The 70,578-nt window shown below is 47.3% G+C and overlaps 4 protein-coding genes across 4 annotated transcripts; all 4 read right to left on the minus strand.

Annotated features, from left to right (window-relative positions):
- Positions 1-11,870: 11,870 nt before the first annotated feature.
- On the minus strand, positions 11,871-14,123 carry ndufb3 (NADH:ubiquinone oxidoreductase subunit B3). The gene is made up of 3 exons (XM_084188020.1): positions 14,043-14,123; positions 13,473-13,604; positions 11,871-12,134 (listed from the first exon to the last, which is right to left on the minus strand). The coding sequence occupies exons 2-3, from the start codon at positions 13,601-13,603 to the stop codon at positions 11,984-11,986; spliced, it is 282 nt and encodes a 93-aa protein (XP_084044146.1). The 5' UTR covers position 13,604; positions 14,043-14,123; the 3' UTR covers positions 11,871-11,983.
- Positions 14,124-15,574: 1,451 nt separating this feature from the next.
- Positions 15,575-19,928, minus strand: LOC311098632 (peroxisomal trans-2-enoyl-CoA reductase-like). Its single transcript, XM_084139163.1, has 8 exons — positions 19,529-19,928; positions 19,014-19,147; positions 18,750-18,915; positions 18,533-18,614; positions 16,773-16,869; positions 16,496-16,606; positions 16,235-16,346; positions 15,575-16,156 (listed from the first exon to the last, which is right to left on the minus strand). Exons 1-8 carry the CDS (start codon positions 19,638-19,640, stop codon positions 16,074-16,076), a joined length of 897 nt encoding a protein of 298 aa, XP_083995289.1. The 5' UTR covers positions 19,641-19,928; the 3' UTR covers positions 15,575-16,073.
- A 933-nt stretch (positions 19,929-20,861) lies between these two features.
- LOC311098634 (peroxisomal trans-2-enoyl-CoA reductase-like) lies at positions 20,862-25,219 on the minus strand. The gene is made up of 8 exons (XM_084139165.1): positions 24,820-25,219; positions 24,305-24,438; positions 24,041-24,206; positions 23,820-23,901; positions 22,060-22,156; positions 21,783-21,893; positions 21,522-21,633; positions 20,862-21,443 (listed from the first exon to the last, which is right to left on the minus strand). Exons 1-8 carry the CDS (start codon positions 24,929-24,931, stop codon positions 21,361-21,363), a joined length of 897 nt encoding a protein of 298 aa, XP_083995291.1. The 5' UTR covers positions 24,932-25,219; the 3' UTR covers positions 20,862-21,360.
- A 2,710-nt stretch (positions 25,220-27,929) lies between these two features.
- rpl37a (ribosomal protein L37a) lies at positions 27,930-33,759 on the minus strand. Its single transcript, XM_084139499.1, has 4 exons — positions 33,683-33,759; positions 32,267-32,395; positions 30,181-30,263; positions 27,930-28,085 (listed from the first exon to the last, which is right to left on the minus strand). Exons 1-4 carry the CDS (start codon positions 33,683-33,685, stop codon positions 28,022-28,024), a joined length of 279 nt encoding a protein of 92 aa, XP_083995625.1. The 5' UTR covers positions 33,686-33,759; the 3' UTR covers positions 27,930-28,021.
- Between the last annotated feature and the right edge of the window lie 36,819 nt (positions 33,760-70,578).

The raw sequence follows: 70,578 nt of genomic DNA on the forward strand, positions 1-70,578 counted from the left end.
TGACCGTCATCTTGAACTTCTTCCATTTTCTAATAATTGCACCAACAGTTGTTGCCTTCTCACCAAGCTGCTTGCCTATTGTCCTGTAGTCCATCCCAGCCTTGTGCAGGTCTACAATTCTATCCCTGATGTCCTTACACAGCTCTCTGGTCTTGGCCATTGTGGAGAGGTTGGAGTCTGTTTGATTGAGTGTGTGGACAGGTGTCTTTTATACAGGTAACGAGTTCAAACAGGTGCAGTTAATACAGGTAATGAGTGGAGAACAGGAGGGCTTCTTAAAGAAAAACTAACAGGTCTGTGAGAGCCGGAATTCTTACTGGTTGGTAGGTGATCAAATACTTATGTCATGCAATAAAATGCATATTAATTACTTAAAAATCATACAATGTGATTTTCTGGATTTTTGTTTTAGATTCCGTCTCTCACAGTTGAAGTGTACCTATGATAAAAATTACAGACCTCTACATGCTTTGTAAGTAGGAAAACCTGCAAAATCGGCAGTGTATGAAATACTACAGACCCTACAGCTTGTTCTCCCCACTGTAGCTAGTTTACGTTAGCTCTGCTAGCTAGCTCTGGTTAAAAATTGCAAAATAACTTTAAGTTACCTGAACGATTCCGGTAGCATCACGTACCACATATGTGGCGGGTGGTTCCACATGTCACATATTTATTTATATTAATTTATGTGATCAATGAGCTAATTTCAACCTTTTAATAGTGTGACTGGAAGCTGATTTCAACCTTTGAATAGAGTGACTGGAAGCTGATTACAACCTTTGAATAGAGTGACTGGAAGCTGATTACAACCTTTTAATAGAGTGACTGGAAGCTGATTTCAACCTTTGAATAGAGTGACTGGAAGCTGATTTCAACCTTTGAATAGAGTGACTGGAAGCTGATTACAACCTTTTAATAGAGTGACTGGAAGCTGATTTCAACCTTTGAATAGAGTGACTGGAATCTGATTTCAACCTTTGAATAGAGTGACTGGAAGCTGATTTCAACCTTTTAATAGAGTGACTGGAAGCTGATTTCAACCTTTTAATAGAGTGACTGGAAGCTGATTTCAACCTTTTAATAGTGTGACTGGAATCTGATTTCAACCTTTGAATAGAGTGACTGGAAGCTGATTTCAACCTTTTAATAGAGTGACTGGAAGCTGATTTCAACCTTTTAATAGAGTGACTGGAAGCTGATTTCAACCTTTGAATAGAGTGACTGGAATCTGATTTCAACCTTTGAATAGAGTGACTGGAAGCTGATTTCAACCTTTTAATAGAGTGACTGGAAGCTGATTTCAACCTTTTAATAGAGTGACTGGAAGCTGATTTCAACCTTTGTATAGAGTGACTGGAAGCTGATTTCAACCTTTGAATAGAGTGACTGGAAGCTGATTTCAACCTTTGTATAGAGTGACTGGAAGCTGATTTCAACCTTTGAATAGAGTGACTGGAAGCTGATTTCAACCTTTTAATAGAGTGACTGGAAGCTGATTTCAACCTTTGAATAGAGTGACTGGAATCTGATTTCAACCTTTGAATAGAGTGACTGGAATCTGATTTCAACCTTTGAATAGAGTGACTGGAAGCTGATTTCAACCTTTTAATAGAGTGACTGGAAGCTGATTTCAACCTTTTAATAGAGTGACTGGAAGCTGATTTCAACCTTTGTATAGAGTGACTGGAAGATGATTTCAACCTTTGAATAGAGTGACTGGAAGCTGATTTCAACCTTTGTATAGAGTGACTGGAAGCTGATTTCAACCTTTGAATAGAGTGACTGGAAGCTGATTTCAACCTTTTAATAGAGTGACTGGAAGCTGATTTCAACCTTTGAATAGAGTGACTGGAATCTGATTTCAACCTTTGAATAGAGTGACTGGAATCTGATTTCAACCTTTTAATAGAGTGACTGGAAGCTGATTTCAACCTTTTAATAGAGTGACTGGAAGCTGATTTCAACCTTTTAATAGAGTGACTGGAAGCTGATTTCAACCTTTTAATAGTGTGACTGGAATCTGATTTCAACCTTTGAATAGAGTGACTGGAAGCTGATTTCAACCTTTTAATAGAGTGACTGGAAGCTGATTTCAACCTTTTAATAGAGTGACTGGAAGCTGATTTCAACCTTTGTATAGAGTGACTGGAAGCTGATTTCAACCTTTGAATAGAGTGACTGGAAGCTGATTTCAACCTTTTAATAGAGTGACTGGAAGCTGATTTCAACCTTTTAATAGAGTGACTGGAAGCTGATTTCAACCTTTGAATAGAGTGACTGGAAGCTGATTTCAACCTTTTAATAGTGTGACTGGAAGCTGATTTCAACCTTTTAATAGTGTGACTGGAAGCTGATTTCAACCTTTTAATAGTGTGACTGGAAGCTGATTTCAACCTTTGAATAGTGTGACTGGAAGCTGATTTCAACCTTTTAATAGTGTGACTGGAAGCTGATTTCAACCTTTGAATAGTGTGACTGGAAGCTGATTTCAACCTTTTAATAGTGTGACTGGAAGCTGATTTCAACCTTTGAATAGTGTGACTGGAAGCTGATTTCAACCTTTTAATAGTGTGACTGGAAGCTGATTTCAACCTTTGAATAGTGTGACTGGAAGCTGATTTCAACCTTTTAATAGTGTGACTGGAAGCTGATTTCAACCTTTGAATAGTGTGACTGGAAGCTGATTTCAACCTTTTAATAGTGTGACTGGAAGCTGATTTCAACCTTTGAATAGTGTGACTGGAAGCTGATTTCAACCTTTTAATAGTGTGACTGGAAGCTGATTTCAACCTTTGAATAGTGTGACTGGAAGCTGATTTCAACCTTTTAATAGTGTGACTGGAAGCTGATTTCAACCTTTTAATAGTATGATTGTAGTCTAATTGGGTGCACCCACCATGAGGGGATCCCTGATGAATTTGCTATCACAAAAGAGGTCCCCTGCCCCAAAAAGTTTGAGAATCCCTGGTATGTGGGACAAATTCTGAGATGGACCATTGCTAGGCAACAGTCTGACGGTAGAGGGAGAGAACACCGGCGAACTTCGAGCTAGCAACGTTACTGATGTGTTGTTTTGAGTGTTTCAAACGTTGATAACTCACTCATTAAATAAATACCCGTAGCTAACAATCGTGAGGACAGCAAGGGTTTGTTTTTGGATTTTTTCAACTGTAATTGAAAGTAAAAGACCAGCCACATCACTCTGCCTCTCTCCCCTCCGGCCCAGAGGCTCAACCATTGGGATGCTGTTAGAGGCTGAACTGGCATACTGCTCGTGAGTGAGCAACCACTCTTTGTGGTAAAAGATCGATAATAATAGTTTTAGATAAGGGACCAGTCAAGTTTTTCTGAGGACTGTGCTTTTGTTTATTTCTCTTTCCGTTTGCGCCGCCTCTCTCCTCGCACACAATTCTTATAAAATGTATTTGGAATAAAATAATGTATTTAAAATTAAAGTACTTGGGAATGTATCATGTTTGACAATGACACCAATTTTCAGTTGTCCTGATACATCATTTACATTTACATTTTAGTCATTTAGCAGACGCTCTTATCCAGAGCGACTTACAGGAGCAATTAGGGTTAAGTGCCTTGCTCAAGGGCACATTTACGTCATTTAGCAGACGCTCTTATCCAGAGCGACTCACAAATTGGTGCGTTCACCCTATAGCCAGTGGGATAACCACTTTACAATTTTTTTTTTGGGGGGGGGGTAGAAGGATTACTTTATCCTATCCCAGGTATTCCTTAAAGAGGTGGGGTTTCAAATGTCTCCGGAAGGTGGTGAGTGACTCCGCTGTCCTGGCGTCGTGAGGGAGCTTGTTCCACCATTGGGGTGCCAGAGCAGCGAACAGTTTTGACTGGGCTGAGCGGGAACTATGCTTCCGCAGAGGAAGGGGAGCCAGCAGGCCAGAGGTGGATGAACGCAATGCCCTCGTTTGGGTGTAGGGACTGATCAGAGCCCGAAGGTACAGAGGTGCCGTTCCCCTCACTGCTCCATAGGCAAGCACCATGGTCTTGTAGCGGATGCGAGCTTCAACTGGAAGCCAGTGGAGTGTGCGGAGGAGGGGGGTGACGTGAGAGAACTTGGGAAGGTTGAACACCAGACGGGCTGCGGCATTCTGGATGAGTTGTAGGGGTTTAATGGCACAGGCAGGGAGGCCAGCCAACAGCGAGTTGCAGTAGTCCAGACGGGAGATGACAAGTGCCTGGATTAGGACCTGTGCCGCTTCCTGTGTAAGGCAGGGTCGTACTCTCCGAATGTTGTAGAGCATGAACCTGCAGGAGCGGGTCACCGCCTTGATGTTGGCGGAGAACGACAGGGTGTTGTCCAGGGTCACGCCTAGGCTCTTCGCACTCTGGGAGGAGGACACAGCGGAGTTGTCAACCGTGATGGCGAGATCATGGAACGGGCAGTCCTTCCCCGGGAGGAAGAGCAGCTCCGTCTTGCCAGGGTTCAGCTTGAGGTGGTGATCCGTCATCCATACTGATATGTCTGCCAGACATGCAGAGATGCGATTCGCCACCTGGTTATCAGAAGGGGGAAAGGAGAAGATTAGTTGTGTATCGTCAGCGTAGCAATGATAGGAGAGGCCATGTGAGGATATGACAGAGCCAAGTGACTTGGTGTATAGGGAGAAAAGGAGAGGGCCTAGAACTGAGCCCTGGGGGACACCAGTGGTGAGAGCACGTGGTGCGGAGACAGCTTCTCGCCACGCCACTTGGTAGGAGCGACCGGTCAGGTAGGACGCAATCCAGGAGTGAGCCGCGCCGGAGATGCCCAGCTCGGAGAGGGTGGAGAGGAGGATCTGATGGTTCACAGTATCAAAGGCAGCAGACAGGTCTAGAAGGACAAGAGCAGAGGAGAGAGAGTTAGCTTTAGCAGTGCGGAGAGCCTCCGTGACACAGAGAAGAGCAGTCTCAGTTGAATGACCAGTCCTGAAACCTGACTGGTTTGGATCAAGAAGGTAATTCTGAGAGAGATAGCAGGAGAGTTGGCTAAAGACGGCACGCTCAATAGTTTTGGAAAGAAAAGAAAGAAGGGATACTGGTCTGTAGTTGTTGACATCAGTGGGATCGACTGTTGGTTTTTTGAGAAGGGGAGCAACTCTCGCTCTCTTGAAGACGGAAGGGACATGGCCAGCGGTCAAGGATGAGTTGATCAGCGAGGTGAGGTAGGGGAGAAGGTCACCGGAGATGGTCTGGAGAAGAGAGGAGGGGATGGGGTCAAGCGGGCAGGTTGTTGGGCGGCCTGCAGTCACAAGTCGCAGGATTTTATCTGGAGAGAGAGGGGAGAAAGAAGTCAAAGCATAGGGTAGGGCAGTGTGAGTAGGACCAGCAGTGTCATTAGACTTAACAAACGAGGATCGAATGTCGTCAACCTTCTTTTCAAAGTGGTTGACGAAGTCATCCACAGAGAGAGGGGGGGGGGGGGGGGGGGGAGGATTCAGCAGGGAGGAAAATGTGGCAAAGAGCTTCCTAGGGTTAGAGGCAGATGCTTGGAATTTAGAGTGGTAGAAAGTGGCCTTAGCAGCAGAAACAGATGAAGAAAATGTAGAGAGGTGGGAGTGAAAAGATGCCAGGTCGGCAGGGAGTTTAGTTTTCTTCCATTTCCGCTCCGCTGCCCGGAGCTCTGTTCTGTGAGCTCGCAATGAGTCATCAAGCCACGGAGCTGGAGGGGAGGACCGAGCCGGCCGGGAGGATAGGGGACACAGAGAGTCAAAGGATGCAGAAAGGGAGGAGAGGAGGGTTGAGGAGGCAGAATCAGGAGATTGGAGGGAGAAGGATTGAGCAGAGGGAAGAGATGATAGGATGGAAGAGGAGAGAGTAGTGGGAGAGAGAGAGCGAAGGTTGCGGCGGCGCCTTACCATCTGTGTAGGGGCAGAGTGAGTAGTGTGGGAGGAGAGCGAGAGAGAAAAGGAAACAAAGTAGTGGTCGGAGACATGGAGGGGATTTGCAGTGAGATTAGTAGAAGAGCAGCATCTAGTAAAGATGAGGTCAAGCGTATTGCCTGCCTTGTGAGTAGGGGGGGGCGGTGAGAGGGTGAGGTCAAAAGAGGAGAGGAGTGGGAAGAAGGAGGCAGAGAGAAATGAGTCAAATGTGGACATAGGGAGGTTGAAATCCCCCAAAACTGTGAGGGGTGAGCCATCCTCAGGAAAGGAACTTATCAAGGCGTCAAGCTCATTGATGAACTCTCCAAGGGAACCTGGAGGGCGATAGATGACAAGGATATTAAGCTTAAATGGGCTAGTGACTGTGACAGCATGGAATTCAAATGAGGAGATAGACAGATGGGTTAGGGGAAAAATTGAGAATGTCCACTTGGGAGAGATGAGGATTCCTGTGCCACCACCCCTCTGACCAGATGCTCTCGGGGTATGCGAGAACACATGGTCAGACGAGGAGAGAGCAGTAGGAGTAGCAGTGTTTTCAGTGGTAATCCATGTTTCCGTCAGCGCCAGGAAGTCGAGGGACTGGAGATTAGCATAGGCTGGGATGAAGTCAGCTTTGTTGGCAGCAGAACGGCAGTTCCAGAGGCTGCCTGAGACCTGGAACTCCAGGTGTGGGGTGCGTGCAGGGACCACCAGGTTAGAGAGGCAGCAGCCACGCGGTGTGGGGCGTTTGTGTAGCCTGTGCAGAGAGGAGAGAACAGGGATAGGCAGAGGCATAGTTGACAGGCTGTAGCAAATGGCTACAATAATGCAGAGGAGATCGGAATGAAATGAACTAAACATCTGGGAGAGTAGAGAGCAGGGCCTCCCTCACCAAAAACTTCTACCTCAGAAACTATAATTGTTTCACTGAACCACCCGAACAAAAACTCTACCAACTTCCACCTTTAGAAATCAGAATTGTTGTGAACCACAGCGGTTCAATGTTTAAAGGAATAGACTCAACCCACTTTATTCAGCTAGCTAACTATGACACCATAGCTAACTAGCATGCTAGCATCCAAAAACACACAGTTTAGCACCAACACTTGGTCACAACAAACCACCAATAGTGTGTTAACACACTAAGCAGATAATTTGTGTCCGTGTCTGTTGGCTAGCTAGCAATGGCCACTGTGTTGACCTTGTTTGAAGAACGGCTAGCTAGCTAGCTTCGTGCTACCCCCGGCACCGCCGAAAAACAATGCCAACCCACAGTAACTACCCACTACAGCCCACGATGCCTAGCTATGACGCCATAGCTAACTAGCATGCTAGCATCCAATAACACACAGTTTAGCACCAATACTTGGTTACAACAAACTACCAAGAGTGTGTTAACACACTAAACAGATAATTCATGTCCGTGTCTAGTTCCTTTCATAACGCAGCAAAAATTAAACGTTGGCTAGCTAGCACATTAACACTGGAAACAACTCTCCACCGTTGCACTAAACAGATAATTACCAATAAACGTTACCAGTAGCTACCCGCTAGCTAGCTAGCATACCAAGAGTGTGTTAACACACTAAACAGATAATTCATGTCCGTGTCTAGTTCCTTTCATAACGCAGCAAAATATTAAACGTTGACTAGCTAGCACATTAGCTAGCACATTAACATTGGAAACCACTCTCCACCATTGCACTAAACAGATAATTACCAATAAACGTTACCAGTAGCTACCCGCTAGCTAGCTAGCCTCGTGCTTCGCCGGGCTCCGCCGTAAACAATACTTAAACAATACGTAAACAATACTTACCTACAATAATTGCCTACGGAAACCTACAATAACTACCTAAATAACTACCTAAATAAACTACCTACCTACGATCTAAATACATGGTTTAAGCTTTACTCAACACCATATGAGAAGCCAAGCTTACCTCCTGCTAGAGAAAACACAACCTCTCCCGACGAAGTCAGCACTGTAGGCTTGTACATCTTGGGGATCAAACACAACAGCAGAATCTAATCTAGTGCATAGCTATACTCATTCAAGAGCAGTGTCTTTGAAGGCCACATCTCTTCTGAGGCCATCCATGGTGACTCCTGTTTCCCACATGGTATCCCTCTCTTTCTCTCTACCTGTTTCCCACATGATATCCCTCTCTTTCTCTCTACCTGTTTCCCACATGGTATCCCTCTCTTTCTCTCTACCTGTTTCCCACATGGTATCCCTCTCTTTCTCTCTACCTGTTTCCCACATGGTATCCCTCTCTTTCTCTCTACCTGTTTCCCACATGGTATCCCTCTCTTTCTCTCTACCTGTTTCCCACATGGTATCCCTCTCTTTCTCTCTACCTGTTTCCCACATGGTATCCCTCTCTTTCTCTCTACCTGTTTCCCACATGGTATCCCTCCCTTTCTCTCTACCTGTTTCCCACATGGTATCCCTCTCTTTCTCTCTACCTGTTTCCCACATGGTATCCCTCTCTTTCTCTCTACCTGTTTCCCACATGGAAGACTTGGTATTTTACCTAATAGGCCTATCTTCTGTATACCCCCCTACCTTGTCACAACACAACTGATTGGCTCAAACACATTAAGAAGGAAAGAAATTCCATAAATTAACTTTTAGCAAGGCACACCTGTTAATTGAATTGCATTCCAGTTGACTACCTCATGAAGCTGGTTGAGAGAATGCCAAGCGTGTGCAAAGCTGTCATCAAGGCACTTTTGGTTACTACATGATTCCATATGTGTTATTTCATAGTTTTGATGTCTTCACCATTATTCTACAAAGTAGAAAATAGTAAAAATAAAGAAAAACCCTTGAATGAGTAGGTGTGTCCAAACCTTTGACTGGTACTGTATATATCCATTGATTCTTGAATAATATAATTTATAAATGCCTCATGAGCTTAATTCAACCCAAAAATAGAAGCTTGTTTTTCTCCAATGTTTCTAAACATTGTAAATGTAAACAACACTATGACCTCATCACATGGTTAAAACAACACTATGACCTCATCACATGGTTAAAACAACACTATGACCTCATAACATGGTTACAACAACACTATGACCTCATCACATGGTTAAAACAAGAATGTTGATGTCATGGATGGTCAGTCCTTGCATCCATAGCTCTGTCTATTAATCTGAGAGTAGTTACATGTTTCCAGGCCCATCCCTCAGCTTTTACCAAAACAGAGGCGGGGCGCCCGTTTTGTTATTGTTTCATCTGTTCAATCAGTCCTCCATGACAACAAAATCCTAACCAACCGAGTAGGGTTGTCTAGTAAGTCCTTCGTTTTGGGGTTATGCTCAGCTAAAACACTTAGGCTAATCTACACTTCCATATCTCCAAGTCCTATTCTTGAAGATCAAGGAGTATAAAATTTATTTGAATGACTGGAATTCTGATAGACTGGTTTTTAATGTAAAGATATTATTTAATTGTATTATTATCTGTAGTAGAAAGCGATGGGTTAGAAGAAGCCTACATATCCAATCCATAAAATAAAATGTAACATCATATATGGCCAGCGATGTAAACTTTAACATTGATTTATCCTGCAATAGATGTCGTTCAATTGTTTTGTCTTCTTCTAACGCCTCTTAAGAGGAAAGTAATCTAAAAGTAACTGAATTTAATCAGATTACGTTACTGAGTTTGGGTAATCCAAAAGTTATATTACTGATTACAATTTTGGACAGGTAACTAGTAACTGTCAGGGATTACATTTAGAAAGTAATCTACCCAAACCTGTCAATAACTACAGCGATTAAACCGTGAGTTCGGCAATCTTACCTGTCATGCGTGGTCAATGTCTCTGTGTGAGTATCATATCTAAGCTGAAAAGCCCAAAGCATCTCCATCATGTGTGGATAAGATAACTCCTGTAATAACTAAAGGTACCACAATATGCCTGATACCACTTAGCAGATGCTTTTTATCCAAAGCTGTCTACAGTACAGTGCAGTGCAGTGTGTCTGATCACGTGCATGTTGGCTCACCACGGTGCACGGGCCTTCCTGACCCACTGGGACCCATGGTCTGTGGGAGGGGGCGTGTCACACCATTCCCATGGTAATGCTGCTGGTGTTCGGAGACCAACCTGACAATACTCAGCGATTGGCCAGTAAGGGAGTGGGTGTGGTCCTGGATATTAACCATGTCACCGTGGAAACACTGCTTCAGGCGCTGGACGAGGTTGTCAACACCACCAGCTGAGACGGTCAGAGGCGTGTGAGAGACGGTCAGAGGCGTGTGAGAGACGGTCAGATTCCAGCTGTGGATAAATGTGTCTGCTAAATGGCATGTCTATGTGTCTCTGTGTCCAGTGTGCCGTTCACAAGTCCAGTGAACCCCCTAGAACTCTGTCTATTGGACAGTTTGTGATGTGCCACATAGCCCCTTCCCAGGACCTCAACTGGGGTGTAATCATTGCGGAAACCGTTTAAGAACCAAACGAAATGGGGAGGGACCTACCTGGACTTGTCCAATAGAAACTCTCGTTTGCATTTTCCGTTTGGAGTAAACGGTTTCTGTTGCAAAACGTTTTTGCAACATACGAAACGTTTTGCAACAGAATCAGTGTAATGATTCCACCCCAGGCTGCAGTACCACAGCCTGGACATGATTGGCCTGATGGTTGTGGTGACAGCGAAGTGCTTGTTGCTGAGCTTGCGAAGGTTAACAACCAGGAAGAGGAAGCAGGACTGACCAGGAGGGCAGAGCCAAGAGCAACAACATGAATCTCCTTTAAGTTTCAATTTCAGAAAATGTGTGCATAAAAAGTGGATACCAGTATTTCCTTAACACCTGGACTACTGCTCCTACAGGCCCAGACATTCCACTTGTTCTATTGCACCAGCAGCACACCTGGTTCTCCTTCAGTAGAGTAAACTCAGATCATCTCTGAGAATAAGGGAACTGAACGGAACCAAACGGTCTAAAATGGGGAGGGACCCTAGCCGAATTTGGGTTGCGAAACATTTTGCTCTGGACTGTGCATTAATGACCCCAGCTGTGTTAAGGAAATAAAGATGGTGAAAGCTGAACTGTGGTCATGCAGGATTGCCAGGTCTAGCTTAAAATGGCATTTACATTTTAGTCCTTTAGCAATGACCACTCAAAACCAACCCACAAGGCCTGAAAACTAACCCCCCAAAATAAATTTGCAGCAAGAGGAATTGCCGGATCTCCATATTACCTAGCTAGCTCCATATTACCTAGCATTTATCCAATAGGTGTCTCCATATTACCTAGCTAGCTCCATATTACCTAGCTAGCTCCATATTACCTAGCTAGCTCCATATTACCTAGCTAGCTCCATATTACCTAGCTAGCTCCATATTACCTAGCTAGCTAGTGCCGTTATTTATGTTGTTCTCACATCACTTGTCCCCTCAGTCAGGTGACCCAGAAGCAGTCCTCTCTCAACACCCCCTCCCAGAAGCAGTCCTCTCTCAACACCCCCTCCCAGAAGCAGTCCTCTCTCAACACCCCCTCCCAGAAGCAGTCCTCTCTCAACACCCCCTCCCAGAAGCAGTCCTCTCTCAACACCCCCTCCCAGAAGCAGTCCTCTCTCAACACCCCCTCCCAGAAGCAGTCCTCTCTCAACACCCCCTCCCAGAAGCAGTCCTCTCTCAACACCCCCTCCCAGAAGCAGTCCTCTCTCAACACCCCCTCCCAGAAGCAGTCCTCTCTCAACACCCCCTCCCAGAAGCAGTCCTCTCTCAACACCCCCTCCCTTCACTCAGCAACAGCCTGCCTCACAGTCAGCAGCAGGTCACAGTAAAATGAATAGATGGCGACCGCGATGCAATTTAGAAGTAGCCCAAAAACCTGCAACAAATACATTTTCACCCGCAACATCGTTTTCAAAGTAGCCTAATTTACAGAAACTGCAGACATGGCAACCCTGGTCATGTGCCTGTTTCAGTGTCAGAGACAGTAACTATTAGCAACCACACCAATACAACCAGCAATTAAACGGATGAAATCACATTTATTATACAGAAAAAAACATTAGCATTCCGGTCTGATCCGGTTCAGGGTAGTCTGTTCTGAAGTGTTCCGGGGTCAGAGGTCAGGGTTAGTCTCAGTGGTCAGACTTCTTAGGGGGGAAGAGAGCGTACTCTACGGTCAGAGCCACAGCGAAGGCAGCGAAGCCCCATTTAAAGCCCCTCAACATCACGTCTCCCAGGGATACAGGACGACTGAATCCTCCCATGTACCTCCACGCCTCGTTACTGTGGAAGAGAAATAAATGGAGAGAAACATCAGTATCACTCACATATACAGACCCCTTGACTTTTTCCACATTGTTACAGTCTTATTCTAAAATGTATTAAATCTTTCCCCCCCCCCCATCAATCTACACACAATACCCCATAATGACAATGCAAAAAACAGGTTTTTAGAACATTTTGCACATTTATTAAAAATAACACACTTTAATATTACATAAGTATTCAGACCCTTTACTCAGTACTTTGTTGAAGCACCTTTGGCAGCGATTACAGCCTTGAGTATGACGCTACAAGCTTGGCACACCTGTATTTGGGGAGTTTCTCCCATTCTTCTCTGTAGATCCTCTCAAGCTCTGTCAGGTTGGATGGGGAGCGTCGCTGCACAGCTATTTTCAGGTCTCTCCAGAGATGTTCGATCAGGTTCAAGTCTGGGCTCTGGCTGGGCCACTCAAGGATAATGAGACTTGTCCCAAAGCCACTCCTGCATTGTCTTGGCTGTGTGCTTAGGGTCGTTGTCCTGTTGGAAGGTAAACCAGTCTGAGGTCCTTTTCTCTGTTCATCTTTCCCTCGATCCTGACTAGTCTCCCAGTCCCTGCCGCTGAAAAACTTCCCCACATCATGATGCTGCCACCACCATGCTTCACCGTAGGGATGGTGCCAGGTTTCCTCCAGACGTGACGCTTGGCATTCAGGCCAAAGAGGTCTATCTTGGTTTCATCAGACCAGAGAATCTTGTTTCTCATGGTCTGAGAGTCTTTTAGGTGCCTTTTGAAAAACTCCAAGCGGGCTGTCATGTGCCTTTTACTGAAGAGTGGCTTCCGTCTGGCCACTACCATAAAGTCCTGATTTTTTGGTACCCTTCCCCAGATCTGTGCCTCAACACAATCCTGTCTCTGAGCTCTACCGACAATCCCTTCGACCTCATGGCTTGGTTTTTGCTCTGACATGCACTGTCAACTGTGGGACCTTATATAGACAGGTGTGTGCCTTTCCAAATCATGTCCAATCAATTGAATTTACCACAGGTGGACTCCAGTCAAGTTGTAGAAACATCTCAAGGATGATCAATGGAAACAGGATGCACCTGAGCTGAATTTTGAGTCTCATAGCAAAGGGTCTGAATATTTATGTAAATAAGGTATTTGTTTTTTTTTCTAAAAACGCTGTCATTATGGGGTATTGTGTATAGATTGCTTCGGATAAAAAATTAAAATTAAATTCAATTTTAGAATAAGGCTGTAACTTAACAAAATGTCGAAAAGGTCGAGGGGTCTGAATACTTTCCGAAGGCACTGTACATGTACACATCTTTACTGTAAAGATCTACCCCTCTCTCACCGTGCCCATGGGTCCTTCAGTCCTCTGGTTGCCAGTCTCTGCTGGGTGAACTCCAGAGGTGTTCCCTCTACCTTCCACAGCTTGAAGTCTGGCAGGCTCAGTTTACTACCGTGGCCGTGGTCTCCTCCCATCCTAACACACAGCATCATGGGTTTTGAGTTGTGGAACTAGCTCTCTAAGTTAGCTAATCTAACTAACTAGCTAACTGATCTTGACAAGTTTATAGCCATGCTATAGCAAGCTGCTAACGTTAGTTCATGAAAGCATATAGGACACACCACAGACTGTAAGAATCTTTGATAGAACCAGAGATGTTAGGTTTACATGATCAGATACTCTTGGATTGTACTGTAGTTAGCTAGCTAACTAGCACAGCTTGCCGACTAGGGCGCTAACTAGCTAGTTAGCCTGTTATTTAACGTCAGCAGTGGACCTCGGGAAGCAGCAATGACACATATTTAACCATAAAACAATATCATCTCAGTCTTCAGTAGCACAACACATTTATATATCAAACACTTAGGTCTTATTTCATATATTTCTAATAGTATAAACACGTAACAGCAGTACCTGTCTGTTTGTGACCTCTGTTGTGGATGAAACACTACGACAATTGCACCTGATGTACGGCACTGCTACGGTACACTAAAGAGACCAAACCTAGTTCGTCTCAGACTTTGTCGGAGCGCAAACAATCCAGTGTATTTGTAGGTCAGAACCATAGTCTGGACATAACTAGGGATGTGCATCTTTCCCTTTCAAGACGATACGATACAGGAACGATACATTTTAGTTTGAAACGATTCGGTGCAATTGAGTTTGATTAGAGAACGAATCGATGCATTAACAGCTGTTGTATAAACACACTCATTCTCCATTCTAAATTAAAATCTGCCGTTGATGGAACTCATGAGATGGGCCTCTCTGAAATGGCTGTGTGATGTATGTGTAATATGTATGTCTCCACTATCAATATAGCCTGTTTTTTGGCCCCCTACTATGGTTCTGAAATCACCATCACCCACTAATTAACTTGTCATTTTTTGCAGATGAATTGTTTGAGTTGGTAATGGATCAATATGTATCGTTAACAAGTTAGCTATGACATAGCCAATGAATATATATCACAACTTTGGGATTCCACCCCCATCTCAAAAACGAATGGTTTTGATCGTTCCGGACATTTTTATGGAGTTATTCTCTTCGGCCATGCAGTGTGGCTCGCTAAAGTGATTGTGTCCACGTTATGAAATTATCAACTTTACCCTGTATATTTAAAAATGACCATATACACTGATTGTTCAAAGCAAAACTACCAAAACTATTGCTGATGGTGAACCTGAACTTTCCAAATAAAATCTATTGTAAACCCCGTTCAGCCAGATGAGTTGTCTCAGGTAGTTTAGGCCTGCTTTTATTCCGGTAAAACACAGTGCATAGATAACAATAACCTAGCAAATTACACTGGTCTTTACTCAACTAATAAAGCCTCGTATCACGCAAGCCATTTTAGCGTGTGTATGCTGAAGGTGCAGAGCACAGGAGGTTGGTGCCACCTTAAATGGGGGGGACAGGCTCGTGGTAATGGCTGGAGCGGAATCAGTGGAAAGGTATCCAATCCATCAAAACACATCGGTTGCATTCCAGTAGCTCTTTTCCAGCCATTATTATGAGGCGTCATCCCCTCGCAGCCTCCACTGGGGCAGATGTGAAAGACCAGGAACAGGCCACGTACCAAGCGTTGGTGAGAACGTGAACCTGTGCGCAGTTTGACTAGACTACTGATATTGCCTGGGGTTGTTAGGCATGTAACATCACATGCAGATCAATGACAGTCAACAGTTACATGAAGAAGAGCTGTTCAGTTGTCAGAAAATATGAGGTATTTTCGGAAGGTAGAAAGTAATATGGGCAACCCCAAAAAAATGTAAACCGGCTATTTTCTGACCAATGCATGCTACATTTGGATCGGATAAGTCCGCGGACTGATCCACTTATATTTTAAACCATTTGAATCGGGGACTGATGCGTATTGGTGAATCATTACATCCCTAGTCAGAACCATAGACCACATGGTCAGATCTGAGGGAGAAGTCATAGTGCAATGTAAAGGGTGTTTATTGTAAAGAGTGTTATGTTTCTTTATAAGACAGTGACAACATGATGGTTCATATTCAACATTATTGAAACACTAATAACAGCCAATAATCAGGAGAATTATGTCACATAGGCCTATTACCATGTTAATAATATCTTAATTATCTACAATTATGTACAGTACATGAGATACAGACTGATACAGGGTGATTGACTGATACAGGATCACACAGGGTGACACAGGGTGACACAGGGTGACATAGGGTAAGGCTGATAGGACGAGAGCTGACAGATATACAGAGTTCAGCCTCTATATCGACACCAACCCTTCCATGAATTCATATTGATTTATATTGATAGCATTCTGATCAGCGTTCTCAAAAACAGTTCTCCAAACATCTACTGTCTGTCTACAATCATACACCCGTCCGTCCGTTGCCATGGGCTGGTCTCCGCGGTGCTGGGTTGGTCTCCGTAGCGATGACCTTGTTTCCATAGTGATAGTTAGAGCTTAGCCTTGGGTTTTAGCAGCTCTTTCAGAGTGTCCAGATTCTCTCCCTCTGGGGCTGCAGGCCACGCACTGTGATCTACACGCGCGCACGTGAGAGGTAGGTTATGCACTCGTGTATAATTGTACAAGTAAGTAACAGTGTGTGTGTACCTACCTGGTATTTCCCACATAGAGTGGTAAAGACTCTGTCCAGCGTCCACCCTCAGAGTGGCTCCAGAGATGTAGGAGGCGGCAGGAGACAGGAGGAAACACACTGCTGGAGAGATCTACACACAGAGAGGGAGAGGGGAGGGACCGTCAGTCTCAAAGAGGGAGCGAGACCGTCAGTCTCAAAGAGGGAGCGAGACCGTCAGTCTCAAAGCGGTCTGAAGCACTCTGTGTGCATGCCGTATGTACATAAATGATGTGTGTGTACCTCCTCTGGGACCCCCAGTCTTTTAGCAGGGCTGAAGGGAATAGACATCTTAAACAGTGTTGGTCCAAACTCCTTATAGTTCTCAACAGCTGTCTTGGAGATGATGGTGCCCTGGAAGCGGAGACAGAGTGACTGACTGGCTTTAAACCCAGGGTCTTCTGTGGCTAGGTGCCATAAGACTGTTAGCCCACTGAGCTTAAGTTAAGGTTTTGAGAGATTTGGGAACAGCTCAATTACAATTCATGCACACCGTGAACACACACACACACGTACGTACCGGTGCTATGGCGTTGACTCTGACTCCAGACACGGCCCATTCGATGGCCAGAGTCTTAGTTAAGTTATCTACAGCGGCCCGCGCTGCTCCGGTATGACTGGCCAGAGACAATGCAGACGTCAGGGTGTGAGGGCAAGGTCCCCTCAGTAAGGTAGGTAGTGTGTAGAGTTGGTAGTAGGTAGGTAGAGTTGGTGTTAGGTAGGTAGGTAGTGTTGGTGGTAGGTAGGTAGAGTTGGTGGTAGGTAGGTAGGGAGTTGGTGGTAGGTAGGTAGAGTTGGTGGTAGGTAGGTAGGGAGTTGGTGGTAGGTAGGTAGAGTTGGTGGTAGGTAGGTAGGGAGTTGGTGGTAGGTAGGTAGAGTTGGTGGTAGGTAGGTAGAGTTGGTGGTAGGTAGGTAGAGTTGGTGGTAGGTAGGTAGAGTTGGTGGTAGGTAGGTAGAGTTGGTGGTAGGTAGGTAGAGTTGGTGGTAGGTAGGTAGGTAGAGTTGGTGGTAGGTAGGTAGGGAGTTGGTGGTAGGTAGAGTTGGTGGTAGGTAGGTAGGGAGTTGGTGGTAGGTAGGTAGTGTTGGTGGTAGGTAGGTAGGGAGTTGGTGGTAGGTAGGTAGTGTTGGTGGTAGGTAGGTAGGGAGTTGGTGGTAGGTAGAGTTGGTGGTAGGTAGGTAGGTAGGGAGTTGGTGGTAGGTAGGTAGAGTTGGTGGTAGGTAGGTAGGGAGTTGGTGGTAGGTAGGTATGTAGAGTTGGTGGTAGGTAGGTAGGGAGTTGGTGGTAGGTAGAGTTGGTGGTAGGTAGGTAGGTAGGGAGTTGGTGGTAGGTAGGTAGAGTTGGTGGTAGGTAGGTAGAGTTGGTGGTAGGTAGAGTTGGTGGTAGGTAGGTAGAGTTGGTGGTAGGTAGGTAGAGTTGGTGGTAGGTAGGTAGGTAGAGTTGGTGGTAGGTAGGTAGAGTTGGTGGTAGGTAGGTAGGTAGAGTTGGTGGTAGGTAGGTAGGTAGGTAGGGAGTTGGTGGTAGGTTGAGTTGGTGCTAGGTAGGTAGGTAGGTAGGTAGGGAGTTGGTGGTAGGTAGAGTTGGTGCTAGGTAGGTAGAGTTGGTGGTAGGTAGGTAGGTAGGGAGTTGGTGGTAGGTAGGTAGTGTGTAGAGTTGGTGGTAGGTAGGTAGGTAGGTAGGGAGTTGGTGGTAGGTAGGGAGTTGGTGGTAGGTAGGGAGTTGGTGGTAGGTAGGTAGTGTGTAGAGTTGGTGGTAGGTAGAGTTGGTGGTAGGTAGAGTTGGTGGTAGGTAGGGAGTTGGTGGTAGGTAGAGTTGGTGGTAGGTAGGTAGTGTGTAGAGTTGGTGGTAGGTAGGTAGGTAGAGTTGGTGGTAGGTAGTTAGTGTGTAGAGTTGGTGGTAGGTAGGTAGAGTTGGTGGTAGGTAGAGTTGGTGGTAGGTAGGTAGTGTGTAGAGTTGGTGGTAGGTAGGTAGTGTGTAGAGTTGGTGGTAGGTAGAGTTGGTGGTAGGTAGTGTGTAGAGTTGGTGGTAGGTAGGTAGTGTGTAGAGTTGGTGGTAGGTAGGTAGGTAGAGTTGGTGGTAGGTAGGTAGTGTGTAGAGTTGGTGGTAGGTAGAGTTGGTGGTAGGTAGGTAGGGAGTTGGTGGTAGGTAGGTAGAGTTGGTGGTAGGTAGGTAGAGTTGGTGGTAGGTAGGTAGTGTCTCTTATCAGATTAATTATTGTCAGAGTGTGAGTCAGAGAGAAATAGAGATAGGTCATTGTGTGTGTGGGAGAGAGAGAGACTCACGCCATGCCTGGGAAGCCTTTCCACATATCAGCGATGATGTTGACGATCACTCCTCCATTCTCCTTCATCCATGCAGCATACACTAGGAAAAAAACACACATCACATTACACACACACATCACGTTACACACACACACACACACACACACACACACACACACACACACACACACACACACACACACACACACACACACACACACACACACACTCCTACCTTCCTTGCAGCAGTGGAAGGTTCCAGTGAGGTTGGTGTCTATGACAGCCTTCCATCCCTTAGATGAGGTGTGTTCTGCTGGGCTGCTGAACTGGCCTCCGCCGTTATTTACCAGGTAGTCTATACGGCCATACTGCTGCAACACTGACAAGACCAGAGACTTCACCTACATACACAGAAAAGGTTTACTTTGACACACCGCAGGTTAGTGTGTGTGCCCCTTCCTCAACGTGGAAGTTACAGGATGAGTGTGTGTAGACCGACCTCCTCCTCGTTGCGTATGTTACAGGCTATAGGGGTGACGGAGGCAGGGCTAGACGGAGGTATCCTCAGCCTCAGCTCCTCAGCTGCAGCCTCCAACCGCTCCACCTTCCTACTGGAGATCACCACGTTACAGCCTGAGACACAGACACAGACAGAGGACCCCCACATTTGGCCATAGTGATCATGTACCTTGGAGTTGAGTACAGAAATACACCCAACTACACCTTCAGAAACCTCTCAGCTAGATTTGTAAACAAAACGTGAATATTTGTATTTATTACGGACCCCCCCAATATTATATATCGTGTGAGTACTAACCTTTACTGCCAAATGGTATTCACACATGTAGTAGCTACTAAAACGCCATGCCAATTTAATATTGCCTTTTGAACAGAGATCAGTGTATCTAGGGTAAAGTTCACTCAGTGCTGCTATAACCTAGCTAGAGACTCTGCCGGTGTCTAAACGCGCACACACAGAGTAAGCGATACGTCTGAACACAACACACCACCTACCCAGCTGCAGCAGCTCGTTGGAGATGGCTTTGCCGATGCCGGTGCCTCCTCCCGTTACCACCGCCACTTTGTGGTTGAACAGCCCCGCTTTGAACACACTGGAGACGGCCATGTTTCTTCTTGCTACTCGGTGCTGGTCACGTGATCTGTCGTATTTTCGGGCGAACCTCTCCTGGATTCAGCGGGTGTTAAAGCCAACTGAAGTCCTTCAGTTACAACACACCCCCTATGATAGATCCTACAACATTGTCTCTAAGTGTTGTGAGAAGTATCCTTTACTGCAGTTGTAAACTACCTACAATACAGCCTTTAGGCTTTCCTTGTGCCTCAAAACGAATGGGTAATCCACTGTCTACGGAGTTGAGTGCACAAGCCAAGCAGCACCAACCTAGCACATTGAACTATGGTTGAGAGCAGCATGTGTTCAGTGTTGCACATTAATCTAGAAATGTCTGAGCATTTACTCCAACCCTCTATGCAGATCAGACCCCTGAGAACCAGTCAGTGAACATTTACTCCAACCCTCTTTGCAGATCAGACCCCTGAGAACCAGTCAGTGAACATTTACTCCAACCCTCTTTGCACAACATTCGGAAAGTATTCAGACCACTTGACTTTTTCCCACATTTTGTTACAGCCTTATTCTAAAATGGATATATATATTTTTAAATCCTCATCAATTTACACACAATACACTGGTCTTTACTCAACTAATAAAGCCTCGTATCACGCAAGCCATTTTAGCGTGTGTATGCTGAAGGTGCAGAGCACAGGAGGTTGGTGCCACCTTAAATGGGGGGGACAGGCTCGTGGTAATGGCTGGAGCGGAATCAGTGGAAAGGTATCCAATCCATCAAAACACATCGGTTGCATTCCAGTAGCTCTTTTCCAGCCATTATTATGAGGCGTCATCCCCTCGCAGCCTCCACTGGGGCAGATGTGAAAGACCAGGAACAGGCCACGTACCAAGCGTTGGTGAGAACGTGAACCTGTGCGCAGTTTGACTAGACTACTGATATTGCCTGGGGTTGTTAGGCATGTAACATCACATGCAGATCAATGACAGTCAACAGTTACATGAAGAAGAGCTGTTCAGTTGTCAGAAAATATGAGGTATTTTCGGAAGGTAGAAAGTAATATGGGCAACCCCAAAAAAATGTAAACCGGCTATTTTCTGACCAATGCATGCTACATTTGGATCGGATAAGTCCGCGGACTGATCCACTTATATTTTAAACCATTTGAATCGGGGACTGATGCGTATTGGTGAATCATTACATCCCTAGTCAGAACCATAGACCACATGGTCAGATCTGAGGGAGAAGTCATAGTGCAATGTAAAGGGTGTTTATTGTAAAGAGTGTTATGTTTCTTTATAAGACAGTGACAACATGATGGTTCATATTCAACATTATTGAAACACTAATAACAGCCAATAATCAGGAGAATTATGTCACATAGGCCTATTACCATGTTAATAATATCTTAATTATCTACAATTATGTACAGTACATGAGATACAGACTGATACAGGGTGATTGACTGATACAGGATCACACAGGGTGACACAGGGTGACACAGGGTGACATAGGGTAAGGCTGATAGGACGAGAGCTGACAGATATACAGAGTTCAGCCTCTATATCGACACCAACCCTTCCATGAATTCATATTGATTTATATTGATAGCATTCTGATCAGCGTTCTCAAAAACAGTTCTCCAAACATCTACTGTCTGTCTACAATCATACACCCGTCCGTCCGTTGCCATGGGCTGGTCTCCGCGGTGCTGGGTTGGTCTCCGTAGCGATGACCTTGTTTCCATAGTGATAGTTAGAGCTTAGCCTTGGGTTTTAGCAGCTCTTTCAGAGTGTCCAGATTCTCTCCCTCTGGGGCTGCAGGCCACGCACTGTGATCTACACGCGCGCACGTGAGAGGTAGGTTATGCACTCGTGTATAATTGTACAAGTAAGTAACAGTGTGTGTGTACCTACCTGGTATTTCCCACATAGAGTGGTAAAGACTCTGTCCAGCGTCCACCCTCAGAGTGGCTCCAGAGATGTAGGAGGCGGCAGGAGACAGGAGGAAACACACTGCTGGAGAGATCTACACACAGAGAGGGAGAGGGGAGGGACCGTCAGTCTCAAAGAGGGAGCGAGACCGTCAGTCTCAAAGAGGGAGCGAGACCGTCAGTCTCAAAGCGGTCTGAAGCACTCTGTGTGCATGCCGTATGTACATAAATGATGTGTGTGTACCTCCTCTGGGACCCCCAGTCTTTTAGCAGGGCTGAAGGGAATAGACATCTTAAACAGTGTTGGTCCAAACTCCTTATAGTTCTCAACAGCTGTCTTGGAGATGATGGTGCCCTGGAAGCGGAGACAGAGTGACTGACTGGCTTTAAACCCAGGGTCTTCTGTGGCTAGGTGCCATAAGACTGTTAGCCCACTGAGCTTAAGTTAAGGTTTTGAGAGATTTGGGAACAGCTCAATTACAATTCATGCACACCGTGAACACACACACACACGTACGTACCGGTGCTATGGCGTTGACTCTGACTCCAGACACGGCCCATTCGATGGCCAGAGTCTTAGTTAAGTTATCTACAGCGGCCCGCGCTGCTCCGGTATGACTGGCCAGAGACAATGCAGACGTCAGGGTGTGAGGGCAAGGTCCCCTCAGTAAGGTAGGTAGTGTGTAGAGTTGGTAGTAGGTAGGTAGAGTTGGTGTTAGGTAGGTAGGTAGTGTTGGTGGTAGGTAGGTAGAGTTGGTGGTAGGTAGGTAGGGAGTTGGTGGTAGGTAGGTAGAGTTGGTGGTAGGTAGGTAGGGAGTTGGTGGTAGGTAGGTAGAGTTGGTGGTAGGTAGGTAGGGAGTTGGTGGTAGGTAGGTAGAGTTGGTGGTAGGTAGGTAGAGTTGGTGGTAGGTAGGTAGAGTTGGTGGTAGGTAGGTAGAGTTGGTGGTAGGTAGGTAGAGTTGGTGGTAGGTAGGTAGAGTTGGTGGTAGGTAGGTAGGTAGAGTTGGTGGTAGGTAGGTAGGGAGTTGGTGGTAGGTAGAGTTGGTGGTAGGTAGGTAGGGAGTTGGTGGTAGGTAGGTAGTGTTGGTGGTAGGTAGGTAGGGAGTTGGTGGTAGGTAGGTAGTGTTGGTGGTAGGTAGGTAGGGAGTTGGTGGTAGGTAGAGTTGGTGGTAGGTAGGTAGGTAGGGAGTTGGTGGTAGGTAGGTAGAGTTGGTGGTAGGTAGGTAGGGAGTTGGTGGTAGGTAGGTATGTAGAGTTGGTGGTAGGTAGGTAGGGAGTTGGTGGTAGGTAGAGTTGGTGGTAGGTAGGTAGGTAGGGAGTTGGTGGTAGGTAGGTAGAGTTGGTGGTAGGTAGGTAGAGTTGGTGGTAGGTAGAGTTGGTGGTAGGTAGGTAGAGTTGGTGGTAGGTAGGTAGAGTTGGTGGTAGGTAGGTAGGTAGAGTTGGTGGTAGGTAGGTAGAGTTGGTGGTAGGTAGGTAGGTAGAGTTGGTGGTAGGTAGGTAGGTAGGTAGGGAGTTGGTGGTAGGTTGAGTTGGTGCTAGGTAGGTAGGTAGGTAGGTAGGGAGTTGGTGGTAGGTAGAGTTGGTGCTAGGTAGGTAGAGTTGGTGGTAGGTAGGTAGGTAGGGAGTTGGTGGTAGGTAGGTAGTGTGTAGAGTTGGTGGTAGGTAGGTAGGTAGGTAGGGAGTTGGTGGTAGGTAGGGAGTTGGTGGTAGGTAGGGAGTTGGTGGTAGGTAGGTAGTGTGTAGAGTTGGTGGTAGGTAGAGTTGGTGGTAGGTAGAGTTGGTGGTAGGTAGGGAGTTGGTGGTAGGTAGAGTTGGTGGTAGGTAGGTAGTGTGTAGAGTTGGTGGTAGGTAGGTAGGTAGAGTTGGTGGTAGGTAGTTAGTGTGTAGAGTTGGTGGTAGGTAGGTAGAGTTGGTGGTAGGTAGAGTTGGTGGTAGGTAGGTAGTGTGTAGAGTTGGTGGTAGGTAGGTAGTGTGTAGAGTTGGTGGTAGGTAGAGTTGGTGGTAGGTAGTGTGTAGAGTTGGTGGTAGGTAGGTAGTGTGTAGAGTTGGTGGTAGGTAGGTAGGTAGAGTTGGTGGTAGGTAGGTAGTGTGTAGAGTTGGTGGTAGGTAGAGTTGGTGGTAGGTAGGTAGGGAGTTGGTGGTAGGTAGGTAGAGTTGGTGGTAGGTAGGTAGAGTTGGTGGTAGGTAGGTAGTGTCTCTTATCAGATTAATTATTGTCAGAGTGTGAGTCAGAGAGAAATAGAGATAGGTCATTGTGTGTGTGGGAGAGAGAGAGACTCACGCCATGCCTGGGAAGCCTTTCCACATATCAGCGATGATGTTGACGATCACTCCTCCATTCTCCTTCATCCATGCAGCATACACTAGGAAAAAAACACACATCACATTACACACACACATCACGTTACACACACACACACACACACACACACACACACACACACACACACACACACACACACACACACACACACACACACACACACACACACACACTCCTACCTTCCTTGCAGCAGTGGAAGGTTCCAGTGAGGTTGGTGTCTATGACAGCCTTCCATCCCTTAGATGAGGTGTGTTCTGCTGGGCTGCTGAACTGGCCTCCGCCGTTATTTACCAGGTAGTCTATACGGCCATACTGCTGCAACACTGACAAGACCAGAGACTTCACCTACATACACAGAAAAGGTTTACTTTGACACACCGCAGGTTAGTGTGTGTGCCCCTTCCTCAACGTGGAAGTTACAGGATGAGTGTGTGTAGACCGACCTCCTCCTCGTTGCGTATGTTACAGGCTATAGGGGTGACGGAGGCAGGGCTAGACGGAGGTATCCTCAGCCTCAGCTCCTCAGCTGCAGCCTCCAACCGCTCCACCTTCCTACTGGAGATCACCACGTTACAGCCTGAGACACAGACACAGACAGAGGACCCCCACATTTGGCCATAGTGATCATGTACCTTGGAGTTGAGTACAGAAATACACCCAACTACACCTTCAGAAACCTCTCAGCTAGATTTGTAAACAAAACGTGAATATTTGTATTTATTACGGACCCCCCCAATATTATATATCGTGTGAGTACTAACCTTTACTGCCAAATGGTATTCACACATGTAGTAGCTACTAAAACGCCATGCCAATTTAATATTGCCTTTTGAACAGAGATCAGTGTATCTAGGGTAAAGTTCACTCAGTGCTGCTATAACCTAGCTAGAGACTCTGCCGGTGTCTAAACGCGCACACACAGAGTAAGCGATACGTCTGAACACAACACACCACCTACCCAGCTGCAGCAGCTCGTTGGAGATGGCTTTGCCGATGCCGGTGCCTCCTCCCGTTACCACCGCCACTTTGTGGTTGAACAGCCCCGCTTTGAACACACTGGAGACGGCCATGTTTCTTCTTGCTACTCGGTGCTGGTCACGTGATCTGTCGTATTTTCGGGCGAACCTCTCCTGGATTCAGCGGGTGTTAAAGCCAACTGAAGTCCTTCAGTTACAACACACCCCCTATGATAGATCCTACAACATTGTCTCTAAGTGTTGTGAGAAGTATCCTTTACTGCAGTTGTAAACTACCTACAATACAGCCTTTAGGCTTTCCTTGTGCCTCAAAACGAATGGGTAATCCACTGTCTACGGAGTTGAGTGCACAAGCCAAGCAGCACCAACCTAGCACATTGAACTATGGTTGAGAGCAGCATGTGTTCAGTGTTGCACATTAATCTAGAAATGTCTGAGCATTTACTCCAACCCTCTATGCAGATCAGACCCCTGAGAACCAGTCAGTGAACATTTACTCCAACCCTCTTTGCAGATCAGACCCCTGAGAACCAGTCAGTGAACATTTACTCCAACCCTCTTTGCACAACATTCGGAAAGTATTCAGACCACTTGACTTTTTCCCACATTTTGTTACAGCCTTATTCTAAAATGGATATATATATTTTTAAATCCTCATCAATTTACACACAATACCCCATACTGACAAAGCGAAAACAGTTTTAGGAAAGTTTGGAAAAAAAATTAAATAGCAAAAACAAATAACTTATTTACACAAGTACACAGACCCTTTGCTATGAGACTCGAAATCGAGCTCAGGTGCATCCTGTTTCCAATGATCATCCTTGATGTTTCTACAACTTGATTGGAGTCCACCTGTGGTAAATTCAATTGATTGGACATGATTTGGAAAGGCACACACCTGTCTATATAAGGTCCCACAGTTGACAGTCCACGTCAGAACAAAAACCAAGCCATGAGGTTGAAGGAATTGTCCCTAGAGCGCTGAGACAGGATTGTGTCGAGGCACAGATCTGGGGACGGGTACCAAAAAATGTCTGCAGCATTGAAGGTCCCCAAGAACACAGTGGACTCAATCATTCTTAAATGGAAGAAGTTTGGAACCACCAAGACTCTTCCTAGAGCTGGCCACCCGGCCAAACTGAGCAATCAGGGAAGTAGTGTCTTGGTCAGGGAGGTGACCAAGAACCCGATGGTCACTCTGACAGAACTCCAGACTTCCTCTGTGGAGATGGGAGAACCTTCCAGAAGGACAACCATCTCTGCAGCACTCCACCAATCAGGCCTTTATGGTAGTGGCCAGACGGAAGCCACTCCTCAGTAAAAGGCACATGACAGCACGCTTGGAGTTTGCCAAAAGGCAACTAAAGACTCTCAGACCATGAGAAACAAGATTCTCTGGTCTGATGAAACCAAGATTGCACTATTTGGCCTGAAAGCCAAGCGTCACGTCTGGAGGAAACCTGGCACCATCCCTACGGTGAAGCATGGTGGTGGCAGCATCATGCTGTGGGGATGTTTTTCAGCTGCAGGGACTGGGTGACTAGTCAGGATCGAGGGAAAGATGAACGGAGCAAAGTACAGAGAGATCCTTGATGAAAACCTGCTCCAGAGCGCTCAGGACCTCAGACTGGGGTGAAGGCTCACCTTCCAACAGGACAACGACCTTAAGCACACAGCGAAGACAACGCAGGAGTGACTTCGGCAGAGCTCGGACTTGAACCTGATCGAACATCTCTGGAGACCTGAAAATAGTTGTGCAGCGACGCTCCCCATCCATCCTGACAGAGCTCGAGAAGATCTGCAGAGAAGAATGGGAGAAACTTGCCTGTATTTGGTCCTCTGTAGCTCAACTGGTAGAGCACGGCGCTTGTAATGTCAGGGTAGTGGGTTCGATCCCCGGGACCACCCATACGTAAAACAAATGTATGCACGCATGACTAAGTCGCTTTGGATAAAAGCGTCTGCTAAATGGCATATTATTAAAACTCGAGGCTGTAATCGCTGTCAAAGGTGGTTCAACAAAGACCCTCAAAATTGTCAAAGACTCCAGCCACCCTAGTCATAGACTGTTCTCCCTGCTACCGCACGGCAAGCGGTACCGGAGTGCCAAGTCTAGGTCCAAAAGACTTCTCAACAGCTTCTACCCCCAAGCCATAAGACTCCTGAACAGCTAATCATGGCTACCCGGACTATTTGCACTGCCCCCCCCACCCCATCCTTTTTTACGCTGCTGCTACTCTGTTAATTATTTATGCATAGTCACTTTAACTCTACCCACATGTACATATTACCTCAACTAGCCGGTGCCCCCGCACATTGACTCTGCACCGGTACCCCCCTGTATATATAGCCTCCCTACTGTTATTTTATTTTACTTCTGCTCTTTTTTTTCTCAACACTTTTTGTTTTATTTTTTGTTAAAAATAAATGCACTGTTGGTTAAGGGCTGTAAGTAAGCATTTCACTGTGATGTCTGCACCTGTTGTATTCGGCGCATGTGACCAATAAAATTTGATTTGATTTAAAGGGTCTGAATACTTATGTAAATGTGATATTTCAGTTTAATAAATGTGCCAAAATTTCTAACCAGTTTTTGCTTTGTCATTATGGGGTATTGGGTAGATTATTTTTAATCCATGTTAGAATAAGGCTGTAATTTAACAAAATGTGGAAAAGGTCAAGGGGTCTGAATACTTTCCGAATGCGCTGTAACCATCAGTCCCAAGACCCCATCAATTTATCACACTTTACCTTCATGTCCAGCCCTTATATTTAGCCTCACAATTAAAGTGTTTTACCATTTTTCAGGAATGTTTCCACTGTATTCATTAGGATCAGATTTAACAGCTTGTTAATCGTACAGAAGAAATGAAATCCAATGGAACAACCCAGAAGTCTGGAGCTCAAACAATATTTTAAAAGGGGTTTGGACGTCCGTTAGCGGGACTGTAGGAGGGAACGTTCAGACACGCCGCTAAGGTGGCGGGCAACAAGTACTGTAAGTTACAACTAGTAACAGCAACACAACTAGTAACAGCAACACAACTAGTAACAGCAACACAACTAGTATAAGAGAGAGACTCGGGTGTTCCGCTCTAGACTGCTTTTTATTGTGGTAGATGTTCGACACAGCGTCCAGCTCAGAAACTGTACACAAACAGGTGACGGTCTGGTCCCCCTCTACTGGTCTTTCAGCTCCTTCAGTCTCCTGATGGCCGACTTCACTGTGACTGCAGACGTCGTGCTGGAACACAGAGGGGAACACCAAAGGGGAACAATGGTTTAGCACATACAGTGGAAACATACTGAACAGAAAAGCACTGGAGTCACAAGACACCAAGGGCCGGGCAGTTTCCCGGACACAGATTAAGCCTAGCGCTGGGCTAGTCTGTCTGGTAAACCAGCGGGCTACGGATTGCACAGTCAACCCAGATCAGATAAAACTAGGACAACTCAAAGCCCCATGTGATTACAGACTACAGGCACATCCTTCCTAGGACAAATCAAGCTGTCAAATTGGTTGTTGATCATTGCTAGACAACCATTCTCAGGTCTCGCCATAATTGACTTAAATCTGCTGCCAATAGCAACTCCGGTGTAGATTTGGCCTTGTATTTTAGGTTATTTTCCTGCTGAAAGGTGAATTCTTCCTCTAGGATTTTGCCTGTGCTTAATTAATTTTTTATCCTGAAAAACTCCCCAGTCCATAAGAATTACAAGCACATCCATAACATGATGCAGCCACCACTGCCTGAAAATATGGAGTGGTACTCTCTAATATTATTATTATATATTATTACTCTGTGCCCCAAACAGAGCACTTTGTATTCAGATTTTTTTTGCAGTATTACTCTATTGCCTTGTTGCAAACAGGATGAATGTTTGAATATTTTATTATTTTTACTCTCAATGAGGTTAGTACATGGAGTAACTACAATGTTGATCCATCCTCTGTTCCCTCCCATCACAGCCATTAAACTCTGTTTTAAAGTCACCATTGGCCTCATGGTGAAATCCCTGATCGGTTTCCTTCCTCTCCGGCAACTGGGTTAGGAAGGACGCCTGTATCTTTGTAGTGACTGGGTGTATTGATACACCATCCAAAGTGTAATTAATAACTTCACCGTGCTCAAAGGGATATTCAATGTTTTTTTTACCCATCTACCAATAGGTGGCCTTCTTTGCGAGGCATTGGAAAACCTCCCTGGTCTTTGTGGTTGAATCTGTGTTTGAAATTCCCTTCCTGACTGAGGGACCTTACAGATAATTGTATGTGTGGGGTACAGAGATGAGGAAGTCATTCAAAAATCATGTTAAACACTATTATTGCACACAGTGAGTCCATGCAACTTATGTGACTTGTTAAGCAAGTTACTCCTGAACTTATTTAGGCTTGCCATAAGGGGTTGAATACTTAAGAAATGTCAGTTTCTCATTTATTAATTTTTAAGAATTTAGAAAAACATAATTCCCATCCAATTGGCGATAGATTTATGCGCATATTCTAGAATCCGCATAAAGAAAAAATAAGTGAATTTTCCCACCAGTGTTTCCACCCAACAGACTTCTTGTGGATAAAAGTCAGCGCGTGCTGACGTAGTGCTCACAATTTACAGTTTCATTTTGATGTACCGAATAAACATCTCGAGTTCAATGTGTTTCCATTGCATTTTTTCATAAAACTTGTGTTAAATAGCAAATCTCTGGTCTTTGGCACATGCGCTCCAGCCAACAGCTTGCAGATAGTGCGGGTAGAGTAGTCTACATGAAATTATGGATAAAAGCGAGAATATTTTTTATTTGTTAAACAGCAGTTAAGCATTGATCATCATGTCACCAGAATAAGACCCTCGATATTTATTGGAAAGGAGCATCAAGCTCCTCACTGTGCACTTTCACCACCCTGTGAAGTTTATCATAATTTATTTCATCTGTAACCTAATAAACTGCATGGTTTCCAGAGTCGTAGTGGGAGGACCACACACCATATCATCTCGTGCCTCCAAGTTCACTTCAATATGATGGTTATTATATCAATATTTGGCAAACTGCCATTTCGCGCATAATTAATTTTACCGACAGAAAAATATCCCACCGTGTGGAACGAACAAATAATGTCGCATTTATAAAATTGTACTGAAACTTCCGGTTTCCATCACAGGTGTCGAGATTTTTTTTATATGTATGACTTGACTCATAAAAACTGTGGATGGAAACGTGATTACAGACGCATAGTATCATCGGAGGGGGAGATTCAACCAGGGGATAGATGGAGAAGGCACCCACCCACAGTCCAGATACACAGGTCTATGTCTCCATCCTCACACTGAGATACTTACTTGTATGTCCAGGCGCCTCCAGCAACAGTCTTCATGCAGGACCCACAGTGCCAGATACCAACAGCCCTCCTCTTCATCTTAGTCTGACGAATAAACACAAGTATCGTTAGTAACGTCCGTCCTGTCCTGTCAGTAACGTCCGTCCTGTCAGTAACGTCCGTCCTGTCAGTAACGTCAGTCCTGTACCGTTAGTAACGTCCGTCCTGTCCTGTTAGTAACGTCCGTCCTGTCCTGTCAGTAACGTCAGTCCTGTACCGTCAGTCCTGTCAGTAACGTCAGTCCTGTACCGTTAGTAACGTCCGTCTGTCAGTAACATCCGTCCTGTCCTGTCAGTAACGTCCGTCCTGTACCGTTAGTAACGTCCGTCCTGTCAGTAACGTCCGTCCTGTCAGTAACGTCCGTCCTGTCCTGTCAGTAACGTCCGTCCTGTACCGTTAGTAACGTCCGTCCTGTCCTGTCAGTAACGTCCGTCCTGTACCGTTAGTAACGTCCGTCCTGTCCTGTCAGTAACGTCAGTCCTGTACCGTTAGTAACGTCAGTCCTGTACCGTTAGTAACGTCCGTCCTGTCCTGTTAGTAACGTCCGTCCTGTCCTGTCAGTAACGTCAGTCCTGTACCGTTAGTCCTGTCAGTAACGTCAGTCCTGTACCGTTAGTAACGTCAGTCCTGTACCGTTAGTAACGTCCGTCCTGTCCTGTTAGTAACGTCCGTCCTGTCCTGTCAGTAACGTCAGTCCTGTACCGTCAGTCCTGTCAGTAACGTCAGTCCTGTACCGTTAGTAACGTCCGTCCTGTCCTGTTAGTAACGTCCGTCCTGTCCTGTCAGTAACGTCCGTCCTGTCCTGTCAGTAACGTCAGTCCTGTACCGTTAGTAACGTCCGTCCCGTTAGTAACGTCCGTCCTGTCCTGTCAGTAACGTCCGTCCCGTTAGTAACGTCCGTCCTGTCCTGTTAGTAACGTCCGTCCTGTCCTGTCAGTAACGTCAGTCCTGTACCGTCAGTCCTGTCAGTAACGTCAGTCCTGTACCGTTAGTAACGTCCGTCCTGTCCTGTTAGTAACGTCCGTCCTGTCCTGTCAGTAACGTCAGTCCTGTACCGTTAGTAACGTCCGTCCTGTACCGTTAGTAACGTCCGTCCTGTACCGTTAGTAACGTCCGTCCTGTCCTGTCAGTAACGTCAGTCCTGTACCGTTAGTAACGTCAGTCCTGTACCATCAGTAACGTCCGTCTGTCAGTAACGTCAGTCCTGTACCGTTAGTAACGTCAGTCCTGTCCTGTCAGTAACGTCAGTCCTGTACCGTTAGTAACGTCCGTCCTGTCAGTAACGTCCGTCCTGTCAGTAACGTCAGTCCTGTCAGTAACGTCAGTCCTGTACCGTTAGTAACGTCCGTCCTGTCCTGTTAGTAACGTCAGTCCTGTACCGTTAGTAACGTCCGTCCTGTCCTGTCAGTAACGTCAGTCCTGTACCGTCAGTAACGTCAGTCCTGTCAGTAACGTCCGTCCTGTACCGTTAGTAACGTCCGTCCTGTACCGTTAGTAACGTCCGTCCTGTCCTGTTAGTAACGTCAGTCCTGTACCGTCAGTAACGTCCGTCCTGTACCGTTAGTAACGTCCGTCCTGTACCGTTAGTAACGTCCGTCCTGTCCTGTCAGTAACGTCAGTCATGTACCGTTAGTAACGTCCGTCCTGTACCGTTAGTAACGTCCGTCCTGTACCGTCAGTAACGTCCGTCCTGTACCGTTAGTAACGTCCGTCCTGTCCTGTCAGTAACGTCAGTCCTGTCAGTAACGTCAGTCCTGTACCGTTAGTAACGTCCGTCCTGTCCTGTTAGTAACGTCAGTCCTGTACCGTTAGTAACGTCCGTCCTGTCAGTAACGTCCGTCCCGTTAGTAACGTCCGTCCTGTCAGTAACGACCGTCCCGTTAGTAACATCAGTCCTGTACCGTTAGTAACGTCTAACAGTCTAAGCCGTTTAGGGGGGGGTTCTACTAAGCTAACATGATATTGTTGTACGATGGTCATACCACGGATCATTTTGCTGTTTGATAAAAAAATGTAGGACCCCTTTAAAGGTATCACAAGGCCTGTACCTTGCCACAGAAGGAGCAGGTGTACTTTGCGTGCTGGCTGATCTCAATCTTCTTCACCATCTTCCTGAGCGACGCGCCGTAACGCGTGCCATATTTACCCACGATCCCCACCTTCTTGGTGCGCTTGGCCTGAGGAAGAGGGAGACACCAAAGTTACAACACTTCATACACAATTAATACTCAAACTAGCAACCCCCATCCTACGGCGTTAGCCTTTATGGTGGGAAATACCTCTCATTCCATAACATATTGACAAATACCTCAACAGTGGCGCTGAGGACAAACACTTAGCGAACATTAGCAGGGTTATATTAAAATAGCCGGGGTTCAACCAGCCTATGACCTGTCATGGTGACCGGGCGAAGCCGGAGCACCCCACTCAAATCTAACAACTATCTGCACAGCTCGGTTGTTGTCAACAAGGCAGCATGATCCATCATTCAAACTAGAAAGGCAAACAATGCGTTTTTATCAAAAGCAATCAACTTTGCATGTGAAAATACATAATGCTACTCATTAAGCTACGTGCTAACCTACATCACTTGTTTTGAGCAGACTTCGCCATTCGCCAGAATGGGACATGCCCGAGAGACAGCTCGCTTCCAAAACGAATGCAATCCCTTTTCACCCGGTGCAAACTACGGCTACCCAGGCCAACTCAATCCCTTTTCACCCGGTGCAAACTACGGCTACCCAGGCCAACTCAATCCCTTTTCACCCGGTGCAAACTACGGCTACCCAGGCCAACTCAATCCCTTTTCACCCGGTGCAAACTACGGCTACCCAGGCCAACTTAATATAATCCCCATAATACTAGTAAGGCAATGACCTCACCAGCATTTTCTCAAACATTACACAACTTGGCAAGCCAACTACCCACATTTAACTAACCATGCACTAGCCAGCTAACTAGGACTTTGATTTCTTGGCATATAGATAACATGGTGGATATATCTAGATAGAGAATGCTCTACAACCACGCTCGGGAATACAGTTACATTTGTGCAAACATTAGCTAACGTTAACAAGCCGATGATGACCTCAGTCTACTCCGGCGAGGACACACACTGTGGCAAGTAACTAGCCTTTACAGATAGTTCAACTACTGTAGCTATTGACATAACCAAGCATGGTTCGTGACTGCTGCAGATAACGTTACAAAAACCACAAACACATACTTGTAACTAGCTTGCTAACGGGACCCCATTTTAACCATGCACGTACTGTGCGGCCATTTCTATGACTACCAGGTATGCGAACACTAGAAACATGTATTTTGGCCATTCGTTCTCAAAAATATCTGCAATAACTTGTGGAGCGAATTATATAACCGGCCATCAGATAAATTGTTCTACCAGTATTCGCTTTAGATTAGTTAGATGGGTGTGGATTAGGAAGGGGACATGTTCGTCTCACCATTGTAGTTCAGGAGACGTAGGTCCAAAGAGGAGGCGCACAGGACGCAGGCGCAATTTACCCCTGTGGTATGAGTTGCATTGTGGGATGTTGGCGCCGTTCACTCTCCCCGCTCAGCAACGCTTCCACTGCTAGTGGTGCACGACTCCAGTCTTTTCGGAGTCAACTCCGACTCTTGTGATTGGAGTTGAAATGAGTCGACTTTTGCTCGACTCCGACTTCTGTGGTTGGAGTCGTAGGAGTCAACTCGTGCACACTGAAACGGATGCGCGCACACAGACACACCATCTCATTATTGCAGTCCTACTAGGAAGACTACATTTGCGTTCTATAAAATGACTATTTTGTTTAAATATAGAAGGTGATGTGTAGGAACTATAATATTTCAGTTATATTTGTGCTGTGTGCTGCCTTGACAGATCCCATGGGATGATGCTGCGCACTATTCTGATAAACATATCCCATGTTATAGCCCTATTTATACCACTAGAGAGGTCCTCTGTAGCTCAGCTGGTAGAGCACGGCGCTTGTAACGCCAGGGTAGTGGGTTCGATCCCCGGGACCACCCGTATGTAAAAATTTATGCACACATGACAGTAAGACGCTTTGGATAAAAGCGTCTGCTAAATGGCATATTATATTATATTAGAGGTTGGTTTTGTAATTATTATCCAAGCATGTGCATTATTCCAGAGGAGGATTCACACAGGATGAGTTTTTCCAAACTGCCCCCCGTCATTATTTTTTAAATTCTATTTTTATTGAATTGACTGGGAATACAGATGGCGCTGGAGGGGATGGCTGCCGTTTTATGGACTCTTAACCAACCGTAATATTTTGTGTGTTTTTTTGCATTGTTTGTAACTTATTTTGTACATAATGTTCTGCTACCGTCTCTTATGACCGAAAAGAGCTTCTGGACATCAGAACAGCGATTACTCACCTTGAACTGGACAAATAATTTTTCTTTAATGAGACGGACGAGAGGGATTTGCTCCAGACACCCGACTGGGCCCTCATCCCGTCATTCACAGTAGAAATAAAAGGAGATATCGCGGAAGGAGATCGGGGTGCTTGGTAAGAAGCCGGCGACGAGTGGCTAATCTGCCTTTGCCATCGATACTATTGGCTAATTTACAATCGCTTGATAATAAAGTGGACGAACTACAAGCATGTATATCCTACCAACGGGACATTAAAAACTGTAATATCTTATGTTTCACTGAGTCGTGGCTGAATCAATAAGTGCATCGAAGACGTCGTCCCTACAGTGACTGTACGTACATACATTTACATTTTAGTCAACATCCGCACTGAGCTAAAGGGTAGAGCTGCCACTTTCAAGGAGCGGGACTCTAATCCGGACGCTTATAAGAAATCTGCTATATAAGAAATCCTGCTATGCCCTCCGACGAACCATCAAACAGGCAAAGAGTCAATACAGGACTAAGATTGAATCGTACTACACCGGCTCTGACGCTCGTCGGATGTGGCAGGGCTTGAAAACTATTACAGACTACAAAGGGAAGCACAGCCGCGAGCTGCCCAGTGACACGAGCCTACCAGACGAGCTAAATTACTTCTATGCTCGCTTCGAGGCAAGTAACACTGAAACATGCATGAGAGCATCAGCTGTTCCGGATGACTGTGTGATCACGCTCTCCGTAGCCGATGTGAGTAAGACCTTTAAACAGGTCAACATTCACAAGGCCGCAGGGCCAGACGGATTACCAGGACGTGTACTCCGAGCATGCACTGACCAACTGGCAAGTGTCTTCACTGACATTTTCAACCTCTCCCTGTCTGAGTCTGTAATACCAACATGTTTCAAGCAGACCACCATAGTCTCTGTGCCCAAGAACACTAAGGTAACCTGCCTAAATGACTACCGACCCGTAGCACTGACGTCTGTAGCCATGAAGTGCTTTGAAAGGCTGGTCATGGCTCACATCAACACCATTATTCCAGAAACACTAGACCCACTCCAATTTGCATACCGCCCCAACAGATCCACAGATGATGCAATCTCTATTGCACTCCACACTGCCCTTTCACACCTGGACAAAAGGAACACCTATGTGAGAATGCTATTCATTGACTACAGCTCAGCGTTCAACACCATAGTGCCCTCAAAGATCATCACTAAGCTAAGGACTCTGGGACTAAACACCTCCCTCTGCAACTGGATCCTGGACTTCCTGACGGGCCGCCCCCAGGTGATAAGGGTAGGGAACAACACATCCGCCACACTGATCCTCAACACGGGGGCCCCTCAGGGGTACGTGCTCAGTCCCCTCCTGTACTCCCTGTTCACTCATGACTGCATGGCCAGGCACGACAAAATTGTCAAAGACTCCAGCCACCCTAGTCATAGACTGTTCTCTCTGCTACCGCACGGCAAGAGGTACCGGAGCGCCAAGTCTAGGTCCAAGAGGCTTCTAAACAGCTTCTACCCCAAAGCCATACGACTCCTGAACATCTAATTAAATGGCTACCCAGACTATTTGCATTTGTCTCTGTTGTCTGCTTGTGAGACTGCTTCTGACATGCTGATAGAGTCCTGGCTTTAACAATCTCTTTGATGTTGGAATCTTTGTCTTCAGCCTTCTTCCCATTAGTAGTTGTGCAGGTGAGAGCCCTACTCCATCCAGGGGTGTGTTTCTGTACTCAAGGAGAGCTATGTAAGGATCTCCGTTGCTGTCTCGTGCTTTTTTCAACAGGTTCTTCACAGTCTGAACTGCTCTCTCAGCTTGGCTGTTTGACTGTGGAAATCTAGGGCTCGACGTGACATGTTTGAACTCCCAGCTGGTAGAGAACATCCAGTTCACCATCCAGCCATTTCTCTCTCTGTTCCTTCAGGTATGCTCGGCTCAGTGCATCAGCGATGTGCATCTCCTCTCCTGGTTTGTAGACTGTATCTCTGTAGTCTCATCAGCATTCTCTGCAGTCTGGCTGGTGCTTTCTGGAGCGACATCTTGAATATTGTTTCCAAGGGCTTGTGGTCTGTCTCCACCTGAATGTGTTTTCCATACAGGTTTTGATTAAACTTCTCGCAGCCATACACTATCGCCAGTAGCTCTTTTTCAATTTGAGTGTATCTCTTTTGACAGTCTGTGAGGGATCTTGATCCGTATGCGATTGGCTGACCATCTTGCAGGATCACAGCACTGTTTTCTTTACATCGTAGTACTTTAACACTGGTGCTGACAAGTGTTATTTTTTTCAAACTTTTGAAGCTCTGTTCCTGTGAAGACTCCCAGTGCCTGCTGAACGTCTCCTTCCGCTGCGCTGACATCTGAGAGATTTGGGATGAACTTTGCGAGATACTGCAGCATTCCCATGAACCTCTGAAGCGCTGCTTTGTCCTCTGGCTCTGGCATTTCTTGTATTGCTCTGACCTTTTAGGAGTCTGGTTTCAGGCCTTCTTTGCTTAACATTTCTGTCATTCGGATTTTGCACTTGTCCTTATTCAGTTTTGAGTTGATGCTTCTCAGTCTGTCTAGTAGCTGTCTCAGTCTCCCGTCGTGCTGCTCTGTGTCATCACCCCAGACAAGAATGTCATCCATGATGTTCACGACACCTTCCAGACCTTCCACATGCTGGGCGAGGCACCTCTGGAACGCTTCTGGAGCGGACGCGATTCCCAACGGCAGTCTCTTGAATGAACACCTCCCAAACGGCGTATTGAACATGCAGAGTCGGGAGCTCTCTTCATCCAGTTGGATTTGCCAGAATCCTTGGTTTGCGTCAACTACTGAAAATACCTTGGCGTTAGGCCTTTCAGCAACTACCACTTCAATGTTACATAAAGGATAATGTTCTCTCTTGTTGGCTTTGTTTAGATCCTGTGGGTCCATGCATACCCATATTTTGTTTGGCTTTACGATTGTCACCAAGCTGTTTACCCATTCAGTAGGCTCAGTCTGCCTGACGACGACGTCCATGTTTTCCATGCGGTTCAGTTCCTTTTCAAGTGTTTCTTTTAGTGCTACAGGCACGTTTCTGGGTGAGTGAACCACTGGTGTGACTTCTGGGTCTATTTGTATGTGCTGAACTCCTGGAACACATCCAGTCTCTGTCCTTTGTTCAAGCTTGAATATTCTCTGTATTAAGCCCATTTGCAGACATGGCTGATCTTCCAAGTATTGCAGGTGCATCTTGTTCTATCACTTGAAATTCCAATTCAAACACTTTCTCTTTGTATTGACAGTTGAGTGTTTTCTTGCCTTTTGGCTCCATCTGCTGGCCAGATTGCGTCACTAGCTTGCAGTTGGATTTCTGCATGGAATAGCCCTTCACTTACACTTTCAGCGTTTTCAAGTCTCTCACAGACAAGACTTTACACTCAGCTCCTGTTTCCAGCTTAACAGTAAGTTTGTGGTTGTTTATTTTCAGTGTTTCTGTCCACTGCACTTTCTCAGTATTTTTCTCATTGATATTCACTAGCTGAGCTACACATTGTACTTCACTCTGTTTCACTTCAATTGTCCCAATGAACACGTCCTCATATCCTGCTGTCATCTCCCTGTGAATGCCGTGAATCCTCCGGTTTTCTGTCTGTGTTCGTGAGGAGCACATTTTGGGTTAATGATTTTTTCTGTGACATGCTTTGCATATCTGACCGTATGCTGGACACTTATTTGGTTCATGTTTGTACCCACAATGTGAGCGTTCTCCCTGCGATCTCTCTTTTACTAGCTGTGCACGGTCTTTGTCTTTTGCTTATGCACCTTGTGAACTGGTCTTGTGGGGTATGCATGGGGTGTCCGAGCTGTGTGCCAGTAGTTCAAACAGACAGCTCGGTACATTCAACATTTCAATACATAAATACAAGTAGTGATGAAGTCAATCTCTCCTCCACTTTGAGCCAGGAGAGATTGACATGCAAATTATTAATTTTGGCTCTCTGTGTACATCCAAGGGCCAGCTGTGCTGCCCTGTTCTGAGCCAATTGCAATTTTCCTAAGTCCCTCTCTCACATTATTCATTACAAGATTTAGTTGAGGTTTAGGGTTTAGTGAATGATTTGTCCTACATACAATGCTTTCTGTTTTTGAAATATTTAGGGTTAATTTATTCCTTGCCACCCATTCTGAAACTAACTGCAGCTCTTTGTTAAGTGTTGCTGTCATTTCAGTCGCTGTAGTAGCTGACGTGTATAGTGTTGAGTCATCCATATACATAGACACTCTGGCTTTACTCATTAGTAAAGATTGAAAAAAGTAAGGGGCCAAACAGCTGCCCTGGGGAATTCCTGATTCTACCTGGATTATGTTGGAGAGGCTTCCATTAAAGAACACCCTCTGTGTTCTGTTAGACAGGTAACTCTTTATCCACAATATAGCAGGGGGTGTAAAGCCATAACACATACGTTTTTCCAGCAACAGACTATGATCGATAATGTCAAAAGCCGCACTGAAGTCTAACAAAACAGCCCCCACAATATTTTTATCATCAATTTCTCTCAGCCAATCATTAGTCATTTGTGTAAGTGCTTGTTGAATGTCCTTCCCTATAAGCGTGCTGAAAGTCTGTCAATTTGTTTACTGTAAAATAGCATTTAATCTGGTCAAACACAATGTTTTCCAAAAGCTTACTAAGGGTTGGTAACAGGCTGATTGGTCGGCTGTTTGAGCTAGTTAAGGGGGCTTTACTATTCTTAGGTAGGGGAATGACTTTTGCTTCCCTCCAAGCCTGAGGGCACACACTTTCTAGTAGGCTTAAATTGAACATAGGGCAAATAGGAGTGGCAATACCGTCAGCTATTATCCTCAGTAATTTTCCATCCAAGTTGTCAGACCCCGGGTGGCTTGTCATTGTTGAGCAACAATGCTACTTTTTTCACCTCTTCCACACTTTACAGAATTCAAAATTACAATGCTTGTCTTTCATAATTTGGTCAGATATACTTGGATGTGTAGTGTCAGCAATTGTTGCTGGTATGTCATGCCTAAGTTTGCTTATCTTGCCAATGAAAAAATCATTAAAGTAGTTGGCAATATCAGTGGGTTTTGTGATGAATGAGCCATCTGATTCAATGGATGATGGAGCTGAGTTTGCCTTTTTGCCCAAAATGTCATTTAAGGTGCTCCAAAGCTTTTTACTATCATTCTTTATGTCATTTATCTTTGTTTCATAGTGTAGTTTCTTCTTCTTTTTATTCAGTTTAGTCACATGATTTCTCAGTTTGCAGTACGTTTGCCAAGCGGTTGTGCAGCCAGACTTATTTGCCATTCCTTTTGCCTCATCCCTTTCAACCGTACCATTTTTCAGTTCCTCATCAATCCAAGGGGATTTAACAGTTTTTACAGTCATTTCCTTAATGGGTGCATGCTTATTAGTAACTGGAATAAGCAATTTCTTAAATGTGTCAAGTGCAGCGTCTGGTTGCTCATCATTACACACCACGGACCAACAAATATTCTTCACATCAACAACATAGGAATCACTGCACAACGTATTGTATGACCTCTTATACACTATATTAGGCCCAGCCTTTGGAACTTTGGTTTTCCTAGATATGGCTACTATATTGTGATCACTACATCCAATGGATCTGGATACTGCTTTCAAACAAATTTCTGCAGCATTGGTAAAGATATGATCAATACATGTTGATGATTTAATTCCTGTACTGTTTGTAACTACCCTGGTAGGTTGATTGATAACCTGAACCAGGTTGCAGGCACTGGTTACAGTTTGAAGCTTTCTCTTGAGTGGGCAGCCCGATGAAAGCCAGTCAATATTTAAATCACCCAGAAAGTATACCTCTCTATTGATATCACATATATTATCAAGCATTTCACACATGTTATCCAGATATTGACTGTTAGCACTTGGTGTCTATAGCAGCTTCCCACCAGAATGGGCTTTAGGTGAGGCAGGTTAACCTGTAGCCACATTACATCAACAGTATTTAACATGAGATCCTCTCTAAGCTTTACAGGAATGTGTCTCTGAATATAGACCACAACACCGCCCCCATTGACATTTCTGTATTTTCTGTAAATGTTATAACCTTGTATTGCTACCACTGTATCATCAAAGGTATCATTTAAGTGAGTTTCAGAGATAGTCAGAATATGAATGTCATCTGTTACTAGCTGTCACGCCCTGGCTCGGGGGACTCTCGTATGTTGAGCCAGGGTGTTAGTTTCTATGTTTTTGTTGTGGGTCTAGGTTACTTATTTCTATGTTGGTCTGAGTGACTCCCAATCAGAGGCAACGAGTGTCAGCTGGTTGTCTCTGATTGGGAGCCATATTTAAACAGTCGGGTTTTCATTCGTGTTTGTGGGTTTTTGTTTCGAGTCTGTTTATGGTAACCGTGAACTGTCATGTATCGTTCGTTGTTTTGTTCGTGTTGCCTTCAGTGAGAATAAATATGTTTGCATTCAACGCTGCGCATTGGTCCACTCTGTTAGACGATCTTGACACTAGCAAGTTATTGATTTCATGAACCTTGTTTCTTAAGCTACATATGTTAACGTGGGCTATTTTTAACACTTTTCTGGGATGCTTGATTATATTTCTTGCTTTACTGGGAAGCTTAGCAGAGGTAGACATACTCATGTTATTTATGTTAGTGCAGGGTGAGCTGCACACAGTGGACTTCCTACTAGGGCACACCACCTCAGTGCTGACAGTATTACTCTGGTTGATAGGCATATGATTACTGCATACAATAGCTGTAGGATCAACAGCGGCATTCCGGGCAGTCTTCCAACGCCCCTAGGGTAATGTACATTTGCTGAAGCGTTTGTCACGCCCTGGCTCGGGGGACTCTTAAATGTTGAGCCAGGGTGTGGAATTTCTGTTACATTTTCTATGTTTTCGTTCTAGATCGTTTAGATCTATGTTGGCCAGGGTGGTTCCCAATCAGAGACAGCTGTAGCTCGTTGTCTCTGATTGGGGACCATACTTAGGCAGCCTGTTTTCACTAGTTTATTGTGGGATCTTGTTCCGTTTGGTTTGGTGTGTATAACCTAGGACTTCACGTATCGTTTGGTTTGTTGTTTTGGTTCGTGTGTGTACTCAAATAAAGAATGTACGCTAATCACGCTGCGCCTTGGTCCGCTTCATCTGTCGACGATCGTGACAGAAGACCCCACCACCAGAGGACCAAGCAGCGTGCCCAGGAGGAGAAGTTGGCGATGTCCCAGGTGGGCGAATGGTGGTCTTGGGAGGACATATTCGCGGGCAGAGGGCCATGGGCAAAAGTAAATGCCCAGGCAGGAGAGGAGAAACGGCCGACGATGGACACGCGAGAGGCAACCCCAATAAACATTTTTGGGGGGGCACACGGCGTGGACGACGGGGCTGCTGGAGGCAGCTACAGGACGAATCGGCGGACTAGGAGAGGAGGCCACCAGGTTTGGGGGGCTGGAAGGGTGGTTGGCGGACCCTGGAGGTAGAGCAGAGCCAACTCCCCGTACTCAGGCTTGGAAGCGTGAGACTGGGCAGGCTCCGTGTTATGCGGAGCCACGTACTGTGCCGCGAGTGTTCCGGCACAGTCCTGTACGTCCTGTGCTAGCACCACGCACGTGTCGTGCTAAGGTGGGCATGCAGCCAGGACGGAGTATGCCGGCTCAACGCTCGTGGCCTCCAGTACCCCTCCTCGGTCCCGGATATCCTGCGCCAGTGCCACGTGCACTGGCTGTAGGCTCATAAAGTCATCCGCATAAAGGAAAAGACGGCAAGAACAAGCATCTTTCACATCGTTTATGTGCAGTAAAAACAGTAGAGGCCCAAGAACGCTCCCCTGCGGAACGCCACAACTCATTGGTTTTGCCTGAGACAGTGAACCATTAACCTCTACTACTTGCTCCCTACCTGACAAATAGGACTTTACCCAGCCTCGAGGGATACTGCTTAACCCCAGCGCCTTCAGTTTGGAGATTAGGAGACAGTATCAAAGGCCTTCTGTAGGTCAAGCAGCACCATTCAACAGAGATTTCCCTCATCAATCTCTTTCCTGATGAAGTCAGTCAGGTAAAGTAGACATGATATCAGTTGATATGACTTCTCATCTCTTATTACTAAACTTCCTGGTATAGGTTTTGAATATATGAAAACATTAATTATCTGCCAATCAGCTGCCCCCTGTGGCTTCCCCTCAGAAGTGCAGAACATATGGATTTAATATGGAAGTAAAGGCCAGTGGAAACACGTCACAGCAGAACATAGTATGTATAAAGACTCACTTTATTTTACCAGAGGGATGTCAGATACATCAAGCACACATAACTGTCACGTCTACTCCCGCTCCCCCGCTCCAGCGCTCAACGTCGCCGGTTTTCTAACCACCGGTCCTGGCAACCCATCATGACGCACACCTGGCAACCCTCATTACGCACACCTGGCAACCCTCATTACGCACACCTGCGCCTCATCATGAGGCACACGTGGACTTCATGATTACTTCCCCTTTATCTAGCACTCCCTAGCATCACTCTACAAGGAGTATTGGTTCAGTTTTCATGTCCAGGTGCTTCTCTTGTTTTGTAACTCTCCATGTTCGTCATTATTAAACTCACCATCTGCACCCACTTCCTGACTCCCTGCATCTTCATTACAATAACATTATTACATCCAAAAACAGGGCATACGTACATTAACAAATAAACTACAGTGCATGAGGGTGTAACCTATCAATAAATGTATCCATACATCTCTAAATAGGCAGCCAGGGTGCAGGAGGACAGAGACCACAGAGTGCAGGACTCAGTAGCCTTCTGGAGACAGGAATAAAGCTAGAAGACACTATCCTGTCCCCCGATGGTAGGAAATGATGTCACTATCCTGTCCCCCGATGGTAGGAAATGATGTCACTATCCTGTCCCCGATGGTAGGAAATGATGTCACTATCCTGTCCCCGATGGTAGGAAGTGATGTCACTATCCTGTCCCCGATGGTAGGAAATGATGTCACTATCCTGTCCCCCGATGGTAGGAAATGATGTCACTATCCTGTCCCCCGATGGTAGGAAATGATGTCACTATCCTGTCCCCGATGGTAGGAAATGATGTCACTATCCTGTCCCACGATGGTAGGAAATGATGTCACTATCCTGTCCCCGATGATGTCTTGTCTTTGAGGCTGCATAGCCGGCTACCGGCTACCGGCTACCGGCTACCGGCTGTCATGAAACTCACCGACAACTTGTTTCACTTACTTATGGTTTGTGACCCTGTTGTCCCCAGCACAGTGAGAGGCAAGAAGCAAGAATAAACTGGGCCAGGCTGAACTGGTTCTGAGCCAGTCAGCTGGTTGGTTCTGGCAGCAGGAGTGGACTGGGTCAGGCAGGACTGGTTCTGAGCCAGGCAGCTGGTTGGTCCTGGCAGCAGGAGTGGACTGGGTCAGGCAGGACTGGTTCTGAGCCAGGCAGCTGGTTGGTCCTGGCAGCAGGAGTGGACTGGGTCAGGCAGGACTGGTTCTGAGCAGGCAGCTGGTTGGTCCTGGCAGCAGGAGTGGACTGGGTCAGGCAGGACTGGTTCTGAGCAGGCAGCTGGTTGGTCCTGGCAGCAGGAGAGAAAGAAGAAAACATGAAGATAACATTTACGTCATTTAGCAGACGCTCTTATCCAGAGCGACTTACAGTTTTTTTTTTTTTTTCATACTGGCCCCCCGTGGGAATCAAACCCACAACCCTGGCGTTGCAAATGCCATGCTCTACCAACTGAGCTACATCCCTGCCAGCCATTCCCTCCCCTACCCTGGACATTTACATTTAAGTCATTTAGCAGACGCTCTTATCCAGAGCGACTTACAGGAGCAATTAGGGTTAAGTGCCTTGCTCAAGGGCACATTTACGTCATTTAGCAGACGCTCTAGTCCAGAGCGACTCACAAATTGATGCATTCACCCTATAGCCAGTGGGATAACCACTTTACAATTTTTGGGGGGGGTAGAAGGATTACTTTATCCTATCCCAGGTATTCCTTAAAGAGGTGGGGTTTCAAATGTCTCCGGAAGGTGGTGAGCGACTCCGCTGTGTGTGTGGGGGGGGGGGGGGGGTAGAAGGATTGCTTTATCCTATCCCAGGTATTCCTTAAAGAGGTGGGGTTTCAAATGTCTCCGGAAGGTGGTGAGTGACTCCGCTGTCCTGGCGTCGTGAGGGAGCTTGTTCCACCATTGGGGTGCCAGAGCAGCGAACAGTTTTGACTGGGCTGAGCGGGAACTATGCTTCCGCAGAGGAAGGGGAGCCAGCAGGCCAGAGGTGGATGAACACAATGCCCTCGTTTGGGTGTAGGGACTGATCAGAGCCCGAAGGTACAGAGGTGCCGTTCCCCTCGCTGCTCCAAAGGCAAGCACCATGGTCTTGTAACGGATGCGAGCTTCAACTGGAAGCCAGTGGAGTGTGCGGAGGAGGGGGGTGACGTGAGAGAACTTGGGAAGGTTGCACCGCCCCATGGGTCTCCCGGTCACGGCCGGCTACAACAGAGCCTGGGTTCGAACCAGGATCTCTAGTGGCACAGCTACCACTGCGATGCAGTGCCTTAGACCACTGCGCCACTCGGGAGGCGAACACCCAGTAAGGTCCTTCTCATGTCATACCACAGTGTTATTACTAATTTTCCTTGTTAGTTTATCGAATTGCATCGTAGCATCTGAACCTTTGTTGAAGTGTATTTCATTTACTGCCCATGTGGATATGCCTTGTTTGACACTGTTTCTGCATATGAATGAGGGAGTCAATTAACTCGACTAACCGGTGCCCCGACACATTGACTCTGTACCGGTACCCCCTGTATATAGCCTCCCTACTGTTATTTTACTGCTGCTCTTTAATTATCTTTTATTTTTATTTTTTACTTATCTATTTTTTACTTAACACTTATTCTTCAGGAATGCTTTTCAAACAGTCTTGAAGGAGTTCCCACATGTGCTGAGCACTTGTTGGCTGCTTTTCCTTCACTCTGCGGTCCAACTCATCCCAATCTCATCCCAAACCGTGCTTCTACATCTGCATCGCTGTCACGGTTTCGGCCGAGGCTGCTCCTCCTCCTTGTTCGGGCAGGCTTCGGCGGTCGTCGTCCCCGGAGTACTAGCTGCCACCGTTCGATGTTTCATGTTTGTTTGGTTTTGTCTGTTTGTACACCTGTCCCTTGTTAGTGTTTGATTTGGTTGCCTATTTAGTTTTCGTGTGTGGGGGCAGGTGTTATGTGGTATTGTTTATTGTCAAGCTGTTGCTCTTTTTGTATTTACTCTCGTGTTTGTTGTTTTCCGAGAGTCCGCACTGTGTGCGCTTTCTTCATTTTACGCACTGTGTGTGTTGTGCGTAATTTGTATTTTGCCTCCCGGTTGGGTTGGCTGTTCGCCTGGTTGGTGCTGCATTTTGTTAACTAAAGTCTGTTGACGAACGCCCGTGTTTCCTGCGCTTGATTTCCTCACCGCATCTACACTCAGCTACTGACAGAATACCACATCGCATCATGGAGTCAGCAGGAGCACCCGCGCCGACAGAGGTCATGGAGGACCGTCTTCGTGGACAGGAGGACCGGATTAACCAGATCGGTCACGCCTTGGATCGGGTGATGAACACTCTCCACCGATGGGAAAGCAGCGGGGTACCCACGCCCCCACCTACCGGACCATCCCCATCGGTCAGTCCTCCTGTCCACATTTCGGAACCCAGTGGGATTCGGCTCTCGCTCCCGAGGGCGTACGACGGCTCCGCTGCCGGGTGTCAAGGGTTCCTGCTACAGGTGGAGCTCTACCTCGCCACCGTACACCCGGCGCCCTCGGGACACGAGAGCGTCTCCGCCCTCATCTCCTGTCTCACCGGCAAGGCGTTGGAGTGGGCCAACGCCGAATGGAGGAGAATGGACGCCGCTACCATCACCTATGCGGAGTTCTCCCGCCGCTTCCGGGCCGTGTTCGACCATCCACCAGAAGGGAAGGCGGCGGGGGAGCGTCTGTTCTTCCTCCGACAGGGGATGAGGAGCGCACAGGATTTTGCCCTGGAGTTCCGGACTCTAGCGGCAGATGCAGGGTGGAATGAGCGGGCCCTCATAGACCACTTCCGTTGTAGCCTCCGGGAGGACGTCCAAAGAGAGTTGGCATGCAGGGATACCATGTTGACGTTTGACCAACTAGTCGACATGGCCATTCGGTTGGACACCCTGCTCGCCACCCGTGGACGTCCCGGGTGGGGGTCGCCCATTTCACCCTCCAGCACCTCCGAGCCGAGCCCTATGGAGCTCGGAGGTGCTGGCGCTAGAGAAAGGAGGAGTAGGAACCCGAGGGGGGCCGTCCCCTGCACCAACTGTGGCCGTGGAGGGCACACCGCGGCTAGGTGTTGGGGAGGGTCCCCCGGTGGAGGTGAAGGCAGGCCACGCATTGGGGAGTCCTCCCAGGTGAGTAGGCGCCCTACTTACCCAGAGCTTTCTGTCGTTCACATAACCTTGCCTGTTTGTTTTCCACAGGTAGCACCTCGTTCCCAGCATAAGGCGCTAGTCGATTCAGGCGCAGCTGGGAACTTTGTAGATCGCCAGTTCTGTGTAGAATTAGGGATTCCTCTTCTTCCCGTTGATAAGCCTTTCCCTGTACATGCCCTAGATAGCCGTCCCGTTAGGATCTGGGTTGATTAGGGAGGTCACAGCGCCCCTTAAGATGGAGGCGCAGGGGGGTCATGAGGAGACGATTCAGCTCTATCTGATTGACTCTCCTGCGTATCCGGTGGTGCTGGGGCTTCCCTGGTTGATTACCCATGACCCTACTATTTCGTGGCGAGAGAAGGCTCTTAAAGGGTGGTCTGCTCAGTGTGAGGGGCTGTGTCTGGGTGTTTCCATAGGGGCGACCTCGGTGGAAAGTCCGAATCTAATGCCTGCACTGCATATTCCCCCCGAGTATGAGGATTTGACACTGGTGTTTAGTAAGACTAGGGCGGCGCAGCTGCCGCCTCATAGACAGGGGGATTGTGCGATAGATCTCCAGTTAGGAGCAGCCCTCCCACGGAGCCATGTGTATCCCTTGTCTCAAGAGGAGAGGAAGGCGATGGAAACTTACATCGCCGAGTCTCTGAGACAGGGATACATACGGGCCTCCACTTCACCCGCTTCCTCGAGCTTCTTTTTTGTGAAGAAAAAGGATGGAGGTCTGCGCCCGTGTATTGATTACCGCGGTCTCAATCAGATTACGGTGAAGTACAGCTATCCACTTCCTCTGATTGCGACTATGACGGAATCATTACACGGCGCTCAGTTCTTCACAAAATTGGATCTCAGGAGCGCATATAACTTGGTGCGCATTAGAGAGGGCGATGAATGGAAGACAGCGTTTAGCACGACCTCCGGTCATTACGAGTATCTCGTCATGCCATATGGGTTAATGAATGCTCCCTCAGTCTTCCAATCCTTTGTCGATTAGATTTTCCGGGACATGCAGGGGCAGGGAGTAGTCGTGTACATAGACGATATTCTGGTGTACAGTTCTACCCGAGCCGAGCATGTAGCCCTGGTGCGCCGAGTGTTGAGGAGGCTGTTGGAGCATGACCTATATGTCAAGGCAGAGAAATGTCTGTTCTTTCAGAAGTCGGTCTCCTTTTTGGGTTATCAGTTGTCTGCGTCAGGGGTGAAGATGGAGGTTGACCGGGTGTCAGCTGTGCGTAATTGGCAAACCCCAACCACTGTGAAAGAGGTGCAACAGTTCTTGGGTTTTGCGAATTACTACCGGAGGTTTATCCGGGGTTTTGGACAGGTGGCAGCTCCCATAACGTCTCTGTTGAAGGGGGGTCCGGTGCGCTTGCGGTGGTCAGCTGAGGCGGACAGGGCTTTTGGGAGACTGAAGGACCTGTTTACCTCGGCGCCGGTGTTGGCGCATCCGGATCCCGCTTTACCATTCCAGGTAGAGGTAGACGCGTCCGAGGCCGGTATTGGGGCCATTCTCTCACAACGGTCTGGCACACCACCTAAACTCCGCCCCTGTGCTATTTATTCTAAGAAGCTCAGTCCGGCGGAGCGGAATTATGACGTAGGGGACAGGGAGCTGTTAGCCGTGGTACAGGCCCTAAAGGTGTGGAGGCATTGGCTTGAGGGGGCTCAACACCCTTTCCTCATTTTGACTGACCACCGTAACCTGGAATACAGCTAGGAGACTGAATCCTCGCCAGGCCCGCTGGACTATGTTTCTAGCCTGGTTTGTGTTTAAAATCACTTACATCCCTGGGTCCCAGAACGGGAAGGCAGATGCCCTGTCTCGGCGGTATGACACGGAGGAGAGGTCCGTTGAGCCCACTCCCATACTACCAAAGTCTTGTCTGGTTGCACCGGTGGTATGGGAGGTCGATGCAGAGATCGAGCGGGCGTTACGCACCGACCCAAGTCCTCCACAGTGTCCAGTGGGTCGGACGTACGTTCCGCTCGAGGTACGCGATCGCCTCATTTATTGGGCTCATACGTCCCCCTCCTCTGGACATCCAGGTATCGGCCGGACAGTTCACTGCCTTAGCACTAAGTACTGGTGGCCAACGTTAGCCAGGGATGTGAGGATTTATGTCTCCTCCTGTTCGGTGTGTGCCCAGTGTAAGGCGCCCAGACATTTGCCCAGGGGTAAGCTACAACCCCTGCCCGTTCCACAACGACCCTGGTCCCACCTCTCGGTGGATTTTGTTACAGACCTTCCCCCCTCACAGGGGAATACTACCATCCTGGTCGTTGTGGATCGGTTCTCGAAGGCCTGTCGTCTCCTTCCCATGCCGGGTCTCCCTACTGCCCTACAGACCGCTGAGGCTCTGTTTACCCATGTCTTCCGGCATTACGGGGTACCCGAGGATATAGTGTCTGATCGAGGCCCCCAGTTCACCTCCAGAGTGTGGAGAGCGTTTATGGAACGGTTGGGGGTTTCGGTGAGCCTTACCTCGGGTTACCACCCGGAGAGTAATGGGCAGGTTGAACGTGTCAACCAGGATGTGGGTAGGTTTCTGAGGTCTTATTGCCAGGGCCGGCCGGAGGAGTGGGCGAGATACGTTCCGGGGGCCGAGATGGCACAGAACTCTCTCCGCCACTCCTCCACCCAACTAACCCCTTTCCAGTGTGTGTTAGGGTACCAGCCGGTTCTGGCACCTTGGCACGAGAGCCAGATCGAGGCCCCTGCGGTGGATGAGTGGGTGCGGCGCTCGGAGGAGACATGGAACGCTGCCCACGTTCATCTGCAGCGGGCCATCCGTCGGCATAAGACGAGCGCCGATCTCCACCGCAGTGAGGGGCCTGTGTACGCACCTGGAGATCGAGTCTGGCTCTCGACCAGAAACCTGCCCCTCCGCCTGCCCTGCCGGAAGCTGGGTCGGCGGTTTGTGGGGCCATTCAAAGTCCTGAGGAGGTTGAACGAGGTGTGTTACAGGTTAGAACTGCCTATTGATTACAGGAATATTAACCCCCCGTTCCATGTGTCTCTCCTCAGGCCGGTGGTAGCTGGTCCACTCCAGGACTATGAGATAGAAGAGACTCCTCCGCCCCCGTTGGACATCGAGGGGGCTCCGGCGTACACTGTGAGGTCCATCCTTGATTCGAGACGCCGGATGGGGGGTCTCCAATATCTCGTGGAGTGGGAGGGGTATGGCCCGGAGGAGCAGTGCTGGGTACCGAGGAGGGACATATTAGACCTGTCCCTGCTGACCGAGTTCCATCGGGGTCATCCTACGCGCCCTGCTCCGCGTCGTCCGGGTCGTCCCCGAGGCCGGGATCGGCGCACGGCTGGAGCCGCGCGTCAAGGGGGGGGTACTGTCACGGTTTCGGCCGAGGCTGCTCCTCCTCCTTGTTCGGGCAGGCTTCGGCGGTCGTCGTCCCCGGAGTACTAGCTGCCACCGTTCGATGTTTCATGTTTGTTTGGTTTTGTCTGTTTGTACACCTGTCCCTTGTTAGTGTTTGATTTGGTTGCCTATTTAGTTTTCGTGTGTGGGGGCAGGTGTTATGTGGTATTGTTTATTGTCAAGCTGTTGCTCTTTTTGTATTTACTCTCGTGTTTGTTGTTTTCCGAGAGTCCGCACTGTGTGCGCTTTCTTCATTTTACGCACTGTGTGTGTTGTGCGTAATTTTGTATTTTGCCTCCCGGTTGGGTTGGCTGTTCGCCTGGTTGGTGCTGCATTTTGTTAACTAAAGTCTGTTGACGAACGCCCGTGTTTCCTGCGCTTGATTTCCTCACCGCATCTACACTCAGCTACTGACAATCGCTTGCTGTTTGGTGTTTTAGGCTGGGTTTCTGTATAGCACTTTGTGACATCTGCTGATGTAAAAAGGGCTTTATAAACAAAATGTGATTGATTGATTGATTGAATTGGGTAGAGGTCGGGTGATTGTGGAGACCAGGTGATGCAGCACTCCATCACTCTCCTTCTTGGTAAAATAGCCCTTACACAGCCTGGAGGTGTGTTGGGTCATTGTCCTGTTGAAAAACAAATGATAGTCCCACTGAGCGCAAACCAGATGGGATTGTGTATCGCTGCAGAATGCTGTGGTAGCCATGCTGGTTAAGTGTGCCTTGAATTCTAAATAAATCACAGACAGTATCACCAGCAAAGCACCCCCACACCATAACACCTCCTCCTCCATGCTTTACGGTGGGAAATACACATTCGGAGATCATCCGTTCACCCACACCGCGTCTCACAAAGACACGGCGGTTGGAACCAAAAATCTCCAATTTGGACTCATCAGACCAAAGGACAGATTTCCACTGGTCTAATGTCCATTGCTCGTGTTTCTTGGCCCAAGCAAGTCTCTTCTTATTTGTGTCCTTTAGTAGTGGTTTCTTTGCAGCAATTCGAACATGAAGGCCTGATTGACGCAGTCTCCTCTGAACAGTTAATGTTGAGATGTGTCTGTTACTTGAACTCTGTGAAGCATTTATTTGGGCTGCAATCTGAGGTGCAGTTATTCTAATGAACTTATCCTCTGCAGCAGAGGTAACTCTGGGTCTTCCTTTCCTGTGGCGGTCCTCATGAGAGGAAGTTTCATCATAGTGCTTGATGGTTTTTGCGACTGCACTTGAAGAAACTTTCAAAGTTCTTGAAATGTTCCGCATTGACTGACCTTCATGTCTTAAAGTAATGATGGACTGTCATCTCTTTGCTTATTTGAGCTGTTCTTGCCATAATATGGACTTGGTCTTTTACCAAATAGGGCTATCTTCTGTATACCCACCCTACCTCGTCACAACACAACTGATTGGCTCAAACGCATAAAGAAGGAAATACATTCTACAAATTAACTTTAAAGAAGGCACACCTGTTAATTGAAATGCATTCCAGGTGACTACCTCATGAAGCGGGTTGAGAGAATGCCAAGAGTGTGCAAAGCTGTCATCAAGGCAAAGGGTGGCTACTTTGAAGAATCTCAAATATAAAATATATTTTGATTTGTTTAACACTTTTTTGGTTACTACATGATTCCATATGTGTTATTTCATAGTTTTGATGTCTTCACTATTATTCTACAATGTTGAAATTAGTAGAAATTAAAACAAAAACTAGAATGAGTAGGTGTGTCCAAACTTTTGACTGGTACTGTATATATTTCTTAATTCCATTCTTTTACTTTTAGATGTGTATATTGTTGTGAATTGTTAGATACTACTGCACTGTTGGAGCTAGGAACACAAGCATTTCGCTACACCCACAATAACATCTGCTAAATATGTGTACGTGACCAAATTTGATTTGATTTGATCTAATCCCCTCATTGGGACTTAAAATAGATGAGCCGTATAAAAAACAATTCTCCAGAAATCTGCAATCAAATTAAACCCAGTGGCCATATTATTTTTTGGAAGCCCAATTGATTCTGAATTCAGGCATTTAAAATGTATTGTTATTCTCAGACCTCTTGACGCAAGGACTAAGGCAGGGGTGTCAAACTCAATTATTGGAGGGGCGAGAGTCTGTTGGTTTATTCGTTTGCACCTTCTTAATCGTTCGTCCCAGGAATTGAGTTTGACACACTGTTAGATTAATTTGGATTTTAAGAATAATGACTAAAGGATTTCACCCCAAATTCAGTATAAATGTTAGAATGATCATGTAGTGTCAACCCACTAACAGAGGGGGCGGTACTAAACATTCAAGGGGGAAGGGGAAGGCGGGAACTGTTTAGAAAAGCCACCTAAAGGTGGGAGGAGTCAAGTTCAGGAGGTATAAAACCGTATGTTTGTGTTTTTGGCATCAGAGCTCCCCATGAATAAAGATACAAAAAATCCTTCTTCGTGGTTATGGACCTTGAATCATTTATGATTAAAACCAGAGCCTTACAACCTCTGGTAATGATTCAAGCTTAGGTTGAATTAGAGATAGAAATTCACATGACAGTGTGGTCCTTTGAGCGGAGCTTAATACGTCTTTGTCGTTCTAAGGACACCGAAACCCGTGCACGGGCGGGTGATTGCATCCGTGAAATAGTCCTGGCCTTCGACGTTAAGGTTATTAACAGGCCGGTGATGACTCTGATGAACGATAAAGACGTTAACGAGTTTGAAAAAGCATTTAAATCCAAACTGCAAGGAAAAGGTCAGTCGTTTTTATTCATGGATTTTGGTGAAATGATTTGAACTTGTATAAGAATAGGAATTCTTGTAAAGGGCAGACAATAGTTACCAAAATCTCAAAAGAAGGTAATAATTATTACGACTGGGGAGGGTCCGAAAATGACCCTAAGTAAATAGCTATTACAAAAATAAACTAGTCCGAAATGACATGGAGTGAATGGCCATCACAAATGTAAACTAGTTAATATTGTCATTGTGCGAGATGCAGTGTAACAGTATAAACAGGGAGATAATTATCATCGTGTGAGATGGATGAGTCGGGAGTAGCGTATGCGACTGGGGATTTGCTAGAACTCTGTGTGTTTCATGAAACTAGAGCAGTTACGACCTCTAGGTTACAAATAGGTTTAGCAAATGACTGTATAATGTTGTGTACGTGTGAGACTTGAGAATCCATCAGTATACGTGATAATTGTTTCAAGGAAGGAGCTAAAAATAAGTCGCGTGAGAAAAAATGGTTAACTGACTCTTTTCATGAAACCGGAGTTTTAAATAAAAAACTCTGGGTTAGGGGTTAAATAATTTTAAATGGTTAATTACAAAAGCAGATCATACATTGGCTCAAGAGGCGCACTAAAATAATAGCTCCTAGAAGAATAATTCTGGGAATTATTACTAAAGGGGGGGATTTCTTATTTTTCCACCATGGGAAATCTTCTAAAGAGGTCCGAGTGTCAAGGCGTGCTGAAGGTGGGTGTGGTGTATGAATCATGCGCAGGACGCAGAGGCTCAGTCCAAAGGCTTTAGTGCAATATATATCAAAGACGGAAGCACAATAAGCCCGAAGGCGAATACACGGCGCACACAGGCGACAAAACAAACGGCGCACAAACATGTGCAACATAACCTCTCCAAAACACTGGAGGGAAAAAGTAGCTCCAAACACGAAACAGAAGCGCAATCACACACAACGACGAGCACACACAACGAGAACTAAATAGGACACTAACGAGGACTAACAAGACACAGGTGTACAACATCCAGACAAAACCAAACGAACATGAAACATAGATCGGTGGCAGCTAGTACTCCGGGGACGACGACCGCCGAAGCCTGCCCGAACCAGGAGGAGGAGCAGCCTCGGCCGAAACCGTGACAGTACCCCCCCCTTGACGCGCGGCACCAGCCGTGCGCCGACCCCGGCCTCGGGGACGACCAGGAGGACGCGGAGCAGGGCGCGCGGGATGGTCCCGGTGGAACTCCGACAGGAGAGATGGGTCTAGGATGTCCCTCCGCGGCACCCAGCACCGCTCCTCCGGGCCGTACCCCTCCCACTCCACGAGATACTGGAGACCCCCCATCCGGCGTCTAGAGTCCAAGATGGACCGAACGGTGTACGCCGGAGCCCCCTCGATGTCCAGTGGGGGCGGAGGAGTCTCCCCTATCTCATTGTCCTGGAGTGGACCAGCTACCACCGGCCTGAGAAGAGACACATGGAACGAGGGGTTAATATTCTTATACTCAACAGGTAGATGTAACCTATAACACACCTCGTTCAATCTTCTCAGGACTTTAAAGGGCCCCACAAACCGCCGACCCAGCTTCCGGCAGGGCAGGCGGAGGGGTAGGTTCCTGGTAGAGAGCCAGACTCGATCTCCGGGTGCGTACACCGGCCCCTCACTGCGGTGGAGATCGGCGCTCGCCTTGTGACGAAGGACGGCCCGCTGCAGGTGGACGTGGGCAGCGTTCCACGTCTCTTCCGAGCGCCTCATCCAATCATCCACCGCAGGGGCCTCGATCTGGCTCTGCTGCCAAGGTGCCAGAACCGGCTGGTAACCTAACACACATTGGAAGGGGGTTAGGTTAGTAGAGGAGTGGCGGAGAGAGTTCTGGGCCATCTCGGCCCAGGGAATGTACCGTGCCCACTCCTCCGGCCGGTCCTGGCAATACGACCTCAGAAACCTACCCACATCCTGGTTGACACGTTCTACCTGCCCGTTACTCTCCGGGTGGTACCCTGAGGTAAGGCTAACCGAGACCCCCAAACGCTCCATGAACGCTCTCCAAACACGAGAGGTAAACTGGGGGCCTCGATCAGACACTATATCCTCGGGTACCCCGTAATGCCGGAAGACATGGGTAAATAGGGCCTCAGCGGTCCGTAGGGCAGTAGGAAGACCCGACATAGGGAGAAGACGACAGGCCTTAGAGAACCGATCCACAACAACCAGGATGGTGGTATTCCCCTGAGAGAGGGGAAGGTCTGTCACAAAATCCACCGAGAGGTGGGACCATGGTCGTTGTGGAACGGGCAGGGGTTGTAACTTACCCCTGGGCAGATGTCGGGGCGCCTTACACTGGGCACACACCGAGCAGGAGGAGACATAAACCCTCCCATCCCTAGCCAAAGTGGGCCACCAGTATTTAGTGCTAAGGCAATGCACCGTCCGGCCGATACCCGGATGTCCAGAGGAGGGTGACGTGTGAGCCCAGTAAATGAGTCGATCCCGAATCTCGAGCGGAACGTACCTCCGACCCTCAGGACACTGTGGAGGGCTGGGGTCGGTACGCAACGCTCGCTCGATTTCGGCATCGACCTCCCACACCACCGGTGCCACAAGGCAAGACTCCGGCAGTATGGGAGTGGGCTCAACGGACCTCTCCTCCGTGTCATACCGCCGGGACAGCGCATCCGCCTTCCCATTCTGGGACCCAGGGATGTACGTGATTTTAAATACGAACCTGGTGAGAAACATACTCCATCGAGCCTGGCGAGGGTTCAGTCTCCTCGCTGCCCGGATGTACTCCAGGTTCCGATGGTCAGTCAAAATGAGGAAAGGGTGTTGAGCCCCCTCAAGCCAATGCCTCCACACCTTAAGGGCTTGAACTACAGCTAACAGCTCCCTGTCCCCAACGTCATAGTTACGCTCCGCCGGGCTGAGCTTCTTTGAGTAAAAAGCACAGGGGCGGAGTTTAGGTGGCGTGCCGGACCGTTGAGAGAGAACGGCCCCTATACCAGCCTCAGACGCGTCTACCTCGACCTGAAAGGGTAATGCGGGATCCGGATGCGCCAGCACCGGAGCCGACGTAAACAGGTCCTTCAGTCTCCTAAAGGCCCTGTCCGCATCGGCTGACCACTGCAGGCGCACCGGACCCCCCTTCAGAAGGGACGTGATGGGAGCTGCCACCTGTCCAAAACCCCGGATAAACCTCCGGTAGTAATTCGCAAAGCCCAAAAACTGCTGCACCTCTTTTACAGTAGTTGGGGTTTGCCAATTACGCACAGCGGACACACGATCCACCTCCATTCTCACCCCTGACGCGGACAACCGATAACCCAAAAAGGAGACCGACTCCTGGAAAAACAGACATTTCTCTGCCTTGACATATAGGTCGTGCTCCAACAGCCTCCTCAATACACGACGCACCAGGGTTATATGCTCGGCTCGGGTAGACGAGTACACCAGAATGTCATCAATGTACACGACCACCCCCTGTCCCTGCATATCCCGGAAAATGTAATCTATGAAGGATTGGAAGACTGATGGAGCATTCATCAACCCATATGGCATGACGAGATATTCGAAATGACCAGACGTGGTACTAAACGCTGTCTTCCATTCGTCACCCTCCCTAATGCGCACCAAGTTATACGCGCTCCTGAGATCCAGTTTTGTGAAAAACCGCGCTCCATGCAATGACTCCGTCATGGTCGCAATCAGAGGGAGTGGATAACTGTATTTCACAGTAATCTGATTGAGACCACGGTAATCAATGCACGGGCGCAACCCTCCATCTTTCTTTTTCACAAAAAAGAAGCTCGAGGAGGCGGGAGAAGTGGAGGGCCGAATGTATCCCTGTCTCAAAGATTCGGCTATGTACAGTGGGGGAAAAAAGTATTTAGTCAGCCACCAATTGTGCAAGTTCTCCCACTTAAAAAGATGAGAGAGGCCTGTAATGTTCATCATAGGTACACGTCAACTATGACAGACAAATTGAGAAAAAAAAATCCAGAAAATCACATTGTAGGATTTTTAATGAATTTATTTGCAAATTATGGTGGAAAATAAGTATTTGGTCACCTACAAACAAACAAGATTTCTGGCTCTCACAGACCTGTAACTTCTTCTTTAAGAGGCTCCTCTGTCCTCCACTCGTTACCTGTATTAATGGCACCTGTTTGAACTTGTTATCAGTATAAAAGACACCTGTCCACAACCTCAAACAGTCACATTCCAAACTCCACTATGGCCAAGACCAAAGAGCTGTCAAAGGACACCAGAAACAAAATTGTAGACCTACACCAGGCTGGGAAGACTGAATCTGCAATAGGTAAGCAGCTTGGTTTGAAGAAATCAACTGTGGGAGCAATTATTAGGAAATGAAAGACATACAAGACCACTGATAATCTTCCTCGATCTGGGGCTCCACGCAAGATCTCACCCCGTGGGGTCAAAATGATCACAAGAACGGTGAACAAAAATACCAGAACCACACGGGGGGACCTAGTGAATGACCTGCAGAGAGCTGGGACCAAAGTAACAAAGCCTACCATCAGTAACACACTACGCCGCCAGGGACTCAAATCCTGCAGTGCCAGACGTGTCCCCCTGCTTAAGCCAGTACATGTCCAGGCCCATCTGAAGTTTGCTAGAGTGCATTTGGATGATCCAGAAGAGGATTGGGAGAATGTCATATGGTCAGATGAAACCAAAATAGAACTTTTTGGTAAAAACTCAACTCGTAGTGTTTGGAGGACAAAGAATGCTGAGTTGCATCCAAAGAACACCATACCTACTGTGAAGCATGGGGGTGGAAACATCATGCTTTGGGGCTGTTTTTCTGCAAAGGGACCAGGACGACTGATCCGTGTAAAGAAAAGAATGAATGGGGCCATGTATCGTGAGATTTTGAGTGAAAACCTCCTTCCATCAGCAAGGGCATTGAAGATGAAACGTGGCTGGGTCTTTCAGCATGACAAGGATCCCAAACACACCGCCCGGGCAACGAAGGAGTGGCTTCGTAAGAAGCATTTCAAGGTCCTGGAGTGGCCTAGCCAGTCAACAGATCTCAACCCCATAGAAAATCTTTGGAGGGAGTTGAAAGTCCGTGTTGCCCAGCGACAGCCCCAAAACATCACTGCTCTAGAGGAGATCTGCATGGAGGAATGGGCCAAAATACCAGCAACAGTGTGTGAAAACCTTGTGAAGACTTACAGAAAACGTTTGACCGGTGTCATTGCCAACAAAGGGTATATAACAAAGTATTGAGAAACTTTTGTTATTGACCAACTACTTATTTTCCACCATAATTTGCAAATAAATTCATTAAAAATCCTACAATGTTATTTTCAGGATTTTTTTTTTCTCATTTTGTCTGTCATCGTTGACGTGTACCTATGATGAAAATTACAGGCCTCTCTCATCTTTTTAAGTGGGAGAACTTGCACAATTGGTGGCTGACTAAATACTTTTTTTCCCCACTGTAAGTCTCCATAGCTTTTCTCTCCTCTTGAGACAAAGGATACACATGGCTCCGTGGGAGCGCTGCTCCTGCCTGGAGATCAATCGCGCAGTCCCCCTGTCTATGAGGAGGCAACTGCGTCGCCCTAGTTTTGCTAAACACGAGAGCTAAATCCCCATATTCAGGCGGAATGTGCAGTGCGGGCACTTGGTTTGGACTTTCCACCGAAGTCGCCCCCACGGAAACACCCAGACATCGCCCCTCGCACTGAGCAGACCACCCATCGAGAGCCCTCTGTTGCCACGAAATAGCAGGGTTATGGGTGCTTAACCAGGGAATCCCCAGCACCACTGGGTACGCAGGAGAGTCGATCAGATACAGCTGTATAGTCTCCTCATGACCCCCCTGCGCACACATCCGAAGTGGCGCTGTGATCTCCCTGATCAACCCCGACCCCAACGGGCGGCTATCTAAGGCATGAACGGGAAAAGGTTTGTCAACAGGTAGGAGAGGGATCCCTAACTCAAAACAAAACTTTCGATCAACAAAATTCCCAGCTGCGCCTGAATCTACTAGCGCCTTATGCTGGGAATGAGGTGCAACCTGTGGAAAACAAACAGGTATACAAAAGTGCGCAACAGAAAGCTCTGGGTAAGGGGGACGTCTACTCACCTGGGAGGCCCCCCCAGTGCGTGGCCTGTTGTCTTCTCCCCCGGAGAACCCTCCCCAGCACTCCGTTGTCCTCCTCCGTTCTCTAGCGCCGGCACCCCCGAGCTCCATAGGGCTCGGCTCGGAGGTGCCGGAGGGCGGAATGGACGGACTCCCCTCGGAACGTCCACGGGTGGCCAGCAGGGTGTCCAGATGGATGGACATATCGACCAACTGGTCGAAGGTAAGATGGGTATCCCTGCAGGCCAACTCACGTTGAACGTCCTCTCGTAGGCTACATCGAAAATGGTCAATGAGAGCCCGTTCACTCCACCCTGCATCCGCCGCTAGAGTCCGGTACTCTAGAGCGAACACCTGAGCGCTCCTCCTCCCCTGTCTCAAATGAACTAGACGCTCCCCCGCCGCTTTGCCCTCAGGTGGATGGTCGAACACGGCCTTGAAGCGGCGGGAGAACTCGGCGTAGGTGATGGTGTTGGCGTCCATTTTCCTCCACTCGGCGTTAGCCCACTCCAACGCCTTGCCCGTGAGACAGGAGATGAGGGCGGAAACGCTCTCGTATCCCGAGGGCACCGGGTGTACAGTGGCCAGGTAGAGCTCCACCTGCAGGAGGAACCCCTGACACCCGGCAGCTGTTCCGTCATACGCCCTCGGGAGCGAGAGCCGAATCCCCCTGGGTTCCGAACCTGGGACTGGTGGACCGACCGATGGGGTGGGCAGGGTAGGTGGAGGTGTGGGTCCCCTGCTGGCCTCCCATCGGTGCAAGGTGTTGATTACCTCCTGTAGAGCGGTCTCCAGTTGTCTTATCTGGCCCTCTTGCCCACGGAGATGCTCCTCGAGCGACACAGGCGTCATTGCTGATCCTGCTGATTCCATTATGGTGTGTGATTCTGTCAAGGCGTGCTGAAGGTGGGTGTGGTGTATGAATCATGCGCAGGACGCAGAGGCTCAGTCCAAAGGCTTTAGTGCAATATATATCAAAGACGGAAGCACAATAAGCCCGAAGGCGAATACACGGCGCACACAGGCGACAAAACAAACGGCGCACAAACATGTGCAACATAACCTCTCCAAAACACTGGAGGGAAAAAGTAGCTCCAAACACGAAACAGAAGCGCAATCACACACAACGACGAGCACACACAACGAGAACTAAATAGGACACTAACGAGGACTAACAAGACACAGGTGTACAACATCCAGACAAAACCAAACGAACATGAAACATAGATCGGTGGCAGCTAGTACTCCGGGGACGACGACCGCCGAAGCCTGCCCGAACCAGGAGGAGGAGCAGCCTCGGCCGAAACCGTGACACCGAGAATTAACGGGGGATGAAAGATATATGTTAGGAAGAGATCGAATAAATACGCTTTATGGATCCATTTGGGAGAAGAGGTATGAATTTATTGGGCATCTCGAAGTAAAAAAGTTAGAAGTTATATGATTAGGCAGATGCATGTAAAACGGATTTGAAAAAACAGCGAAAGGAGGGGCTAGAGACAGCGAGTGTTTTTTTAAGCGCGAAAGTGCTTTAACGGTAACAAAGGAATATTTAACCATCGTGACTGCAGGGGTAAAGAAAAGGAATAGGACAGTCAATTTTTTAGTTCAACGGGTAAAATGTTTGAAAAAATGATTCGTGTCAATTAAGAATTGGCTAAAAACACCACGAAGCGATTATTTGAGAGGTACCTATAAAATTCCAACGATGCATATGTATGACCTTTCTCACTCAAACGTAGACGTACGTCATGAGTGAGAAAGTAGAGAATATTTACATTTGCATTTTTGGTCATTTGGCAGACGCTCTGGTCCGGAGTGACTTGCATAACCAATAGAGGGTTGCATTGAACTATTATGTTGTGTTGGGCATTTGAATGGCATAAGGTGAAATATGTGTGTATGAGGGAATTCAACGGCGGGTATGAATGATAACCGGATACTACTTAGTATTTGGTTGGTTAAATGCTGAATAAAAGATTTGAGGCGTGGTTATGGGGTAACTAGGAAGACGCACTTATTCAATAGGGAATGGGTGGAGAGAGAGAGAGTTTTTACGTGTATTAAAAGTTGCATAAGATAGCTTTAGTAGTATTCTAGATAGGTCTATGAAAATATGTTACAAGTACGAATGACATTATGGAATATCATCCTTAAATGTATGCTTATCAACGATATCAAGTGTTTGTTTTATTGATTAGGGCCGAATCAGAGAAAACAGTTGAAGAAATTGGATGGCGAACTGAAGTAGCGATAGAGCTGTGAGGGTTGAGTTGAGGACAAAGGAGAATGATTTGTGGCTCTGGTTGGCGGGAAAAAGTGGAGGTCGGGAGACTTTACTGAGAGGAAGTGCTTTGATGAATTCAAATGGTTATTACTTTATTGTATAGGTTGAGTAACACCAGTGGTGGATGAAAATAAATGGTGGATTCTAAAAAATAATTTAGCTTCATTATGTGAACAATGGGATATCGTTTTTACTATTAGGATGATGGATTGAAAAAACATTGGTTATAAGTACACAGTTTAAGGAGGAGAGAATAAAATAAATGGAGAGAAGGCAACTGTTTAGGGTTGAAAAACAAGCAGGAGAAGATGAGACAACAAGCAGTTTTACAGAAGGAAATTACAGAACTCAGGGAGAGTAGAGAGGAAATACACAGTTTAAGGGGATGACCAGTACCCTTTGATAGCCTTGGCTAACCCAAGGGCTGGGGAGGAGCATGCACCAGAGACACTGGATGTATATAGGGCGTGGACACAGCGAGATGTAGTGAGAGCTATAGAGGGTGTAGTGCACCCTAAGACAGGAACAGAGGGGTTCAGGAGGGATTTGGAGAGTCTAGCAGCAAGCTTTAAGCTGAACACAGGGGAAATTGAGAGGGCAGTCAGAACCCTAGTTGGGAAAGATTGGGCAGCTGTTCGGGGGCAGTGGGTTTCAGGGGATGCCAATGGAGCAGTCCTACCATGGGCAAATGATGGGCAATATGTTGGGAAAATAACTGAGTTGTGTAATAATTTAAGGGAACATTACCATCGACATGCTGACTTCTCCAAAGTACATGAATGTAAACAGGAAGACAGTGAGACCATCAGCCAAGTGGCATACCTGAGCCTCCCCAGGGACAGGGAAATTATACTCCGTACCATCAGCAGCTAAAAAATAGCATTCCTTAGTGGAATGAGACCAGAAATAAGCAGGAATATTAAGAAGACTTTAGTGGGATGGGGAACTACTTCGTTAGCCGAGGTCAAGAGATATGCAATCCATAGAGTAAGAAAAAGAACATACGGGAGCTGAGTATTTAATGGCCACTAGGGGAAATAGCTGGTAGAGGTAGAACTCCAGAATAGAAGGGGAGAGAGATTTTCTTAGGGGGTGGATCAAATAATTGATAATGGATCATTTGAAATGAGATCACATGTAGCAGATTTAGAGTAATCAATTAAATAATCATTGTATACTCGGGGAATTTTGAGTGATTTTATGGATTAGTTATAAGGAATTAGATTGATACAAACATTATTCATGGGTTAGGACTGGGGATATCTGTATCATGTTTTGTGTGTACTACCATCTTTAGATTACTGATGGTAATTGAAGGTTAACAAAATGTATAAACAGGAGAAAGAGATTAGCTTATCTCATTGGAATGTTGCTAAGGGGAAGCAGTAGTGAAGTTAAGTCATAAAGGGAGCTACCAATTTAAGTTGAGCCTGGCTATCTTTGATTGTTGTTTTTCAATTGGGTTTTTCAAATAAAAAAACAACACACCCAGCATGATGTTTATAAAGGGTTGTTATGTTGAATTTAGGGGATTTTCAGCAGTTCATGGGTGGTGTTTACTATGCTGTAGGATGGAACGGTTTGTTGGGGGATATTTGAACCTAAATAATGGAATAAGCTGCCGTAATCAGAGGAATGTACAATCTAAGGCGAGACAACTATTGCCTAGATCATTGATTTAGCAATAGGATCAGGTAGATAGGGCCTAGAGAAAAAAATTTTTTGATGAAGAATGATGAGCTTTTTGGTAAGGATAGACTGCTGTAAAGCTTGGGTACTCCATTATGTACTGCAAACGGGTAAATTAAGTGATCTTATCTATGGGAAGGCAATGGCGGCCCATGGTAAAATCATTTGGAACTCTAGGGAGGCATACATATATCAGGGATGTTACCCAAATGGTAGAGAGTAAAGAGGGATATGACATTGGTCGTGATTTAAAGATGATGTTTTTTTTTTGGTGGGCTATTAGAGATAACTGGGTTAATCACGAACATAGAGGTTTTTATTCTTTGTTGCTAGGCAGAAGACTTAGGTGACCTAAATATGGACTTGTCATATCCAACAATCAGTCTTCAGGTCAAGCCCGGGAGAGCCGGGGTAGAACAGAGTTTGAACTAAACATAAGTGTTTTTACAAGATAAGAGATTGATTGATTGGATTACTAATTGATTCTGAACTGAATGAAAGTCGAATTTAGCCGCCATAAAGACAAAGGAAGTGGGAGGAGCAATAAAGAAGCAAAAGACAATCTAAAAAATGAAAGGCATGGCAATTGGTTGATAAATTACCTAAGGGAATGTTTAGGTAGGTGGTAATATTGACACATGAGCAGAACTATGTGTCAAGAGGGGGGAAGTGTCATGATTTAACTGGATTAGAACCCAAATGCAGACAAGTACACCAAGCCAGAGAAGGTTTAACAGGTTTATTTACAATGTTCAAAAAGTCCAGGTTTCCAATAATAGGGGAAGAGCAAGTCCAGGTTACAGGGAGGGTAACAGATCCAGGTCAGGGCAGGTGTGGTACCGTAATGTCCTAGTGTCCGTGGTGAGTCCAAAAGGGAGGTCCGGTAGTGGGGAGCAGGATGGTGGTGGCAGGAGTGAAGCGGAGGCAGAAGTCAGGTTCCCATAATCTGTGGCACAGGAGAAAAGTAAATAGAACAGGCCAAAAACACAAAGAGCAAAAACAAACAGGTTGAGTCGGCAGCGAGACTAACATGGTCGTCTTGACTATGATCTGACGATGAGTGGAAAGTTTGACCGGGTCTTAAAGGCTGAGGTGATTATGGTGAATGAGCTGCAGCTGGAACCCTGACTCCCGCACACCAGACCTCACTCCTGCAATCAAGGACAGACAGAGGGGAGGGGGAGAGCAGAGAGAGAGCTACCTAGCAGCAGTAGGCCTAACAGTACCCCCCCCTCTACGGACGCCACCTGGCGACCGACAGGGTTTATCAGGATGTAACCTATGAAACTCACGGACCAGAGCAGGATCCACAATGAAGCTCCTGGGCACCCAGGAACGTTCCTCAGGACCATAACCCTCCCAATCCACCAGGTACTGGAAACCACGACGGCGAACATCCAGAAGTCGCCGGACAGTGTAGACCGGACCCCCACCCACGATCCTGGGCGGAGGAGGGGGACGAGAGGGCGGGCACAGAGGGCTAACCGACACAGGCTTAATCTGGGAAACATGAAAGGTGGAATGAACCCGTAGGGAGGCAGGAAGCTGTAGCTTAACCGCGCAGGGGTTAACAATAGACAGTATCTTGAACGGTCCTATAAAACGAGGCGCCATCTTCTTAGACTCCACTTTCAACGGAAGGTCACGTGACTTAAGCCATACCTCTTGACCAGGAGAGTAACCGGGAGCCTGGGACCGGTGACGGTTGGCTTGCCTCTGCATGTACGCCGAAGCTCGGGACAGAGCTACCCTGGCCTTCCTCCAGACCTTGAAGCAGCGGCGCATGTGGGACTGCACCGAGGGTACAGCCAGTTCCCTCTCTTGAGAAGGGAACAGGGGAGGCTGATAACCCAGAGCACACAGAAAGGGAGACAAACCAGAGGAAGCGTTAGTCAAGGTGTTATGAGCATATTCCACCCAGGGGAGCATGGTGCTCCACGACCCAGGGTTAGACCCTGTGACACAGCGGAGAGCGGTCTCCATCTCCTGGTTCGCTCTCTCGGCTTGCCCGTTGGTCTGGGGGTGATATCCAGAGGACAGGCTGGATGTAATGCCCAAAGCTTTACAGAAAGCCTTCCAAACCTGGGAGACAAACTGGGGACCCCTGTCAGAGACAATATCCGTGGGTAGACCATGAGAGCGGAACACATGTTCAACCAAAATATCAGCCGTTTCTCTGGCAGTGGGCAGTTTAGGTAGGGCCAAAAAATGAGCAAATTTAGAAAAACGATCAATAACAGTAAGAATGACAGTCTTTCCAGACGAGGGGGGAAGTCCAGTGACAAAATCCAAGGCAATGTGGGACCAGGGCCGGCTGGGTATTGGCAGAGGTCTTAGATGACCAGCGCTGGCCTGGGTGGAGTTCTTACTACGTGCACATACCGTACAAGCAGCAATGAAGGCTCGAGTGTCCGCCTCCATCCTGGGCCACCAGAACTTCCTTCGCACAAAGTCAAGGGTCCGAGTAACTCCAGGGTGACAGGTAAGGGGAGACGAGTGAGCCCACTGAAGTACCTGGGAGCGAACAGACTCAGGGACAAACAACCGGTTAGGAGGACCGCTCCCACGGTCAGCTTGATGATGTTGAGCCTGTCTAACAATCCCTTCGATGTCACATGTAATGGCCGCAATACTGCAGGTAGGAGGCAAGATGAGTTCAGGGTTACTACCAGTATCAACAGCAGAAAAAACACGAGACAGGGCGTCAGGTTTGACGTTGCGTGACCCAGGACGGTAAGACAGAGAAAAATTGAATCTACCAAAAAATAGTGCCCACCTGGCTTGACGGGGGTTGAGCTGCTTCGCTGACTGGATGTATGCCAGATTCTTATGATCCGTCCAAACGATGAAGGGTTGTTCCGCCCCCTCCAGCCAATGCCGCCACTCTTCGAGAGCCAGCTTCACGGCGAGCAGTTCACGATTGCCAACATCATAATTCCTCTCTGCCTGAGAAAGTTTCCGTGAAAGGAAAGCACAGGGATGCAGTTTGTTATCTTCCGGTGAACGTTGTGACAACACCGCACCTACCCCAGTGTCGGATGCATCCACCTCCACGACAAACTGGCGGTCGGGGTCCGGCTGCATCAGAATGGGAGCCGAGGCGAAGCGATGTTTCAGTTCTTCAAACGCTGCTTCGGCCCCTTCATTCCAAGCGAACGGTCGTGCGATGGAGGTGAGAGCGGTGAGTGGCGCCGCAATGCGGCTGTAGTCCTTGATGAACCTCCTGTAGAAGTTCGCAAACCCCAGGAATCGTTGAAGTTGTTTGCGGGTGGAGGGGGCTGGCCAGTCCGTGACAGCAGAGATCTTAGCTGGGTCCATCCGCAACTCCCCCTGAGCTATTATGTAACCCAAAAAAGAGGTCTCAGACACATGAAATTCACATTTCTCCATCTTCACAAACAGTTTGTTCTCCAACAACCTTTGCAACACCTGGTGCACATGCAGTTCGTGTTCCTGGGAGGACTCTGAAAAAATCAGGATATCATCCAGATAGACAAAAACAAACCGATTCAACATGTCCCGAAGGACATCATTGACTAGTGCCTGAAAAACGGCAGGGGCATTGGACAACCCAAAAGGCATAACCAGGTACTCAAAATGTCCCAAAGGTGTGTTGAAGGCAGTCTTCCATTCATCACCTTTACGAATGCACACCAGGTGATACGCATTTCGTAGATCCAGTTTAGTGAAGATAGTTGCACCATGAAGGAGGGGAAAAGCAGAGTTAATTAAAGGCAGAGAATATTTGTTCTTAATGGTGATGTTGTTAAGTCCACGGAAATCAATACAGGGTCTGAGGGTCTTATCCTTCTTAGCAACAAAAAAGAATCCCGCTCCTACAGGTGACGAGGAAGGACGAATAATACCTGACGCCAAGGAGTACCGAATGTAGTTCTCCATAGCCTCCGTCTCCGGGCGGGAGAGATTGTACAGGCGACTGCTGGGGAGAGGGGCTCCTGGCTGGAGGTCAATGGCGCAGTCGTAAGGCCGGTGAGGAGGAAGAGAAGTAGCTCTGTGTTTGCAGAAAACGGATGCCAGGTCATGATACACGTCAGGGACAGCAGAAAGATCCATGGACTCCAGTGGAGGTTGAGGCACAGTGCTGACAGGGGTCTGAGCAGAACACAAACAATTCACATGACAAAATGTGCTCCATGAAACAATTCTACCGGTCACCCAATCAATGTGTGGATTGTGTCTTATGAGCCAGGGGATACCAAGGACCAGGGGGGTCTGTGGGCAGTCAATGATGTGAAACTGAATGTTCTCCTGATGATTACCCGACACTCTGAGACAAACAGGAACAGTCTGATGAGTAATACGGGTCAACAATTGTCAATTTAGACCCTTAGCCTGCAGCGGACAGTCCATAGGAACAGTCTCTAACTCCATTTGTTGAGCCAACTCTCGATCCAAAAAGCTTTCATCGGCACCAGAGTCAACCAGCGCACTAACCGAGAAATTCTGGGACTGCCACTGGAGGGATGCCTGGAGCAGAATGCGGGGAGAAGAGGAAAAATCCGCTGCTCGGCTCACCAAAACTTCTCCCAATAATGATGAGCCGGCCCTTTTCCCGGACGAACTGGGCAGGAAGGAACGAAATGACCAGCTTCTCCACAATACAGGCAGACCCGAGCCTGAATACGACGTGCACGCTCCTCTGAGGACAACCGTGCACGACCCACCTCCATGGCTTCGGGTTCAGTGCTCCTCGTATCGACTCGGGAAGACTCGGCTTTCTCCGTAGGGAAGATGCGGGGAGGAGTTTGTTGACGACAGACCAGTTGCTTGGAACTAACACTCCTCTCCCGGCGGCGCTCCCGAATCCGATTATCCAACCTGATTGTGAGTGAAATAAGATTATCCAGCGTAGGCGATACATCATATGACACCAACTCATCTTTTAAAGCCTCAGACAAAGCATTGATGAACACTCCTTGTAATGCCTCGTCATTCCAACCGCTCAACGCCGCTAACGTCCGAAACTCCACTGCCATCTCCGCCACACTGCGAACCCCCTGCCGAAGAGACAACCGTTTCGCAGCCTCCTTGCCCCGTACGGGGTGGTCAAAAACCTTCCTCATCTCAGTGGAGAAGGCCACGTAAGCGTTGCAAATGTCCGACTGACTCTCCCAGACCGCGGATCCCCAGGCACGAGCGGAACCGCTAGTAGAGTTGATAAGGTAGGCAATACGGGCTCTCTCTGAGGCGTAGGTGAGGGGCTGTTGTTCAAACACTAACGAGCATTGAGTCAAAAATTCACCACAGGTTCCCATGTTCCCATCATAGCGCTCTGGAGCAGGAACAAAAGGCTCTCTGATCTGGGCTGAAGGGGTAGGAAAAACAGGTGGAGCAGGAGAAGGAGCAGTTTGTATGCCATGCCCGAGGGTTGCATTATTAACTTGGGTAGTAAGGACAGACACCTGATTGGTGAGTAATTTAACCTGATTAAACAGCACCTGACTGTTCTCAGCAATAGTCTTAAACAGGGTATCATGTTGGCCAAGTAAAATGTCCTGATTGGCTATAGCAGTCCGAATTTGAGTGCACTCTGGGGTGGTATCCGAGCTACTGTCTGCTGGGTTCATGTTGGTCAGATCATACTGTCATGATTTAACTGGATTAGAACCCAAATGCAGACAAGTACACCAAGCCAGAGAAGGTTTAACAGGTTTATTTACAATGTTCAAAAAGTCCAGGTTTCCAATAATAGGGGAAGAGCAAGTCCAGGTTACAGGGAGGGTAACAGATCCAGGTCAGGGCAGGTGTGGTACCGTAATGTCCTAGTGTCCGTGGTGAGTCCAAAAGGGAGGTCCGGTAGTGGGGAGCAGGATGGTGGTGGCAGGAGTGAAGCGGAGGCAGAAGTCAGGTTCCCATAATCTGTGGCACAGGAGAAAAGTAAATAGAACAGGCCAAAAACACAAAGAGCGAAAACAAACAGGTTGAGTCGGCAGCGAGACTAACATGGTCGTCTTGACTATGATCTGACGATGAGTGGCAAGTTTGACCGGGTCTTAAAGGCTGAGGTGATTATGGTGAATGAGCTGCAGCTGGAACCCTGACTCCCGCACACCAGACTTCACTCCTGCAATCAAGGACAGACAGAGGGGAGGGGGAGAGCAGAGAGAGAGCTACCTAGCAGCAGTAGGCCTAACAGGAAGAGGCTAATTGTAGGATTAAATCATATACGAAGGAGAGGACAAAATACTGTTAAAAAAATTGTTAGATTAATCTGAACATGTGTGAAGATAGTTTATTAACCACACCCGTATGTCAGAGGTTTTGTGCCCCACAGGTGAACTAAAGGAGAAGGTGACCCACTATCTAACCAGGTGACTGGTGAGCATCCAGTCACTAGAAGGAAAACTGGAAGCAGGCCTGTTGGGAAGGGCCCTATCAGGTTATGTTGGTCACCGCCTTGGCCATTAGAATAGCAGAGAGAGGAACCTGGGTCCACGTTACCCACTGCAAGAAGGTAAGACCACATACAAGCACCACTTAGCACACGCAGAGTTGGAGAGCAGAACTAGACCGAATAGGGTCCGGGATCACCTCTGTCAACGAAGATCTCCTACCCCGACCTATCATCACTGTAGTGTGTTCTTAGGGTGTTAGTATGGGGTGGTACCAAGCAGAAGGACTAAAGGCAGGAGAGGGTTGGCGGATTTTGGGAATATGGGTGACCCTGAGCTGCATCATAGTCTCGGCAATAGTCTTGGTATGTCAAGATCCACCACCACCTCGCACCAATTACGCTATGGCCTTACCATTATTAAGAAATAAAAGGGGAGCGACCCGATATACTGACCGTCAAGGACGAATGATCTACAAAATAGGAGTCAGAGAAGGGTGGGGAGTAAGATTCAAAATTAGGATCAGGGATCTTATCAGGGCAGATAAGCAAGCAACGTGGGATTATAAAATCCCATTGTATTTATGTTCAGCTCCCTCGGCGGATTGTTCCTGGGCTCAGGTATTTAGACATACTGGGGGACGGAGATATGAGACGGGGGGGGGGGGGGGCTGGACGTCCAGATGGAGGATAAGAAGGTCTAACGACATCCCCACGGAGATGGTAGTAACGATAGTAAAGGTCACTAAGGAGGACATGAAAAGAACTTACTGGGCTTGCGCGGACGAATACGGACGGGATACTTGTCTGAGATTACATTTGATGGAGTCAAAAGATATGGAAAGCACAGGTACTGTCATTAATCCACTAACAGCAATAGACAGAGTAAATCAGTCAAGGGATGATGGAGTCAATTCGACTAACCCGTCCACTATGAAAGATTTTCTCCTCCAAGAATGGAAC

The sequence above is a fragment of the Coregonus lavaretus genome (assembly GCF_964263955.1).
Source record: "Coregonus lavaretus genome assembly, chromosome: 23".
NCBI lineage: Eukaryota > Metazoa > Chordata > Actinopteri > Salmoniformes > Salmonidae > Coregonus > Coregonus lavaretus.

Bases quoted from the DNA above. Each gene is read 5' to 3' on its own strand.
- ndufb3 (XM_084188020.1), bottom strand. From the start codon at position 13,603: ATGGGAGGAGACCACGGCCACGGTAGTAAACTGAGCCTGCCAGACTTC. The intron at 12,135-13,472 runs GTGAGAGAGGGG...TCTCTTCCACAG, and splicing joins CTGAAGGACCCATGGGCACG to TAACGAGGCGTGGAGGTACA.
- LOC311098632 (XM_084139163.1), bottom strand. From the start codon at position 19,640: ATGGCCGTCTCCAGTGTGTTCAAAGCGGGGCTGTTCAACCACAAAGTG. The intron at 18,615-18,749 runs GTAGGAGTGTGT...TTTTTTTCCTAG, and splicing joins CTTCCACTGCTGCAAGGAAG to TGTATGCTGCATGGATGAAG. The intron at 16,870-18,532 runs GTGAGTCTCTCT...GTCTCTGGCCAG, and splicing joins AAAGGCTTCCCAGGCATGGC to TCATACCGGAGCAGCGCGGG.
- LOC311098634 (XM_084139165.1), bottom strand. From the start codon at position 24,931: ATGGCCGTCTCCAGTGTGTTCAAAGCGGGGCTGTTCAACCACAAAGTG. The intron at 24,439-24,819 runs GTAGGTGGTGTG...TCTGTGTCTCAG, and splicing joins CAACGAGCTGCTGCAGCTGG to GCTGTAACGTGGTGATCTCC. The intron at 22,157-23,819 runs GTGAGTCTCTCT...GTCTCTGGCCAG, and splicing joins AAAGGCTTCCCAGGCATGGC to TCATACCGGAGCAGCGCGGG.
- rpl37a (XM_084139499.1), bottom strand. The intron at 30,264-32,266 runs GTACAGGCCTTG...TTTATTCGTCAG, and splicing joins CCTGCTCCTTCTGTGGCAAG to ACTAAGATGAAGAGGAGGGC. The intron at 28,086-30,180 runs GTAAGTATCTCA...TCTGTGTTCCAG, and splicing joins GGAGGCGCCTGGACATACAA to CACGACGTCTGCAGTCACAG.